We start from the raw sequence: 72089 nt of genomic DNA on the forward strand, positions 1-72089 counted from the left end.
GGTTCAGTATTTTTGTGAAGCGTCACAGCACAGTTAAAATATATGGCAAATAGAAATCCAAAATGGATGGTGTTAAGAGATACATGGGAGGGGTTGAATGGAGCTGAAGGGTGGGACTGATAACAACAAGATAACCAATGTAAAACATACAGGGTCTGTACAATGTATATAGGTTCAGAAATTTTGTGAAATAGCACAGTTACAAATAGAAATCAAACTGGATGGGCATCAGAAATAGAGGAAGGACTAAAAACAAACCAAATATAACTATTGTAAAATAGATTGTGTATGAAAAATGTGGATAATATGTATAAAAAAGTAGAAGCCTAAGTGTTATTATTTATTAGTTTACTCCAATTGGGGGAGGGGTGGTAGGGTTTGTGGGGAATAATAAAGGTATATTCCAAAAAAAGTATGTATATGTATGTATGTATATATGTGTATATGTTTGAATGATTATGTACACACATATATATGGGTATGAATGTGTATGTATGTATGTACTGTATGTATATGGATATATATACACTGCTCAAAAAAATAAAGGGAACACTTAAACAACACAATGTAACTCCAAGTCAATCACACTTCTGTGAAATCAAACTGTCCACTTAGGAAGCAACACTGATTGACAATAAATTTCACATGCTGTTGTGCAAATGGAATAGACAAAAGGTGGAAATTATAGGCAATTAGTAAGACACCCCCAAAAAAGGAGTGATTCTGCAGGTGGTGACCACAGACCACTTCTCAGTTCCTATGCTTCCTGGCTGATGTTTTGGTCACTTTTGAATGCTGGCGGTGCTCTCACTCTAGTGGTAGCATGAGACGGAGTCTACAACCCACACAAGTGGCTCAGGTAGTGCAGTTCATCCAGGATGGCACATCAATGCGAGCTGTGGCAAAAAGGTTTGCTGTGTCTGTCAGCGTAGTGTCCAGAGCATGGAGGCGCTACCAGGAGACAGGCCAGTACATCAGGAGACGTGGAGGAGGCCGTAGGAGGGCAACAACCCAGCAGCAGGACCGCTACCTCCACCTTTGTGCAAGGAGGTGCACTGCCAGAGCCCTGCAAAATGACCTCCAGCAGGCCACAAATGTGCATGTGTCAGCATATGGTCTCACAAGGGGTCTGAGGATCTCATCTCGGTACCTATTGGCAGTCAGGCTACCTCTGGCGAGCACATGGAGGGCTGTGCGGCCCCACAAAGAAATGCCACCCCACACCATGACTGACCCATCGCCAAACCGGTCATGCTGGAGGATGTTGCAGGCAGCAGAACGTTCTCCACGGCGTCTCCAGACTCTGTCACGTCTGTCACATGTGCTCATGTGCTCAGTGTGAACCTGCTTTCATCTGTGAAGAGCACAGGGCGCCAGTGGCGAATTTGCCAATCTTGGTGTTCTCTGGCAAATGCCAAACGTCCTGCACGGTGTTGGGCTGTAAGCACAACCCCCACCTGTGGACGTCGGGCCCTCATACCACCCTCATGGAGTCTGTTTCTGACCGTTTGAGCAGACACATGCACATTTGTGGCCTGCTGGAGGTCATTTTGCAGGGCGCTGGCAGTGCACCTCCTTGCAAAAAGGCGGCGGTAGCGGTCCTGCTGCTGGGTTGTTGCCCTCCTACGGCCTCCTCCACGTCTCCTGATGTACTGGCCTGTCTCCTGGTAGCGCCTCCATGCTCTGGACACTACGCTGACAGACACAGCAAACCTTTTTGCCACAGCTCGCATTGATGTGCCATCCTGGATGAACTGCACTACCTGAGCCACTTGTGTGGGTTGTAGACTCCGTCTCATGCTACCACTAGAGTGAAAGCACCGCCAGCATTCAAAAGTGACCAAAACATCAGCCAGGAAGCATAGGAACTGAGAAGTGGTCTGTGATCACCACCTGCAGAATCACTCCTTTTTTGGGGGTGTCTTGCTAATTGCCTATAATTTCCACCTTTTGTCTATTCCATTTGCACAACAGCATGTGAAATTTATTGTCAATCAGTGTTGCTTCCTAAGTGGACAGTTTGATTTCACAGAAGTGTGATTGACTTGGAGTTACATTGTGTTGTTTAAGTGTTCCCTTTATTTTTTTGAGCAGTGTATTTACCCAGAAAATATATCGGGATTTTTAAAAATAATAATAAATAAAAAAATCTTTCTCATTGTCCGATCTGTGGTAATACTGCTTGTGCTCATGCATGCATCCTAGCTAGCTTAGTAACACTGAAAGTGTACAAAACATTAGGAACAAAAATAATGGTGCCGGACGGGATGGTTGCCATTTTACGGGCTCCTAACCAACTGTGCTATTTTGTTTTTTTCACATTGTTTGTAACTTTGTATGTACATAAAGTTACTGCTACCGTCTCTTATATCTGAAAAGAGCTTCTGGACATCAGAACAGCGATTACTCACCTCAAACTGGATAAAGATTTTTTCTTTAATGAGTCCGACGTGAAGGATATACTGCTTTCCCAAGAACAGGTCCAAATCCCAGTCATTTGCATGAAAAAAAGGCAGAGATAACTAGGGAGAAGGTCGGGATGCCTTGTTAGGATTCGTAGGCGAGTGAGTAAATCACCATTACCATCGGTTCTATTGGCCAACGTGCAATCACTGGAAAACAAACTCAATGATCTACGGTCGAGACTATCCTACCAACGGGACATTAAAATCTGTAATATCTTATGTTTCACCGAGTCGTGGCTGAACGACAACACGGATAATATAGAGCTGGCTGGGTTTTCTGTGTGTCGCCAGGACAGAGTAGGTATGTCTGGTAAGACGAGGGGCGGGGTATGTGTCTATTTGCCAACAACTGCTGGTGCGCGACGTCTATTGTTAAAGAAGTCTCGAGGTATTGGTCACCCGAGGTAGAGTAACTCATGATAAGCTGTAGACCACAATCTACCAAGAGAGTTTGCATCTGTATTATTTGTAGCCGTCTATATACCACCACAAACCAATGCTGGCACTAAGACCGCACTCAACAAGCTGTATAAGGCCATAAGCAAACAAGAAAATGCTCATCCAGAATTGGCGTTCCTAGTGGCCGGGGACTTTAATGCTGGCAAACTTAAATCAGTTTTACCAAATTTCTACCAACCTGTCACATGTGCAACTAGAGGTAAAAAATTCTAGACTACCTTTACTCCACACACAGAGACGCATACAAAGCTCTCCCTCACTGTCTATTTGTCAAATCTGAACATAACTCTATTCTACTGATTCCTGCTTACAAGCACAAACTAAAGCAGGAAGTACCAGTGACTCGCTCAATACAGAAGTGGTTCGATGACACAGATGCTACGCTACAGGGCTGTTTTTCTAGCACAGACTGGAATATGTTCTGTGATTCATCCAATGGCATTGAGAAGTATACCATATCAGTCACCGGCTTCATCAATAAGTGCATTGAGGACGTTGTCCCCACAGTGACCGTACGTACATATCCAAACCAGGAGCCATGGATTACAGGCAACATCCGCATCGAGCTAAAGGCTAGAGCTGCCGCTTTCAAGGAGCGGGACACTAATCCGGACAGTTATAAGAAATCCCGCTATGCCCTCAGACAAACCATCAAACAGGCAAAGATTGAATCCTACTATACCGGCTCTGATGTTCGTCGGATGTAAACTATTACAGACTACAAAGGGAGACCCAGCCACGAGCTGCCCAGTGACGCTAGCCTACCAGATGAGCTAAATGCCTTTTATGCTTGCTTCGAGGCAAGCAACACTGAAGCATGCATTAGAGCACAAGCTGTACCGGACAACTGTGTGATCACGTTCTCCGTAGCCGATGTGAACAAGACCTTTAAACATGTCAACATTCACAAGGCCGCAGGGCCAGATGGATTAGCAGGGCGTGTACTCAGAGCATGATCGGACCAACTGGCAAGTGTCTTCACTGACATTTTCAACATCTCCCTGACCGAGTCTGTAATACCCACGTTTCAAGCAGACCACCATAGTCCCTGTGCCCAAGAATGTGAAGGTAACCTGCCTAAATGACTAACGCCAAGTAGCACTCACATCAGTAGACATGAGTACTTTGAAAGGCTGGTCATGGCTCAAATCAACACCATCATCCCGGAAGCCATAGACCTACTCCAAATTGCATACCAACCCAACAGATCCACAGATGACACAACCTCAATTGCACTCCATACTGCCCTTACCCACCTGGACAAAAGGAACACCTATGTGAGAATGCTGTTCATTGACTACAGCTCAGCGTTCAACACCATAGTGCCCATGAAGCTTATCACTAAGCTAAGGACCCTGGGACTAAACACCTCCCTCTGCAACTGGATCCTGGACTTCCTGACGGGCCGCCCCCAGGTGGTAAGGGTAGGCAACAACACATCTGCCATGCTGATCCTCAACACCGGTTCCCCTCAGGGGTGCATGCTTAGTCCCCTCCTGTACTACCTGTTCACCCACGCCTCACCTCCTGGTTACACTAGTGACCATATCCCCCGTGCATCCCGCAAAGGCGGAGGTGTTGCTAACATTTATGATAGCAAATTTCAATTTACAAAAAAAACCAGACGTTTTCATCTTTTGAGCTTCTAGTCATGAAATCTATGCAGCCTACTCAATCACTTTTTATAGCTACTGTTTACAGGCCTCCTGGGCCATATACAGCGTTCCTCACTGAGTTCCCTGAATTTCTATCAGACCTTGTAGTCATAGCAGATAATATTCTAATTTTTTATGATTTTAATATTCACATGGAAAAGTCCACAGACCCACTCCAAAAGGCTTTCGGAGCCATCATCGACTCAGTGGGTTTTGTCCAACATGTCTCTGGACCTACTCACTGTCACAGTCATACTCTGGACCTAGTTTTGTCCCATGGAATAAATGTTGTGGATCTTAATGTTTTTCCTCAAAATCCTGGACTATCGGACCGCCATTTTATTACGTTTGCAATCGCAACAAATAATCTGCTCAGACCCCAAACAAGGAGCTCTAAAGTCGTGCTATAATTTCTCAGACAACCCAAAGATTCCTTGATACCCTTCCAGACTCCCTCTGCCTACCCAAGGACGTCAGAGGACAAAAATCAGTCCTAACTGAGGAACTCAATTTAACCTTGCGCAATACCCTAGATGCAGTTGCACCCCTAAAAACTAAAAACATTTGTCATAAGAAACTAGCTCCCTGGTATACAGAAAATACCCGAGCTCTGAAGCAAGCTTCCAGAAAATTGGAACGGAAATGGCGCCAGACCAAACTGGAAGTCTTCCGACTAGCTTGGAAAGACAGTACCGTGCAGTATCGAAGAGCCCCGCTCGATCATCCTATTTTTCCAACTTAATTGAGGAAAATAAGAACAATCCAAAATGTATTTTTGATACTGTCGCTAAGCTAACTAAAAAGCAGCATTCCCCAAGAGAGGATGGTTTTCACTTGAGCAGTAATAAATTCATGAACCTCTTTGAGGAAAAGATCATAATCATTAGAAAGCAAATTACGGACTCCTCTTTAAATCTGCGTATCCTCCAAAGCTCAGTTGTCCTGAGTCTGCACAACTCTGCCAGGACCTAGGATCAAGGGAGACACTCAAGTGTTTTAGTTCTATATCTCTTGACACAATGACAAAAATAATCATGGCCTCTAAACATTCAAGCTGCATACTGGACCCTATTCCAACTAAACTACTGAAAGAGCTGCTTCCTGTGCTAGGCCCTCCTATGTTGAACATAATAAACGGCTCTCTATCCACCGGATGTGTACCAAACTCACTAAAAGTGGCAGTAATAAAGCCTCTCTTGAAAAAGCCAAACCTTGACTCAGAAAACATAAAAAACTATCGGCCTATATCGAATCTTCCATTCCTCTCAAAAATGTTAGAAAAAGCTGTTGCGCAGCAACTCACTGCTTTCCTGAAGACAAACAATGTATACGAAATGCTTCAGTCTGGTTTTAGACCCCATCATAGCACTGAGACTGCACTTGTGAAGGTGGTAAATGACCTTTTAATGGCGTCAGACCGAGGCTCTGCATCTGTCCTCGTGCTCCTAGACCTTAGTGCTGCTTTTGATATCATCGATCACCACATTCTTTTGGAGAGATTGGAAACCCAAATTGGTCTACACGGACAAGTTCTGGCCTGGTTTAGATCTTATCTGTCGGAAAGATATCAGTTTGTCTCTGTGAATGGTTTGTCCTCTGACAAATCAACTGTAAATTTCGGTGTTCCTCAAGGTTCCATTTTAGGACCACTATTGTTTTCACTATATATTTTACCTCTTGGGGATGTCATTCGAAAACATAATGTTAACTTTCACTGCTATGCGGATGACACACAGCTGTACATTTCAATGAAACATGGTGAAGCCCCAAAATTGCCGTCGCTAGAAGCCTGTGTTTCAGACATAAGGAAGTGGATGGCTGCAAACGTTCTACTTTTAAACTCGGACAAAACAGAGATGCTTGTTCTAGGTCCCAAGAAACAAAGAGATCTTCTGTTGATTCTGACAATTAATCTTGATGGTTGTACAGTCGTCTCAAATAAAACTGTGAAGTACCTCGGCGTTACTCTGGACCCTGATCTCTCTGTTGACAAACATATCAAGACTGTTTCAAGGACAGCTTTTTTCCATCTACGTAACATTGCAAAAATCTGAAACTTTCTGTCCATAAATGACGCAGAAAAATGTATCCATGCTTTTGTTACTTCTAGGTTAGACTACTGCAATGCTCTACTTTCCGGCTACCCGGATAAAGCACTAAATAAACTTCAGTAAGTGCTAAATACGGCTGCTAGAATCCTGACTAGAACCAAGAAATTTGATCATTTACTCCAGTGCTAGCCTCCCTACACTGGCTTCCTGTTAAGGCAAGGGCTGGTTTCAAGGTTTTACTGCTAACCTACAAAGCATTACATGGGCTTGCTCCTACCTATCTTTCCGATTTGGTCCTGCCGTACATACCTACACGTACGCTACGGTCACAAGACTCAGGCCTCCTAATTGTCCTTAGAATTTCTAAGCAAACAGCTGGAGGCAGGGATTTGTCCTATAGAGCTCCATTTTTATGGGATGGTCTGCCTACCCATGTGAGAGACACAGACTCGGTCTCAACCTTTAAATCTTTACTGAAGACTCATCTCTTCAGTAGGTCATATGATTGAGTGTAGTCTGGCCCAGGAGTGTGAAGGTGATTGGAAAGGCTCTGGAGCAACGAACCGCCCTTGCTGTCTCTGCCTGGCCAGTTCCCCTCTCTCCACTGGGATTCTCTGCCTCTAACCCTATTACAGGGGCTGAGTCACTGGCTTACTGGTGCTCTTCCATGCGTCCCTAGGAGGGGTGCGTCACTTGAGTGGGTTGAGTCGCTGATGTGGTCTTCCTGTCTGGGTTTGCGCCCACCCTTGGGTTGTGCCGTGGCGGAGATCTTTGTGGGCTATACTCGGCCTTGTCTCAGGATGGTAAGTTGGTGGTTGAAGGTATCCCTCTAGTGGTGTGGGGGCTGTGCTTTGGCAAAGTGGGTGGGGTTATATCCTGCCTGTTTGGCCCTGTCCGGGGGTATCATCGGATGGGGCCACAGTGTCTACTGACCCCTCCTGTCTCAGCCTCCAGTATTTATGCTGCAGTAGTTTATGTGTCGGGGGGCTAGGGTCAGTCTGTTATATCTGAAGTATTTCTCCTGTCTTATCCGGTGTCCTGTGTGAATTTAAGTATGCTCTCTCTAATTCTCTCTTTCTCTCTTTCTTTCGTTCTCTCTCGCGGAGGACCTGAGCCCTAGGACCATGCCTCAGGACTACCTGGCATGATGACTTTTGCTGTCCCCAGTCCACCTGGCCGTGCTGCTGCTCCAGTTTCAACTGTTCTGCCTGCGGCTATGGAACCTTGACCTGTTCACCGGACGTGATACCTGTCCCAGACCTGCTGTTGTCAACTCTCTAGAGACAGCAGGAGCGGTAGAGATACTCTTAATGATCGGCTATGAAAAGCAAACTGACATTTACTCCTGAGGTGCTGACTTGTTGCACCCTCGACAACTACTGTGATTATTATTATTTGACCATGCTGGTCATTTATGAACATTTGAACATCTTGGCCATGTTCTGTTATAATCTCCACCCGGCACAGCCAGAAGAGGACTGGCCACCCCTCATAGCCTGGTTCCTCTCTAGGTTTATTCCTGGGTTTTGGCCTTTCTAGGGAGTTTTTCCTAGCCACCGTGCTTCTACACCTGCATTGCTTGCTGTTTGGGGTTTTAGGCTGGGTTTCTGTATAGCACTTTGAGATATCAGCTGATGTAAGAAGGGCTATATAAATACATTTGATTTGACTGTGTGGCCTAGCACGACTCCAACACCATCATTAAGTCTGCTGATGACACAACCGTGGTAGGCCTGATCACCGACAATGATGAGACAGCCTATAGGGTAGTGCCAGGCCAACAACCTCTCCCTCAATGTGAGCAAGACAAAGGAGATGATCGTGGACTACAGGAAAAGGAGGGCCAAACAAGCCCCCATTTACATCGACCGGGCTGAAGTGGAGCAGGTTGAGAGTTTCAAGTTCCTTGGTGTCCACATCACCAACAAGCTATCATGGTTCAAACACACCAAGATAGTCGTGAAGAGGGCGCGACAACACCTTTTCCAACTCAGGAGATTGATACGATTTGGCATGGGTCCCCAGATCCACAAAACGTTCTACAGCTGCACCATCGAGAGCATCATGACCGGTTGCATCACCGCCTGGTATGGCAACTGCTAGGTATCTAACCGTAAGGCACTATAGAGGGTAGTGCGTACGGCCCAATACATCACTGGGGCCATCCAGGACCTATATACCAGGCGGTGTCAAAATTGTCAAAGACTCCAGTCACCCATGTCATAGATTGTTCTCGCTGCTACCACATGACAAGTGGTATCGGAGTGCCAAGTCTAGGTCCAAAAGGCTCCTTAACAGCTTCTACCCCCAAGCTATAAGACTGCTGAACAATTAATCAAATGACACCCGGACTATTTACATTGACCCCCCCCCCCCCCCCTTTGTTTTTACACTGCTGCTACTCGCTGTTTATCATCTATGCATAGTCACTTTACCCCTACCTACATGTACAAATTACCTCGACTAACCTGTACAACCCTCACATTTACTCGGTACTGGTATTTCTACTGTGTTACTTTTTATTTGTACTTTATTTTATTTATTTTGTAAATATTTTCTTTACTCTATTTCTTGAACTGCAGGGCTAGGGTCCTTTTTTCTCAATTTCCGCCTGACTGATGTGCCCAAAGTAAACTGCCTGTTGCTCAGGCTCTGAAGCCAGGATATGCATATAATTGGTACCATTGGAAGTTTGTAGAAATGTTAAAATAATGTAGGAGACTATAAAACAATAGATATGGTAGAAGAAATTCCAAAGAAAAACCAACTGGAATGTTTTTTTTTGAGAGCCCATGCTCTTCCAATGGAAAGTATAGGGAAATAATAAATCTAACTCCCAGTATGCAATTCCTATGGCTTCCACTGGGTGTCAGTAGTCTTTGTTCAAGGTTTCAGGCTTGTTTCTTCCAAAACGAGTAAGAATAATGAGTTTTAGTAGAAGGACATCTGCTTGGATATTCGTGTGTGGCCGCGCCATGAAGACAACGCACACCTGCTAATATCACTTTCCTATTGAACATACTTCTTTCCGTATGAAATATTATAGTTTGATTACATTTTAGGGTATCTGAGGATTAAATAGAAATGTATTTCTACTTGTTGAAACAAAGTTTAGGGGTAGATTTTTGGAATCCTATCTTGGCATGTTGAACGAGTGGATTTCTCAAATCGATGGCGCTAACGAATCAGACTTTTGGGGATATAAAGAAGGATTTAATCTAAAAAAACGAAACTACATGTCATAGCTGGGACCCTTTGGATGACAAATCAGAGGAAGATTTTCAAAAAGTAAGTGAATTTTTAATCGCTATTTGTGAATTTATAAAACCTGTGCCGTGGAAAAATATTTTGATGTGGGGCGCCGTCCTGAAACAATCGCATGGCATGCTTTCGCTCTAAAGCCTACTGTAAATCGGACAGTGCAGTTAGATGAACAAGAATTTAAGCTTTAAAGCGATATCAGACACTTGTATGTACATACATGTTTAATATCCATAATGGTGATGATTATTTATTTGAATTGCGTGCCCTCCAGTTTAACCGGAAGTTGTCCCGTTGTCCTAGCTAGATGCCTGGCTCAAAGAGGTTTTAAGGGCTTGTAAGTAAGCATTTCACGGTAAGGTATTGTGACAAATAACAGTTTATTTGATTTGACCTTCCTAATGTTGAGTTGCACCCCCTTCTGCCCTCAGAACAGCCACAGTCCGTTGGTACATGGACTCAACAAGGTGTCGAAAGCTTTCCAAAGGGATGATGACCCATGTTAATTCCAACGCTTCCCACAGTTGTGCAAGTTGGCTGGATATCTTTTGGGTAGAGGACCATTCTTGATACACACAGGAAACTGTTGAGCGTGAAAAACCCAGAAAAGTTGCAGTTCTTGACACACTCAAACCGGCGTGCCTGGCACCTACCACCATACCCTGTTCAAAGGCACTTCAATCTTTTGTCTTGCACATTCACCTTCTGAAATGCACACATACACAATCCATGTCTCAATTGTCTCAAGGCTTAAATAATCCTTCATTAACCTGTCTCCTCCGCTTCATCTACACTGATTGAAGTGGATTTAACAAATTACATCAATAAGGGATCATAGTTTTCACCTAGATTCACCTGGTCAGTCTATGTCATGGAAAGATCAGGTGTTCCTAATGTTTTGTTCACTTCGTGTTCACACACACACACACACTCTTTTCATGCACCCATGTGTGTTGATCATGACAACATGTGTGGCTGTTTCAGTGAAATGCAATTCCATATATTCTAAATCTGGAATAGGACAGTAGAATAGGATATAGAACAGTAGAATAGGATATAGGATAGTAGAATTCAACTCTGTTTATGGCTCTTGAAACCTGAGTTCAAGACAAATGGCCTTAAATGCTTCCGATCTGAGCGTAAATAAAAAAGGTCTGGTTAAATTCAGCATAACAAAGTGAGCGCCAAAACCTTATTCAGAAAATGGTATCTACTGTATGTGGCGTGTTGTTAAAAGTGTACTTTTTTTGTTAGGCGGGTGTGTCCCTATATTAATTGAATCTGCCCTGAGTTGAAAGAGAGAGTGTTTACAGTGTGTAAGAGAGTGTTTAAGCAGAGTGGTAAAAGACTGGAGGATCTGTTTCTGTCCCTAGGGGCTCAGGAAGATAAAAGCGATGCAGGTATGGACACACCTAAACCACACCTGCACACCTTCCTTATGTAGTATGACTCACACAGATTCAGGCTGAACCAGACAATGCAGTGTTGTTCAATACCACGGTCTCATCTCTACCGATTATCTAAAACAACAACATGACAAGTCATAGGTCTATAACCCGCGGGTTAAATACCTCACTGGCTAACTCCATCACTATTGACAGCAACTGCTTGACATGCATGACAGAGCCTGTGTTCGAAAAGCCTGTATATGGACAAGGGACAGTACACCCAGAAGAGGAGAGAAGTGAGCTGGGGGGTAGCAGGACTGGCTGGGGGGTTAGAGGACTGGCTGGAGGGTAGTAGATCTGGCTGGGGGGTAATAGGACTGGCTCGGGGGGGGGGGGGGGGGGGGTAGGACTCCTGGGGGGAGTAGGACTGACTGGGGGGTAGAAGGACTGGTCAGGGAGGGCGAAGTAGTACTGGCTGTTTGGGGGGTGGTACTGACTGGGTGGATAGTATGACTGGCTGGGGGGGGGGGGGGGGGGGGGACTGGCTGGGGGGTTAGTAGGGCTAACTGGGCGGGGGGTAGTAGAACTGGCTGGGGGAGGTGGGTAGTAGGACTGGAACAGTTGTTATTCAATACCTTATTATGGGTGGGGGGGTATATTTTCGTGTGAAATTGAAACAGATATTGTTGGGTTGTGGAAACCAGTTTTGCAATGTTCTACCTAAATTTAATTGTGTCAATAACTGAATTCTCCCTTTTCCCACCTGGGAAGAAGATGGAGCAAAACCTAAACCAAAGTAAGTATACTGAATTAAAATTATAATCGTATAAATTGATCTCAAAAAAGGTTCAGGAGCACATTTGAAAAACCCTTACAGCGGCAGTTTTAAATTAATGAAGTGTTATCAGAGCTAATGTCTGTTTTTTTTTATTATAACTAAAGACAGAAAAGAATGGCAGGCCAAAAAAGAAAACAGTGAGAGAAGAAGAAAGCGATCTTAAGTGGACGACAAAAGGAGCTGAATATTGACCATCTCAAAGAGGACAAGCTAATGTAACTGGGTTCAGTTAGAATTCAATCCTCTCTATGTAACTGGGTTCAGTTAGAATTAAATCCTCTCTATGTAACTAGGTTCAGAAGAACTTTACACAGTCAGGTAGTTCTGATAACAGTATGAGGGACATTCTCCAATAATTAATGTTAAAATCTTACTCTAACTAGATGAAAGACTACTCTCTCATTATTAATTATACACACTTGTATATGTGTGAAATAGGACAAATATAAGCCTCCCACCAAATTATTATTATTATTATTATTATTATGCCACAGATGTTCAGTTAACCACTGAGCAGAATTATAGGGTGTTCCTAATTTCCCCTTTGTTCTATGATTTCCACTCTCTCCCTCATATAGAGAGAAGGCTACTGAACTGTGGAAGTAGATATATCAACTTGAGGCAGAGAAAATTGATCTGCAGAACCAACACTCACGGCAGAAATATGATGTAAGGTTGACACTTACTTTTCTTTCTAGACTTTAGGCCATAGTGTCAAACTGAGTAAATAGTATGTGCATACGATTCACATGAAAGAGAAAGTGGGGATCTAGGCCATTTTTTTTTACAACAGCATTGCTAACACATGTACTATAAAGTGACATGAGTGCATATACTGCTTTCTCATAAAATTAACACGCATACACAATACCACAAAACCACACCCTCTTCATTACTGGAACTACTGTATATCTCACTTTAATGGACTTGACAGGGAGACATAGAAAAGTCTGTTGGCTGTGATCCAAGAGAAATACATAGACATGCAGTGCGTTCGGAAAGTATTCAGATACCTTGCTTCTTCCACATTTTGTTACGTTACATCCCAATTCTAAAATCTATCTATCTATCTATCTATCTATCTATCTATCTATCTATCTATCTATCTATCTATCTATCTATCTATCTATCTATCTACACACAGCACCCAATAATGACAAAGCAAAAACAGCTTTTTAGAATTTTTTGCAAATGTATAAAAATAAAAATATCACATTCAGATAAGTATTCAGGCCCTTTCCTCAGTACTTTGTTGAAGCACCTTTGGCAGCGATTACAACCTTGAGTCTTCTTGGGTATGACGCTACAAGCTTGGCACACCTGTATTTGGGGAGTTTCTCAATCTTCTTTGCAGATCCTCTCAAGCTCTCAGGTTGGATGGAGAGTGTTAATGCACAGCTATTTTCAGGTCTCTCCAGAGATGTTAGATCGGGTTCAAGTCCGGGCTCTAGCTGGGCCACTCAAGGACATTCAGAGACTTGTCCCGAAGCCACTCCTGCGTTGTCTTGGCTATGTGCTTAGGGTTGTTGTCTTGTTGGAAGGTGTGAGGTCCTGAGTGCTCTGGAGCAGGTTTTCATCAAGGATCACTCTATACTTTGCTCCATTCATCTTTCCCTCGATCCTGACTAGTCCCAGTCCCTGCCGCTGAAAAACATCCACACAGCATGATGCTACCACCACCATGCTTCACCGTAGGGAGGGTGCCAGGTTTCCTCCAGATGTGACACTTGGCATTCAGGCCAAAGAGTTCAATCTTGGTTTCATCACACCAGAGAATCTTGTTTCTCATGGTCTGAGAGTATTTAGGTTCCTTTTGGCAAACTCCAAGTGGGCTGTCATGTGCCTTTTACTTAGGAGTGGCTTCTGTCTGGCCGGCGTACCATGAAGGCCTGAATGATGGAGTGCTGCAGAGATGGTTGTCCTTCTGGAAGTTTCTCCCATCTCCACAGGGGAACTCCTGAGCTCTGTCAGAGTAACCATTGGGTTCTTGGTCACCTCCCTGACCAAGGCCCTTCTCCCCCGATTGCTCAGTTTGGCCGTGCGGCCAGCTCTAGGAAGAGTCATGGTGGATGCAAACTTCTTCCATTTAAGAATGATGGAGGCCACTGTGTTCTTGGGGACCTTCAATGCTGCAGAAATGTTTTGGTACCCTTCCCCCAGATCTGTGCCTTGACACAATCCTGTCTCAGAGCTCTACAGACAATCCCTTGACATCATGGCTTGGTTTTTGCTCTGACATGCACTGTCAACCACAGGTGTGTGCCTTTCCAAATCATGTCCAATCAATTTAATTTACCACAGGTGGACTCCAATCAAGTTGTAGAAACATCTCAAGGATGATCAATGGAAACAGGATGCACCTGAGCTCAATTTTGAGTCTCATAGCAAAAGGATTGAAAACTTATGAAAATAAAGTATTTACATTTTATATATTTAAAACATTTGCTAAAATATCTAGAAACCTGTTTTTGATTTGTCATTATGGGGTTTTGGGTGTAGATTGATGAGAATTTGTATTTATTTAATCTATTTTAGAATAAGGCTGTAACGTAACAATTGTGGAAAAAGTCAAGGGGTCTAAATACTTTCCAAATGCACTGTATGTTATAAATATGATAGATGTATGTATTCACTGTCAAAACTCATTATGTAAGTCTCTGTGCTGAGGAATCGAGTCAGTGATCATCAGAAAGTGTGAGTACAAAGACATAACCTAGATTTAAGGTAACTCCCAAAATAAAGGAAACACTTGATTAAATCAGGTATATAAAGCATATTGAAAGCAGATGCTTCCACACAGGTGTGGTTCACTAAGCAATTAACATCAGATCATTCTTAGGGTCATTTATATAAATGCCCAGTGGCCCATTATTTTGGGGTCAGTGCTATCCGAGATTCTTGGGACATCCCTACCCAAAATCCTTACCCTAACCTTAACCCTTACCTAACCCTAACCTTAACCATTTTACATTTCAACTTCAATGGTGTAAGGACATCCCAAGGATACCACAGAACATTATTTTGGCTACCACGGCTAGATCTCAGTGACTTTGAAAGAGGGACCTCTAAGTACAAAGATACTGTATGGCCTATACTGAACAAAAATATAAACGCAACATGCAACAATTTCTAAAATTTTACTGAGTTACAGTTCATATAAGGAAATCAATCAATATAAATAATTGAATCAGGCCATAATCTATGGATTTCACATGACTGGGCATATGCAGCCATGGGTGGGGATAGGCCCACCCACTTGGGAGAGAGGGCCACCCACTAGGGAGCAGGCCCAGACAATCAAAATGAGTTTTTCCCCACAAAATGTGTTTATTACAGACAGAAATACTTCTCAGTTTCCTCAGCTGTCCGGGTGGCTGGTCTCAGTTGATCCCGCAGGTGAAAAGGCCGGATGTGGAGGTCCTGGGCTGGAGTGGTTACATGTGGTCTGTTGTTGTGAGGCCGGTTGGACGTACTTCTATATCCTCTAAAACGACATTGGAGACGGCTTAAGGTAGAGAAATTAACATTCAATTATCTGGCAACAGCTCTGGTGGACATTCCGACAGTCAGCATGTCAATTGCACACTCCCTCAAAACTTGAGACATATGTGGCATTGTGTTGTGTGACAAAACTACCCATTTTAGATTGGCCTTTTATTGTCCCCAGCACAAGGTGCACCTTTGTAATGATCATGCTATTTAATCAGCTTCTTGATATGCCACACCTGACAGGTAGAGGGATTATCTTGGAAAATAAGAAATGTTTACTAACAGGGATGTAAACAAATTTGTGCACAACATTTGAGAAAAATAAGCTTCTTGTGCGTATAGAACATTTCTGGGATCTTTTATTTCAGTTCATAAAACATGGGACCAACACTTTACATGTTGTTTTATATTTTTGTTCAGTATAGATCATTCCTATACACACACATCCCTAGAATCTTAATTTCCTCCTACACTGTATCTTGTACATTTTATCAATCCTATCAATCTATAATTTCTTCCCTGAACCCTCAATCCAAAATATTGGGACTAGTTTTCCTCCAGTAGTGTTGCAGCCGTTGATAACACTCTGATAGTTTTCCTCCAGCAGTGTTGCAGCCGTTGATAATACGATGTTAGTTTTCCTCCAGTAGTGTTGCAGCCGTTGATAATACGATGTTAGTTTTCCTCCAGTAGTGTTGCAGCCATTGATAACACTCTGATAGTTTTCCTCCAGCAGTGTTGCAGCCGTTGATAACACTCTGATAGTTTTCCTCCAGCAGTGTTGCAGCCGTTGATAACACTCTGATAGTTTTCCTCCAGTAGTGTTTCATCCGTTGATAACACCCTGCTAGTTTTCCTCCAGTAGTGTTTCATCCGTTGATAACACCCTGCTAGTTTTCCTCCAGTAGTATTTCATCCGTTGATAACACCCTGCTAGTTTTCCTCCAGTAGTGTTTCATCCGTTGATAACACCCTGCTAGTTTTCCTCCAGTAGTATTTCATCCGTTGATAACACCCTGCTAGTTTTCATCCAGTAGTGTTTCATCTGTTGATAACACCCTGCTAGTTTTCCTCCAGTAGTATTTCATCCGTTGATAACACCCTGCTAGTTTTCCTCCAGTAGTGTTTCATCCGTTGATAACATTCTGATAGTTTTCCTCCAGTAGTGTTGCAGCCGTTGATAATACGATGTTAGTTTTTCCTCCAGTAGTGTTGCAGCCGTTGATAACACTCTGATAGTTTTCCTCCAGCAGTGTTGCAGCCGTTGATAATACGATGTTAGTTTTCCTCCAGTAGTGTTGCAGCCGTTGATAATACGATGTTAGTTTTCCTCCAGCAGTGTTGCAGCCGTTGATAACACTCTGATAGTTTTCCTCCAGCAGTGTTGCAGCCGTTGATAATACGATGTTAGTTTTCCTCCAGTAGTGTTGCAGCCGTTGATAATACGATGTTAGTTTTCCTCCAGTAGTGTTGCAGCCGTTGATAATACGATGTTAGTTTTCCTCCAGTAGTGTTGCAGCCGTTGATAATACGATGTTAGTTTTCCTCCAGTAGTGTTGCAGCCGTTGATAACACCCTGCTAAGACTGATAAGCCTGTCCCAATGTAAAGGCTCACCTTGAGCCTCATCAAGTTTCTGCCCCCTCTTGTCTTTCCATCCTCTCCACTCTCTGCCCATTCCCAGTTGTTTGAAATGGATCTGCTGACAGCTGCAGGCTGACCCTGAGAGGGGCTGAGAGGTGCTGAGAGGGGCTGGCGCTGTGGCACAACCGGCCCACCACAATCCAGACAACCAAGGCCTGAGGTTAAAGAAAAGTGTATCAGAAGAGACCAACCTACAGCTGAACAACCAAAACAACAAATGCATGCACGCCAACATGCACACAACACTCACACCAGTGTAGGCACACACATAAACACACACACACAGTGGGTACAATGGAACCGCAACAGCTGAAAGGCCTCAAATCTGCCTGTGAGGTCACCACTAGTAATACACCTTACAATAAAATACAGAAGACCCAACACTGGTATTGTAAGCACGTCAGCTCTACCGTCAGATACCTCATGTAGGGTATCTAATACATTCTATCTTTAGGTCTTATCTGACGGTTTAGCTCCCAGGCTCTAGCCTGGATATTGACTAGCCTGAGCATGTCAGTAGTGTATGTACTAAAAACGACATGAAACAGTTATTATAAGTCTGTGGGCCATACACTGTTGGAATCGTAAATTAACGGTGTTATACATCAAATTATTTGTCACTGGTTTCAGACCTGCACAAACATTCTGGACTCAGTCTCACTTCAATATGGGTGTAAACCACATTAATACTATCAATATTGCCTAAAACATCAGTGTTTAGCAAATATCTGGGGAGGTGAACCGAATGCTGAAATCCCACATTGTAGCATATTACATGTGACATAATGGGCTGGCTGGTAGTCAGCATTTAGCAACAGGATCACTCACCGGATTAGCTACATAAAATAACTACGTAGTTATTCTCACAGGCAGAGTCAAACACTAGGAATTTGCCTAATCCCTGTCCCATGGCACATTTCCTTCAACAGCCTTCAGCTTCTTCAGCCACTAGCTTCTCTCTGCAGCATTCACTAGCTTCTCTCTGCAGCCTTCACTAGCTTCTCTCTGCAGCCTTCACTAGCTTCTCTGCAGCCTTCACTAGCTTCTCTCTGCAGCATTCACTAGCTTCTCTCTGCAGCCCACTAGCTTCTCTCTGCAGCCTTCACTAGCTTCTCTCTGCAGCCTTCACTAGCTTCTCTCTGCAGCCTTCACTAGCTTCTCTCTACAGCCTTCACTAGCTTCTCTCTTGTCACGATAATTTTTAATCCCAATGATGATAACAATCACTATAGCTTTGACCAATTCCCCCTTAGTTGTATAGCTAGGGTTAATAAGAATTAGGCAAAGTTCCAGATTTCTGCAAACGGTTGGTTCTTTATTCACGAGAACGTTCTAAAGTCAACCAAAATTTGAACATTCTTTATAACCCCCTCTATGCACACACACACACACACACACACACACACACACACACACACACACACACACACACACACACACACACACACACGCACAGTTTTATCACTTTTCTACCAGCCTTGGCAGTTTCTCGCCGTTCTCTCCTCTCCTCCCTAGATTAGAGAGGCCTTGGAAGGGCCCTCCTGTTGTCAGCTTTTTCAGAGTTATCATGTGTAGTCTACCAGCCTCTGTTTCCTCAACCATACATTTCTCCCTCTTAACTTGTCCCACACATGTATTATTGGAATATAGTCTTATAATTCTAATACATTTCACATAGTCTTATACGTTTCAGGGTGGAATTCTTTAGTCATTACTTTAAACATATAAATTCCCTTATCATCTCTACAGCCTTCACTAGCTTCTCTCTGCAGGGCATCACATTCAAACACCCACTGATAGGGTAGAGGACATGATCTGCACCATGCTACAAATGCCGCTAGGGGGCTAATCCTCACTAAATCACTGACCGGGCACGCAGGGCATGTGCTCTGGGGCGTGACCTCCATGGAGCTGGACTGGGCACCGGCGCAGAGGAAGGCTCCTGCCCTGGAGCGGGACTGGACACCGTGCCTGGACTGGGCATCGGGGCAGAGGAAGGCTCTGGCCTTGGAGCGGGACTGAACGCCATGCCTGGACTGGGCACTGGCGCAGAGGAAGGCTCCTGCCATGGAGCGGGACTGGACGTCATGCCCGGACTGGGCACCGGTGCAGAGGAAGGCTCCTGCCATGGAGCGGGATTGGACGCCGTGCCTGGACTGGGCACCGGTCTAGAGGAAGGCTCCTGCCATGGATCGGGACTGGACGCCGTGCCTGGATTGGAGAGGTGTCACAAAAAGCAGAAATATAGATAAAATGAATCACTAACCTTTGACGATCTTCATCAGATGACACTCCCATGTTACACAATACATGTATGTTTTGTTCGATAAAAGGTCATATTTATATCCAAAAACCTCAGTTTACATTGGCACCATGTTCAGAAATGCCTCCAAAACATCCGGAGAAATTGCAGAGAGCCACATCAAATAACAGAAATACTCATCATTAACTTTGATGAAAGATACATGTTTTACATAGAATTAAAGATAAACTTGTTCTTAATGCAACCACTGAGTCAGATTTCAAAAAATCTTTATGGAAAAGCACAATATTCAATCATCTGAGTACAGCGTTCAGCCACCAAAGCAAACCATACAGTTACCCGCCAAATTGTGGAGTCAACAAAAGTCATAAATAGCATTATAAATCTTCACTTATCTTTGCTGATCTTCCAGGACTCCCACTTCCACAATAAATGTTTGTTTTGTTCGATTAAGTCCATATTTGTGTCCAAATACCTCCGTTTTTGTTCGCGCGTTTAGTTCACTATTCCAAAGGCACAATGCGCGAGCGCAAAATTCAGACGATAAGTCAAAAGAGTTCCATTACAGTTTGTAGAAACATGTCAAACGATGTTTACAATCAATCATTAGGGTCTTTTTATAATAAATCTTCAATAATATTCCAACCGGACAATAGTGTATTTATTACAGAGGAAAAAGAAGGAACGGCGCGCCTGCGTGACCACGCAGTAAACAACTCATTGGCCTCAGCCTAGTCCACTTGTTGAAACAGCTCTTATTCGACCCCCTTCCACAATAGAAGCCTCAAACAACTTTCTAAAGACTGTTGGCATCTGCTGGAAGCCTTGGGAAGTGCAATCTGGCCCCATAGACACAGCATATTGTATAGGCAATCACTTAAATGAAACTACAAACCTCAGATTTCCCACTTCCTGGTTGGATTTGTCTCAGGTTTTTGCCTGCCATATGAGTTATGTTATACTCACAGACATTATTTTAACAGTTTTGGAAACTTTAGAGTGTTTTCTATCCAAATCTACTACTATATGCATATCATAGCTTCTGGGCCTGGGTAACAAGCAGTTTACTCTGGGCACTTATTCATTCAAGCAACTCAACACTGCCCCCCTTTCCCAAAGAAGTTAATGCAACCGCTGTGTCAGATTTCAAAAAAACTTTACGGAAAAAGCAAACCATGCAATAATCTGAGTACGGCGCTCAGACGACAACTCAACCCAAAGAGATATCTGCCATGTTGGAGTCAACAGAAGTCAGAAATAGCATTATAAATATTCACTTACCTTTGATGATCTTCGTCAGAATGCACTCCCAGGAATCCCAGTTCCACAATAAATGTTTGTTTTGTTCGATAATGTCCATCATTTATGTCCAAATTCCTCCTTGTTGTTCGAGCGTTCAGTACACAATCTAAACTCACGACGCGCGTGCAAGTCCATCGGAAAGTACGGACGAAAAGTCCAAAAAGTTATATTACAGTCCGTAGAAACATGTCAAACGAAGGAAAGAATCAATCTTTAGGATGTTTTTAACATAAATCTTCAATAATGTTCCAACCGGAGAATTCCTTTGTCTTCAGAAATGCAATGGAACTCAAGCTAACTCTCACATGAACGCGCATGGTCAGCTCGTGGCACTCTAGGAGAGACCTTACTCAATCAGCTCTCATTCGCCCCCACTTCACAGTAGAAGCATCAAACAAGGTTCTAAAGACTGTTGACATCTAGTGGAAGCCTTAGGAAGTGCAACATGACCCCATTTCCACTGTATCTTGGATAAGCAAAGAGTTTAAAACCTACAAACCTCAGATTTCCCACTTCCTGGTTGGATTTTATCTCAGGTTTTTGCCTGCGATATGAGTTCTGTTATACTCACAGACATCATTCAAACAGTTTTCAAAACTTCAGAGTGTTTTCTATCCAAATCGACTAATAATATGCATATCCTAGCATCTGGGCCTGAGTAGCAGGCAGTTTACTCTGGGCACGCTTTTCATCCGGACGTGAAAATACTGCCCCCTACCCCAAAGAAGTTAACATAACTCTTCAAAATTGTTTCAACGGGAGAATTCCTTTGTCTTCAGAAATGCGATGGAACGCAGGTCGCTCTCACGGGAGCGCGCGTGGTCAGCTCATGCCAGACACCTGACTCAAAGAGCTCTCCTTCCCTCATTCTTCACAGTAGAAGCATCAAACAGGTTCTAAAGACTGTTGACATCTAGTGGAAGCCTTAGGAAGTGGAATATGACCCCAAAGACACTGTATATTGGATAGGCAAACCTACAAACCTCAGATTTCCCACTTCCTGGTTGGATTTTTTCTCAGGTTTTTGAATGCCATATGAGTTATGTTATACTCACAGACATCATTCAAACAGTTTTAGAAACAGAGTGTTTTCTATCCAAATCTACTAATAATATGCATATCTTAGCTTTTGGGACTGAGTAGCAGGCAGTTTACTCTGGGCACCTAATTCATCCAAGCTACTCAATACTGCCCCCAGCCATAAGAAGTTAATAAAGCGAAACTTCCAAACAAAACAATAAACAAACAACGAAACGTGACATCAGTGGTGCTACATGTACATATGCAAAACAATATCCCACAACCCAGGTGGGAACAATGGAGAACTTAAGTATGATCCCCAATTAGAGACAACGATAATCAGCTGCCTCTAATTTGGAACCATACCAAGTACACCAACATAGAAATAGTAAAACTAGAACACCCCCCTGGTCACGCCCTTACCTACAACACTATAGAGAACCAAGGGTTCAGGGCGTGACACAGAGGACATATCGAGCTCCGTACCACATCGCCATGATCATCCCAAATTTGTAACAATGCTCCTCATTGACATGATTGGTTGACGGCAGATGGGGGCGGTACATCCTGTAGAAAACACAAACTCACTTCCTTGACAACAGCTCTGCACTGCTCCACAAAGCGCAAGAAGTATGAATGCCCTCTTCTGCTGAGGCCATGTCACCATAAATGCTGCATGGCCAATGCAGACGTTGGATTCACCATGCGCTCAGATGCACAATGTACTTCTCTCTCAAGAATGCGCTCTCTCCAGCCAATTTGTGCAGATGCATTGTTTCATAACTTCATTGTGTGAATTGTTTTTCATTTGATTGTTAGTGTATATCAATTCCCCATGACATATATCAACAGTAGGACATTTACCGTTAATTCCTATCATTTCTAATCTACAATATTTGTTACTTTGGTCATGGAAATTTGTGGTTAATGCATTCATTATTATTCCAGTCTTCCCGTTATCATTGTCAGAATGGACACATTCTTTGCAGAGTGCACAACCTATGCTACACTTGTGAGAAACAAGTTTTGGTTAATTTCATTTTGTGTCGAGCGCAATTGTCAATTTTGACTAAGGATGTGCACACATAGAACTAGGCCTATAGGCTACCTGGCCTACGTGCAAAAGTAGGCATATAAATGTGCCCATTTTGGGATTTGATAGTATTTCTGATTGGCTTAATGCACCACCACTAATGACCTGTGGAGCTTCTCTAAGTAATGTTTTCTTCACCTCAAACAGCAAGCAAGCAAAGTCTGTTTTTACATCCATTGAGAATTACACTAGTTCCTCGATGTATTTTTATGGGCTCCTGAGTGGTGCAGCAGTCTAAGGCACTGCATCTCAGTGCTAGAGGTGTCACTATAGACCTTGGTTCAATCCTGGGCTGTATCACAACCAGCTGTGATCGGGAGTCCCATAGGGCTGAGCACACTTGGCCCAGTGTCGTCTGGGTTAGGGGAGGGTTTGGCCGAGGTAGGCCGTCATTGTAAATAAGAATTTGTTCTTAACTGACTTGCCTAGTTAAATAAAGGTTAAATAAAATTTGGAAAAATCTTTCCATCTCTCTCCATTTTGATAACCACTCAGCATGAAAGGGAATAATGTCATGCTCTTATCCAGCAGAAACGTCATAAAATAGGCCTGCCTGATTACTTCTTATCAGTGCCTGACTTGGACTGAAATAGTTTCCGGTACTCATTTTGGGTGCTGGTACTGTTTATATTTAGGTGCAGGAGCTCCACAATAGTTTTCAGGTAATATTCTATAAGAGGAACAGGAGCTCAAGCATTAGCACATTTGAGTTGTGGTACCCAGTGAGCTCCTGCAGAATCTGAAAAAAACAGCAGGAGTGGGAGGAGAGTAGTTGGGTCAAGTTAAGTTTTTTAAATTCTGGTTATCTAGATCTCTGGCGCTCTCTTGAGGCATTTGTCTTTTTTATTCAAACAGTAAGCTTAAAGCATCAGACAAGCTCAATGCATATAGTTGATTTTATTAAAACACATAGGGTGTGTCATACATTATATATGGAAAGATACACGTTTAAAAATTTCAACAAATCGATTGGTCGAAAGAACAGACGACTTTCGGTCAACCAAGATTTTTTTAGTCGGCGACAGCCCTACAGGGCCCTGACCTCAACCCCATCTAACATCTTTGGGATGAATTGGAACGCCAACTGAGAGCCAGGCCTAATCTCCCAACATCAGTGCCCTCCTAACTAATGCTCTTGTGGCTGAATGGAAAGAAGTCCCCGCAGCAATGTTCCAACATCTAGTGGAAAGCCTTCCCAGAAAAGTGAAGGCTGTTGTAGAAGCAAAAGGGGGACCAACTCCATATTAATTCCAATGATTTTGGAATGAGATGTTTGACGAGCAGGTGTCCACATACCTTTGGTCATGTAGTGTATTTCAACACTGCTAAAAAATGTATCCACTGCCAAAAGGGGGCACTAAAACATTTTGCCCGCGAGGTGGGGGGGCCTCCTGACCAAATCTCCCAAAAGGCTAGAGGATGCTTTCGATACACTGGATACAGTAAATGCTCATGTGTGTACAGTATAAATATGAGAATGCCACACAAATTGTTACATCACAACAAAGCCAAACATATTTCTGGTGGTAAGATTTTTTTGTTTTCTGAATTCTTTGTTTACCTATTGGGTTTACCTACTGGTATTGTATTGGGTTTACCTATTGGGTTTACCTATTGTGTTTACCACTCATACCTTGCGGTGCTAACCTCTCTAGTGTGATAAAAAAAAAATATTTAACCTTTATTTAACTAGGCAAGTCAGTTAAGAACTAATTCTTATTTACAATGACGGCCTACCCAAAGGCAAAAGGCCTCCTTCGGAGACGGGAGCTGGGATTAAAAATAAAATATAAATATAGGACAAAACACACATCACAACAAGAGAGACAACACAACACTACATAAAGAGAGACCCAAGACAACAGCATAGCAAGGCAGCAACACATGACAACACAGCATGGTAGCAACACAACATGACAACAACATGGTAGCAACTCAACATGGCAGCAGTACAAAACATGGTACAAACATTATTTGGCACAGACAACAGCACAAAGGGCAAGAAGGTAGACAACAATATATCATGCAAAGCAGCCACAACTGTCAGTAAAAGTCAGGACAGGTCGTTTCACTAAGCAGCCATTACGAACACAGGCTGTAAAACAGTGATCACTATCAGGATTATTTGTGAGGATAACATCAAGAAGAGTATCCTTTTCTGGGGGTTTGGAGTCATACCGTGTGGGATTGGTAATAATCTGAGAAAGATTTAGGGAGTCCCATTGCTTTAGGACTTGGTCAGGTGGTTTAAGCATGTCCCAGTTTAGGTCACCTAGTAGAACAAATTCAGACTTAGTGTAAGGGGCCAGGAGAGAGCTTAGGGCAGGTAGGGTACAGGCTGGTGCTGATGGAGGACGATAGCACCCAGCAAAAGTCAACAAAGAGCTATTTGAAAGTTTAATACTAAAAACCAGCAAAACAAATTGCTTGGGGACAGACTTGGTGGAGACAACCGGGCACTGAAGGTGATCCTTGGTAAAGTTAGCCACTCCCCCATATTCGGAAGATCTGTCTTGCCGAAAAAGGTTATAACCAAAAAGGTTAACATCACTATTCAAAACACTCTACCTTAACCACGTCTCAGTAATGACCAACACATCTGGATTGGAGCCGTGAACCCACACTTTCAATTGATCCATTTTAGGTAATAAGCTTCTAGTGTTAACGTGCAGTAAACCCAGGCTTTCACGAGAGCAGAAATCAGTGAAGCAGATATCAGAGCACAAGTCAGAATTGGGGCTAGCAACAGTAGATGGGCCAGGGTGTACATGCACATTTCAACATGGGTTCAGTATGGATTAACTTGGAGATATACTTGTCTTGTTGGCTGGTGGCCTGGTTGACATAACAGGGCTAACATATCTAACATGTCTATATTCTCAGTACCAGGTAGAGCAGGAGCAAACAGAGTATGGGGAAATAGTGTTGCAGATCAGAATGGGGAAAATGAGAGTCTTGCCCGATGGACATCCTGGTACTCTACAGACAAGGAAGAGTTGTGTGACATTTTTATTTTATTTTATAAAATATATTTGTTAGTAACTTATGTGGATTGTTATTTCAGGGGGAAATGTATCATAAAAAAACGAAAAATGTGTAACGGTTTTCGTCAGGGCGTGACAAAATGTGTGATGAGCAACAGCATAGATGACTAAGAAAGTTAGAGGATGTTGCAATGGAGGAAACAAAATGCTAAACATTGTTATGACCACCCTTACAACTTTTAAATCCTTGATCCTTTCAGCAAAGAAAACGTGACCTCAACATTATAAACATGCAGCCCTGAAACACATATCACACAATGCCAAATAAAGACCATTTACCTCACAATACAAAAAAAAGTTTTAAGTGAGAAGTAAGCATTGGTCTGTAGCTGAACAATAAAGGAAATTCACATGAAGACCACAATGCCTACTACATGTCAGAAGGTGGGTGTAGCTGGTGCATGAAGTCAGGCGCAGGAGAGCAGAATGAGTGAGCCACGTACTTTACTCAAAATAAAGGCACAAGGTAACAATACACTTGACCAACAATAAACGGTAATCAATTACGCATGGGTGAAAACAGCACCCGTCGAAAACCAGCCATAACGTACCGAATGAACATAGAAACAATCAAGCACAAAAACATGGGGGAAACAGAGGGTTAAATACATGAACATGTAATTGGGGAATGAAACCAGGTGTGTAGAAAACAAAGAAAAAACAAATGGAAAATTGAAAGTGGATCTGTGATGGCTAGAAGACCGGTGACGTCGACCACCGAATGCCGCCCGAACAAGGAGAGGGACCATGCTCTAACAAGGTTTTCCAGCACTAAGATTTGATCTACTACAGTACCTATGTATGTTGGTCTATTGTACTTCAAACAATGTGTATGCAGGTTGCTTAGGATTCAAACCTTCTCAAACAGTCTAATGCATTCTCACCATATATATATATATATACACACAGTGCATTGGGAAAGTATTCAGACCCCTTCCCTTTTTCCACATTTTGTTACATTACAGCCTTATTCTAAAATGGATTAAATAAATAAAAAACACACAATACCCCATAATGACAAAGCAAAGACAGGTTTTAAAAAAACAGAAATACCTTATTTACATAAGTTTTCAGACCCTTTGCTATGAGACTCGGAATTGAGCTCAGGTACATCTTGTTTCCATTGATCATCCTTGAGACGTTTCTACGACTTGATTGGAGTCCACCTGTGGTGAATTCAATTGATTGGACATGATTAGGAAAGGCACACACCCGTCTATATAAGGTCCCATAGTTGACAGTGCATGTCAGAGCAAAAACCAAGCCAAGAGGTCGATGGAATTGTCCGTAGAGCTCTGAGAGAGGATTGTGTCGAGGCACAGATCTGGGGAAGGGTACCAATAAAATCTGCAGCATTGTAGGTCGCCAAAAACACAGTGGCCTCCATCATTCTTAAATGGAAGAGGTTTGGAACCAGCAACACTCTTCCTAGAGCTGGCCGCCAGGCCAATCTGAGCAATCGGGGAAGAAGGGCCTTGGTCAGGGAGGTGACCAAGAACCCGATGATCACTCTGACAGAGCTCCAGAGTTCCTTTATGGAGATGGGAGAACCTTCCAGAAGGACAACCATCTCTGCAGCACTCCATCAATCAGGCCTTTGTGGTATAGTGGCCAGTTGGAAGCCGCTCCTCAGTAAATGGCACATGACAGCCCGCTTGGAGTTTGCCAAAAGGCACCTAAAGGACTCTCAGACCATGAGAAACAAGATTCTCTGGTCTGATGAAACCAAGATTGAACTCTTTGGCCTGAATACCAAGCGTCACGTCTGGAGGAAACCTATCATCCCTACGGTGAAGCATGGTGGTGGCAGCATCATGCTGTAGGGATATTTTTCAGTGGCGGGGACTGGGAGACTAGTTGGGATCGAGGGGAAAATCAACGGAGCAAAGTACAGAGGTCCTAGATGAAAACCTGCTCCAGAGCGCTCAGGACCTCCGACTGGGACGAAGGTTCACCTTCCAACAGGACAACAACCCTAAGCACACAGCCAAGACAATGCCGGAGTGGCTTCGGAACATGTCTTTGAATGTCCTTGAGTGGCCCAGCCAAGAGCCCGGACTGGAACCGATCTAATAACTCTGGAGAGACCTGAAAATGGCTGTGCAGCGATGCTCCCCATCCAACCTGACAGAGCCTGAGATGATCTGCAGAGAAAAATGGGATGTAGTGTGTGCCAAGCATGTAGTGTCATACCCAAGAAGACTCAAGGCTGTTATCGCTGTCAAAGGTGCTTCAACAAAGTACTGAGTAAAGGGTCTGAATACTTATGTAAATGTGATATTTCAGTTAAAAAATTGTAATACATTTGCAAAGATGTATAAAAACCTGTTTACGCCTTGTTTATTATGGGGTATTGTGTGTAGATTGATGAGGACTTTTTGTAACGTAACAAATCTAGCTAGCTAGCCAGTTAGCCCTATTTACTATAGATTTACCCATTCACTTAACCTTCCTTTTTCTAGCCAGGACAATGGCAATAGAGACGAAACAAGATATACACAAAGTAAACGTTTATCTTCAGAACTATCAGCTAGCTATTTGTGAATAGTAATAACGTAGTAACCAGATAGTATAACAGGCAAAAATTACCTAAAACCAATGTTATCCAAGGTAGATGTCAATTATTCTTGGGTAGCTAGTTAACAATTCTTTGTGGCTATATGGCTAACTAACAGTAGTAGCTAACCAGTTAGCTCTATTGACATACTTTGGGCTTGCGATCTACGCACAGTACAGAAGGCAGGTAACCATGCCAAAATTAACACAGCATGTATTTACTAATGTAGCAAGATAACATATTTTAGTCAGGCAACATACTGTATAAAATGTGAATAGTCAACATTTCATTCCGAAGTCCGAGTGTATTTTCTCACACTTCCATCATTGTTTTCAAGAAAATTAGCGTCATTTTTGCATGGTTGCTTCATATTTCATTCCATACTTTCCGTTAAAGCTTGCAGCGATACGTGCTTCAAAATACATACAAACAGGGTATGCATTTCGAGAAATGCATTTCGAGAAGTGCCCTCCGTGCCCCGTTTCGCATACTTTGATTTGGACATACACTCCAACCCTCACTCCAATTTGCGTGCTCAGAGCACGGTAGTACGAATGCATTTTGAAAAACAGCCATTGACTTAATCCCTTGACAAGCCTTAGTTCCTGGGATGAATAAATAATTGCACCAATGCATCACATCCAAAAGTGAGAATGTTGTTCAACAGTGCAATGATAAGTTTGTTTTAAGACCATTTTAAGTGCAATTATAAACTATTATTCAACCAAGCTTACAATTTGGTAAGCACAAATGCCTATCTCACAATTTTAACCATAACTGTTTATTAATTTGTCTAAAAAATATTTCATTGAATTTAATTGTCAAATACACGGTTAAATGATTTAACAATTTTTTTGTTTTTGGGGGGCAAATTGAGGGCCAGCTTGTCAGGATGGGTAATGTACTCTATAAGTACACATTCATTACAAGTAAGTACTCCTCAAGATACAATTCATTTTAGCTAGCTAAATCCTGTGAAACAACTAGTAATTATATTGTACTTAGGCAAACATTACATATGCTTTGAAATATTATTTGACCCTGCTGGTCATCTATGAACATTTGAACATCTTGGCCATGTTCTGTTATAATCTCCATCCGGCACAGCCAGAAGAGGACTGGCCACCCCTCATAGCCTGGTTCCTCTCTAGGTTTCTTCCTAGGTTCTGGCCTTTCTAGGGTGTTTTTCCTAGCCACCGTGCTTCTACACCTGCATTGCTTGCTGTTTGGGGTTTTAGGCTGGGTTTCTGTACAGCACTTTGAGATATCAGCTGATGTAAGAAGGGCTTTATAAATACATTTGATTTGATTTTAAATAATGTTTTATTCCTCATCTGGGATTAAACTCGTATTAAATTTGTTAGCGTTAACTCAACCAAGTTAACCCAGATGGTACGCTTTATTTTGGGGCCAAGTGCTAGCAACAAAGTTGACCAGAGATATATTTTGAACAGTGCACATTCATGGTTAAGTAATTAGAGTCTATTGACCATAGGCTATAATCTCTCAGACACCCAGCGCATCCACAAGGGATCCCAACCTTTGTCACAGTTGTTAATGAATCAGATGCAGCTGAGAAGAAGCGAAACAGTTGAATTTAGTGGAAACCATTAGTAACAAGAATGGTAACGAGCATTTGTTGTTACACGTCTCTAATTACAGACCGCAATTACTACCAGGTACATGTTGTTAGTACATTGTAACTATGAGCCGTTACAGTTAACTACTATACGTGTTACAGTGCAATTACACATGTAATTACACTGTAATAAGGACCCCTTTAAAAGAAGTGTCACCGAGATGGATAGAGTTTCTCTCATTTTTTAAATCAGGCGATCCCACATGCGGTCGAAAGCCCTAGTTTGGAAAATGCTGGGTTAAGTTAAGGGTTAGGGTTAGGTAAAGGCATGCCAATTACAGGTCCAATTCAGCCGTTCTTATCTCTATATCAAATTATTTTGGGGTAAAAATTAAGTACCTCAGTGCACATATTTTCAATTAAAAATTTTAAAAAAGCCACAAAAATAGCTTCTTAGTAAAGGGACATTTCTCAAGCAGGAATTAATTTTGCTAAGACTGTATGGGAGTGGTCTGAGTGGGGAAGGAAAAGCTGTTATTGGCAGAGATGTTTGGAACTATCTTTCTTATTGGTCTATTATTAACTAATTTACCGCATGGTGATGTCACCATGGAAGGCCAAAACTCCATCCCACCAATACAGGCTGAAATCTCAGGCGTTCTATTCATAAAGCTCTTACACTGAAATGTCAGCTCTTACATCTTTTTCAAAATGTCACAGTATTATTCCTACCTCATAGTGTGTAAATATATATATAAAACACAGGAAAATCACGTTTTTCACTGCACTGGGCCTTTAACATTGGGTTGGCATATCGCTTTCTGACACCATTCCTTTTCTGCCAGGTAAATATACACTTCCATAATTAGATAATGAAACACTGTGGAGGTAGAATAATGATGTAACAGGGTGGTGCTCTGCCTCTTCCTGATGTACAGTATCCATGGCTCTATACCCATGGCTGTGTTGGTGGGAACCTGAAGTATCTACGTTAATGATGATTAATGCCATGGTCATTAAAAAAACAACCACACCTTCCTTGAAAACCACTTATATGCCGACCTGGCTAAGTGCCAAGTCTCAGTAGTGTCAACGATCTGGGATTGTTTCACACTGTGGTTCTGTACCATGTGACAGAGTAGATATTGTGTTCTTTGGTGGGTGTAGTCATCCTCAAAAAATTTTGTAAGCAAAGAATATATCTCAAGTTAAAAGGTCAAACATTACCCAACTCCATTCCCTATACATCCCTCTTAGAAAAAAATTTGCTATCTGGAACCTAAAAGTGTTCTTCTGCCGTCCCCATATGAGAGCCCTTTGACAAACCTTTTTGGTTCCAGGTAGAACCCTTTCACGTTCCATGTAGGACCTTTTTCACAGAGGGTTCTACATGGAACCCAAAATAGTTCTGCCTGCAACCAAAAACGGTTCTACCTGGACCTAAAAAGGGTTATCCTATGAGGACAGCCGATGAACCCTTTTGGAACCCTTTTTCTAAGAGTGTATACTGTGTATATTAAAACAATTACAATATTCAAACAGGCCAACAAATCTGTACACACCATTGTTTGTTGTTACTTGCTAATCCCAGAGCCATAAATCAGTAAGGTACAGTAAATACTGGGGGAAAGACATAAACCTGATATTGTGCCCACAGAACAGTTTGCGCCCTATGCCCAGACACAACATTTTTTATTTAACCTTTATTTAACTAGGAAAGTCCGTTAAGAAGAAAATCTTGTTTACAATGACGGCTAGGAACAGTGGGTAGCTGCCTTGTTCAGGGGCAGAACGACAGATTTTTACCTTGTCAGCTCGGGGATTTGGTCTAGCAACTTTTTGGTTACTGGCCCAATGCTCTAATCACTAGTCTACCTGACACCCTATGAGTCAAGACAGGCAGGGTAAGCAAAACAAATCAAAGTGAGGTAATGGGCGTAGATCAGGGCACAGGGTGTGTCTGCTGCTGCACCACCTGCTGTTATTCAGGTGTAGCTCAACCGTCCTTGTATGACCAAGTGGCTATCAGGAGTCGTATGTGTTTCTGCAGCCTTTACCATGAATGCGATCTCCGTGAACGTCGGAAACATTGCCTTTAAAAGAATGTAAACATTTAGATAGGCAGCCCAATTCTGATTTTTTTTCTCACTATAATTGGTCTTTTAATCAATCATATTAGCTCTGAAAAAGGTTACATACAAAAATATTTGATGTTATTGGTCAAAAGACCAAAAAATATCAGAATTGGCCTGCCTGTCTAAACGCAGCCCCAGAGTGGCATTCCACATGTACTGATCTGCTGCCTCTGGTTGATATGGTTGTGTTATTCAGGGTTTCCCAAACTCAGTTCTCAGGACCCCAAGGGGTGCACCTTTTGGTTTTTGCCCTAGCACTACACAGCTGATTCAAATAATCAACTTTTTATTTTATTTTATTTCACATTTATTTAACCAGGTAAGCTAGTTGAGAACAAGTTCTCATTTACAACTGCGACCTGGCCAAGATAAAGCAAAGCAGTGCGACAGAAACAACATCACAGAGTTACACATGGAATTAACAAGCATAACACAATAGAAAAAAAGAAAGTATATGTACAGTGTTTGCAAATGGCATAAGGAGGTAAGGCAATAAATAGGCCATAGTAGCAAAGTAATTACAATTTAGCAGATTAACTGGAGTGATAGATGTGCAGATGATGATGTGTAAGTAGTGATACTGGTGTGCAAAAGAGAAGAAAAGTAAATAAAAACAATATGGGGATGAGGTAGGTAGATTGGGTGGGCTATTTACAGATGGACTATGTACAGCTGCAGCGATCGGTTAGCTGCTCAGATAGCTGATGTTTAAAGTTAGTGAGGGAAATGTAAGTCTCCAGCTTCAGCGATTTTTGCAATTTGTTCCAGTCACTGGCAGCAGAGAACTGGAAGGAAAGGCGGCCAACGTAGGTGTTGGCTTTGGGGATGACCAGTGAGATATACCTGCTGGAGCGCGTGCTACGGGTGGGTGTTGTTATCGTGACCAGTGAGCTGAGATAAGGCGAAGCTTTACCTAGCATAGACTTATAGATGACCTGGAGCCAGTGGGTCTGGCGAAGAAGATGAAGCGAGGGCCAGCCGACTAGAGCATACAGGTCGCAGTGGTGGGTGGTATAAGGGGCTTTGGTAACAAAACAGATGTAGAGTAGAGTATTGGAAGCTATTTTGTAGATGACATCGCCGAAGTCGAGGATCGGTAAGATAATCAGTTTTACTAGGGTAAGTTTGGCAGCTTGAGTGAAGGAGGCTTTGTTGCGAAGTAGAAAGCCGATTCTAGATTTGATTTTGGATTGGAGATGTTTGATATGAGTCTGGAAGGAGAGTTTACAGTCTAGCCAGACACCTAGGTATTTGTAGTTGTCCACGTATTCTAGGTCAAAACCGTCCAGAGTAGTGATGCTAGTTGGGCGGGCGGGTGCGGGCAGCGAACGGTTGAAAAGCATGCATTTCGTTTTACTAGTGTTTAAGAGCAGTTGGAGGCCACGCCCAACTAGCATCACTACTCTGGACGGAGTGTTGTATGGCATTGAAGCTTGTTTGGAGGTTAGTTGACACAGTGTCCAAAGAAGGGCCATATGTATACAGAATGGTGTCGTCTGCATAGAGGTGGATCAGGGAATCACCCGCAGCAAGAGCGACATCGTTGATATGTACAGAGAAAAGAGTCGGCCCGAAAATTGAACCCTGTGGTACCCCCATAGAGACTGCCAGAGGTCCTCCGATTTGACACACTGAACTCTGTCTGCGAAGTAGTTGGTGAACCAGGCGAGGCAGTCATTTGTGAAACAAAGGCTATTGATTCTGCCGATAAGAATACGGTGATTGACAGAGTCGAAAGCCTTGGCCAGGTCGATAAAGACGGCTGCACAGTACTGTCTTTTATCGATAGCGGTTATGATATCGTTTAGTACCTTGAGCGTGGCTGAGGTGCACCCATGACCAGCTCGGAAACCGGATTGCACAGTGGAGAAGGTACGGTGGGATTCGAAATGGTCAGTGATCTGTTTATTAAAAACAACCTGAGGATTGATTATAAAAAACATTTGACATGTTTCTACGAACATTACGGATACTTTTTGCAATTTTCGTTGAACGGAACGAGGCTTTGGTTTTCTGAACATAACGCTCAACCCAAATGGCGTTTTTTTGTTATAAAAGTAATATTTATCGAACAAAAATAACATTTATTGTGTAACTGGGAGTCTCGTGAGTGCAAACATCCGAAGATTATCAAAGGTAAGCGATTAATTTCATTGCTTTTCTGACTTTCGTGACCAAGCTAACCAAGCTAATATAAGGCTAACTGTTCTAGCATTGATTGATACACTCACAAAAGCTTGGATTGCTTTCGCTGCAAAGTATATTTTCAAAATCTGATACGATAGGTGGATTAACAACAAGCTAAGCTGTGATTTGGTATATTTCACTTGTGATTGCATGATTATAAATATTTTTAGTAATATTTTTGAATCTGATACGTTTGGGAATTTTCTTCTGCCTTTCAGGACCGGAACGAGGCTGTAGTTTTCTGAACATAACGCAACCCAAGCGGCGTTTTTTTTGTTATAAAAGTAATATTTATCGAACAAAAAGAACATTTATTGTGTAACTGGGAGTCTCTTGAGTGCAAACATCCGAAGATTATCAAAGGTAAGCGATTCATTTTATTGCTTTTCTGACTTTCGTGACCATGCTAATTTGGGGCTAACTGTTCTAGCATTGATTGATACACTCACAAAAGCTTGTATTTCTTTTGCTGTAAAGCATATTTTCAAAATCTGACACGATAGGTGGATTAACAACAAGCTAAGCTGTGTTTTGGTATATTTCACTTGTGATTGCATGATTATAAATATTTTTAGTAATATTTTGCGCCCTGCAATTCAGCGGTTGTTTAGGAAAATGATCCCGTTAAAGGGATCCGTAGCGCAGAGAAGTTAACTTGGCTTTCGAAGACTTTAGAAAGGCAGGGCAGGATGGATATAGGTCTATAACAGTTTGGGTCTAGAGTGTCACCCCCTTTTGAAGAGGGGGATGACCATGAAAGCTTTCCAATCTTTAGGGATCTCGGACGATACGAAAGAGAGGTTGAACAGACTGGTAATAGGGGTTGCAACAATGGCGGAGGATAATTTTAGAAAGAGAGGGTCCAGATTGTCTAACTAATCATCACGCTTTGGTAATTTGAATCAGCTTTGTAGTGCACCCCTTGCAGTCCCGAAGACAGAGTTTGGGAAGCGTTATTTGAAGTAGACCATGCATTCACACGGTATTGACATTGGCACTGTTAAGACTGGTAACGCCCTGCGATAGACTAGCATCCTGTCCAGGGGGTGTATTTGTACGTAAAGATGTATCACTCTATAGAAACAGGCTCCTGCTCCTATGAGCCAAGACTCGTGCAAGGCTACTTACTGGTATCATCTTAGAATTTGTGAACTTGGGGAAACAACACAAAAAGCTAACAACACAAAAAGCTAACAAGCATGAGTTCTCAAGAACAAATGTTTTGAAAATATTCTTTATCCATTATCCATTGAGATCATACAAACAGAATAACAGCAATTATTGGCAAAACATTACAGTGGAGGTTGGGTCTGAAGGATCCATTTTCGATGTTTACTAAATTAAAAATTATACAATGAAGAGAGACAAGCTAGCAGAGAGACAAGCTAGCTGCAATCAGGTCAGTGTGGGACAAGCGGGTGGACCGCCTTCCACAGTTTTTCAACCCTGGGCCCAACGTTACTGTTGATGTGCAGCTTATGCAATTTAGGAGCCGCTGCCCTTTCAGGCAGCACATATTGTCTAAATATGGAATCAAGATCTGGGCTGACTGTGATGCTGCTTCATCATATGCGTGGAACTTGGAAGTGTATACGGGGAAGCTCCAACCTCAGCTGTTGCATACATGGAATAGGCCTATCAATTCCTCTAAGTTTGTGTTCACGGCTGACACGTGCCTAGTGTCCTACGTGCCAAAGAAAGGCATACATGTTGTACTCATGAGTATGCTTCATAGGAATGAGAGAATCTGTGGCCAGGAACATCAAAATACAGAAATCTTAATGGATTACAATGCCACAAAGGAGAAGTGTATCTACTTTAATGAGAATTAATGCCATGGTTGTCACGCCCTGACCATAGAGAGCCCTTGTTTCTCTATGGTGTAGCAGGTCAGGGCGTGACTAGGGGGTATTCTAGTTGAATATTTCTATGTTGTGTTCTAGTTTAATTCTTCTATGTTTGTGTTTTGTATGATTCCCAATTAGAGGCAGCTGGTAATCGTTGTCTCTAATTGGGGATCATATTTAAGTAGCTATTTATCCCACCTGTGTTTGTGGGATATTGTTTTGTGTTTGTGGATGTGCACCACGTAGTCACGTTTCGTTGTTCGTTTATGGATTTATTGTTTTTTGCTTTAAGTTCCACTTTGAAATAAATATGTGGAAATCAACATCCGCTGCGCCTTGGTCCCGTTCTTACGACAACCGTGACAGAATATCCCACCAAACAAGGACCAAGCAGCATGCAACTATGGTAAAAATAAATTGGACCTGGGAATAAATCATGGAAGGACAGGAGACCCTTCCTTGGCAGGAGTCGCAGAGGACGCAAGAAGGACGGCGACGACGCCGGGACCGAGGCCACAGAAACACCAATATTTTTTGGGGGGGGGACACATGGAGCTGGTGGCTGAGCAGAGGGAAGAGCCAGAGAACATCTGGGAGGAGATAGAGAGGTGGTTGGTCGACCTGGGAGTCGATGGAACAGTGTGAGGAGGGATACCGGAGAATGGAGTTGGCTAGGAGTATGCGGCAACGCAGGCGTTTGGAGGAGCGTGTCATCAGTCGGGTGAAACCTGGGCCGGCTCCACGCATCTGGCCTCCAGTGCGCCTACCCAGTCCGGTACGTCCTGTGCTTGCTACCCGCACTCGTCCTGAAGTGCGTGTCACCAGTCCGGTGCCCCCTGTACCGGCTCTACGCTCTAGGTCTCCAGTGCGCATTCACAGTCCGGTACGTCCTGTGCCTGCTCCCCGCACTCGCCCTGAAGTGCGTGTCACCAGTCCGATTCCCCCTGTACCGGCTCTACGCTCTAGGTCTCCAGTGCGCATTCACAGTCCGGTACGTCCTGTGCCTGCTCCCCGCACTCGCCCTGAAGTGCGTGTCACCAGTCCGGTTCCCCCTGTACCGGCTCTACGCTCTAGGCCTCCAGTGCGCATTCATAGTCCAGAGCTTCCGGAGACGGTTCTCAGTCCAGAGCTTCCGGCAACGGTCCCCAGTCCAGAGTTCCGGCGACGGTCCCCAGTCCAGAGCTTCCGGCGACGGTCCCCAGTCCGGAACCTCCTGCGACGATCCACAGTCCGGAACCTCCTGCGACGGTCAACAGTCCGGAACCTCCTGCGACGGTCAACAGTCCGGAACCTCCTGCGACGGTCCACAGTCCAGGACCTCCTGTGACGGTCCACAGTCCGGAACCTCAAGCAACGGTCCACAGTCCGGAACCTCCAGCGACGGTCCACAGTGCGGAACCTCCAGCGACGGTCCACGGCCTGGAACCTCCAGCAACGGTCCACGGTCCGGAACCTCCAGCGACGATCAATGGTCCAGAGCTTCCAGGCAAGGCGTCCAGTCCAGCTCCAGGGCAGGAGCCTTCCTCTGCGCCAGTGGCTAGTCCAGGCACGGCGTCCAGTCCCGCTCCAAGACAGAGCCTTCCTCTGTGCCGGTGCCCAGTCCAGGCACAGCGCCCAACCCAGCTCCATGGCCGGAGTCCTTCTTTGCGCCGGTGCCCAGTCCAGGCACGGCGTCCAACCCAGCTCCATGGCTGGAGTCCTCCTTTGTGCCGGTGCCCAGTCCAGGCACAGCGTCCAACCCAGCTCCGTGGCCGGAGTCCTTCTTTGCGCCGGTGCCCAGTCCAGGCACAGCGTCCAACCCAGCTCCATGGCTGGAGTCCTCCTGTGGTTATTACTTGAGTCCCACAATCACACCGGCATGATTTAGTGCTTCAAAACCCTTTTAAACCATGTGTGTTTACAGATTATTCAATTTCTTCTGCATCCATAGATACCAATTATTAGTCTGTGTGATTAATGGTGGCTGAGCTAGAGCGGTGTTTGTGAGACATGGGTGGATCCCGAAGGGGCCCGGGCCGGGTCATTTGACAAAAGCGTCAGTAGAGACCGAATGCTTAGCCCAACAAACTATCTATGAAAAGCTGAGACTCTCACGAACACGCAGATGTAATCTCTATGACGCTCACAAACAACATAAGAGTCGTTATAAGATAATGGGTTCTTCTGCATTGAAGATCATAGGAAATCCCAGGACATAGTGTCTATAATACTGTAATTAGCTCACATAGTTGCTGTCATAAACTCCAAACAGTTGTCGCTGACCAGTTGGATATTCATTTCCCACTGAGCAATTATAGCATTCTTCTCAATTCATATTTAGCGGGTTTTTGCTTGGCTGACTTTTTCATTTTTTTATTGCACACCATTGTTTGTTGTTACTGTACTAATACCTCTTGCTAATCCCAGAACCATGAATCAGTAAGGTAGAGTAAAAACTGGGGGAAAGACATAAGCTGGTATTGTGCCCACAGAACAGTTTGCGTCCTATGCCCAGACCAACCACAACATGAGACAAGACAGGCAGTGTAAGCAAAATAAATCCCAGTGAGGTAATGGGAGTAGACCAGGGCACAGGGTGTGTCTGCTGCTGCACCACTGGCTGTTATTCAGGTGTAGCTTAACCGTCCTCATATTTCAAACATCATTTGTCTTTAGGCCTCACAGAGTTGCATTTCCCATTTACTGATTTGCTACCTCTGCCAATGGTTGTTAGAGTTGTGTTAAGTAAAGCATGCATTCACACAGTACTGGCATTGGCACTGGTAACATCAGAAGTCCCTGTGATATACTAGTGCATGTCCAGGGGGTGTACTTGTACATCAGGCTGCATCACACTACCGAAATAGGAGATCATAGGCTCCTATGATCATAGGCTCCTGCTCCTATGAGCCAAGACTCATGCAAGGCTACTTACTGGTATCATCTTAGAAAACAGCACAGAAAAACTAACAAGCATAAAGAGTTCTCATGAACAAATGTTTTGAAAATATTCTTTATCCATTACTCAATGAGATTATACAAACAGAATAATAGCAAGTATCTTTGGCGATACATACAATACAGCATCTGAATTCAAATACACAGAGGTGACTAAAACAAAAAAAACTAAATTCAGCCGTAGACAGAAAATTGACCGCAAGAAGCCCAAACAGATCAAATAAAAACTGAATAATTCCATACCTTGCTTATGTTTGTATACAATCAAATACTGTATGTCTCTCTATTATTCATGGGAATACTTTGGAACAGATTTCCAAAATAAAAAAAATAAAAAAATGGTACAGTATTTTATGGACAAAAATTGAAAAAATAACAATATATATTGGGAGATCTAAACCATACAGGCACGGACAAAAGAATACATGTATCAAAAATGCTTACAGTATGGCTGTACTATACAGAAGAACATAGTAGGTTAAACATTAGTGACAATCACAATATTTTTGTTTTGTGATGTGCTTTGTGTGTGCTGTAGCAACTGTTACTTAGTGGACTATTCTAGCTTAATAAATCTAATGAAATGAGTTACAACATCTGATCATTAGCTTTCAGTAGCTTTTGGGTAATCAACCATAATTGTCATGCAAGCTAAGGGGGCCTATTCAAGCAATCCCAGTAACTAGCCATTACCAAAACAAAATCTACATGTTTACAGTGCAAAAGAAAAACAAATGATTTCTAGTAAAAACAAGAGCCCAGAAACCCCCCAGAAATACAAAACCTTTATACGGACGTAAGATGGATAACACAATTTAACATAACAGATGGACAATCTGACTAACTTGAATGTGTTTTGATATCTAAAGTAAACATTTAGTAACCATATAAACTGGACACAGTCTGACATGTACTGCAGTAGGTGTATAGTCCATAAGTACATTGGGAGGAGGTGATGTGAGATCCATGCCAGCTGTCTTCTTGTTACTCAACGACCTGCACAGACCTGTGAGCCACGCTGGTGATGTCATTCACAAAGGAACCCTTATTCATCCCTTGCTGTAGGACAAATTGTTAAATAGACATTAGAATCCCCCCCTTGATACTGATTGTTTTCCTAAATAATGTCATGGTAACAGTTTCTAGCTCACAGCAGGTTTCTCACTAAGTGAAACTGAAATGTCAAGCAACTGAGGTAAGAGATCTAGGCAAAACTATGTTCAGTATCAGGTAAGCATTAAAATACAAGGGATAAGGTGTCCTGCGTGAACAGATAAGAGTCTAACACTGTGGTGTGAACCTGTATCCTTAGATTCCTTGGCTGTACCATTGCAGCAGCTCTACAGCTCCTGTGTACATACCATTGTTCAGGTGTACCGTATACTGTATTCGCCCACCAGACAGAACATAATCCCTCCATTCATTCTCCACTGTTGTAAACAAATGCCTGATCGGGGTGTGGACTAGGTTCTTACTACTGAGGAAACAAATGGCACACCTCGCCTAATGCAGACAGATACCAGGGATCTCTACAGCTATAGAAACAGCAAGTAGAGACAACATCAGCCAGCCACACTGAGTCATCCTCCTCTGGGGAAGGAAGGGGTGAAGAGTGATCATAAAGATACCTGTCTTTGTCCTGACTGAGCCTATTCATCCTCCTCTGGGGAAGGAAGGGGTGAAGAGTGATCATAAAGATACCTGTCTTTGTCCTGACTGAGCCTATTCATCCTCCTCTGGGGAAGGAAGGGGTGAAGAGTGATCATAAAGATACCTGTCTTTGTCCTGACTGAGCCTATTCATCCTCCTCTGGGGAAGGAAGGGGTGAAGAGTGATCATAAAGATACCTGTCTTTGTCCTGACTGAGCCTATTCATCCTCCTCTGGGGAAGGAAGGGGTGAAGAGTGATCATAAAGATACCTGTCTTTGTCCTGACTGAGCCTATTCAGATCCTCCTTTCACACAAGAGTTATTGCCTCCATTGCAAATACTCTGCAACCTAATAACGTTGTCTTCGCTGTCATTTTTCAAATGCATTGAAGCATAAACTGATAGATAAAATGCAATAGCTCTTGAAAAAAAAAGGTAAATATCTGCAACAGGGATATCCCATATTACTATGACAGAATTTGTTTGAAATATTGGCTTACCTTTTTTAGGAAACTCTGTATGTCCTTCTCTGACCAGAGGCTGTAGAGGAGCACACCTGCAGCTTTGCTTGCCTTTGGGAAAAGCCTACCAAGAGAAAGAACCATCCCTGTAAGGCTGGAGTACTCTGAACCATTTCCCTCAAAGTCAAAGCTCTGTTATCTGAATTCTTTGGAAAGTCCCCAAAGAGGCTGTCCACAATTGTTAGATTTTGCAAATGTTTTCTTTACATAGAGCAGATCTTGTACTTTTTTGTTATAAAATATAATGAGCAGGCCTTACCTGTTCTTGCTCAGGTCGTTGAGTGAGTTGACCAGGTTGTTGCTCAGCAGGCGCTTCCCCAGCTCAGGCTCCTTCATCAGAAGACTGTGGCTGGTTTGGCACGCCATGGCCAGGGTGTCGTCAGACTCTGTCCCTTCCTTGGTCCATGAGCTGAGGACGCCAACCAGGTCTGGGAACGTCTGTCGGGCTTCAAGACACATCCCATTAGGTCATTCACTTCCCGCAAACACACTCTATGAAGTGTTGCTAACTTGACAACAAGAACAAAATGTTAAAACTAACACAAACTCAGGTCAGGTATAAATGAAATGTTTTCTTTTCTTGTTTAATCCTCTCTGAAAATAAAAGTGGCAAAATTGTATAGCTAACCTGACCCTGCTGGATGTTTGCTCTCAATGCAAACTAAACCATTATTGAAACAAGATAGCCTAACATTCTAGGTTCCATCCATTTCACTATGAACATGGTTAAGATTGGTGTCCATGCTCACCCATGATGCTCTGAAGGCGTTGGTTCTTGGCTAGGTTTGACACCAAAGCCACAGCAGTCTTCTGTAGGCTGGGGTTGGGAGATTGCAGCAGGCGAGAGATTTCAGGCAAGCCGTTCAGCTTCTGGACAATGTTCTGGCTCATCACTCTAGAAACCTGTGAACACACAGATGAGGGTCTTATAACGGGTCTATGAAGGGATTCTAAAAACATTTGGGAGGACCATGATTTGAATCGTTGTTTTTCTACACACATTTGGTGCATGTTTTTCTCTATACATTTGGTACATTTAAAATAATTTTTGTGTGAAAATAAATAATGAAATAAAGAGTAAAAATGCTGTGTCTTTCGTACAATGCCTTGGTTAGCGGTGAGGTTCTGCAGGGCTCCACAGCAGGCCTCCAGGGTGTCTTCTCTCTGGCTGGACCTCAGCAGAGACAGGTAACTCTGCATGGTCTTAGAGTGGAAGAGCCAGCCCGCTCCTTTAGGATGCTGCTCCTCCATCACGGGGTAGTCAAAGTGACTCTACAGGAGTGAAAGTTATTATCAATCATCTGATTTTTTGGGGTGTTCAGATCTATGTTGGAAGTTGATGTACACAACATTTGTGTGTTTTAAAACATTCAATACTGTGCAGTACACGATGATGTCATTGTGTATCTATGTACAGTTTCCACCCATCTCTCTCCTCTCTCCCTTGATGTCATTAGACATATATGCCTGTCTCACCTCCTGCTCCTGGATCTTGCTGCTCTGTTGGCTGAAACAGCCAATGGGGCCGGTCTCAGCGGAGGCGTTGGCCCGGCTGACGGTCCCGGCCAGGGCAGTGATCCGGCTGAACAGGGCCGGGGCCTCACTCTCCAGCTGGAAGCTCAGGTTGTGCAGGACACAGACACAGTTCTCCACAGACTGGCACAAACAGACACAAAATAACAGGTTTGGTTAGTTTGCATTAACCTGTACCTACCATACACATGTCCATAGTATTATTCTTCAAACGCCAAGTTAAAAAGTAGGTATCAAGAAAACGTAAGCAATGGAGAAATGTATCCCATGATATTTTCACATGCAGGTAGAACTTATATTATTTGGAATTCTGAAGAATGGCATTCCATAAATGCATCATCACTTATTTCAACGTTATTTTAAGATATTTAATGTTGCACGCCCACCTTGTCATCTGGCCTCTCTGCAGCTACACAATCCTGGACGTAACTGCCCAGAGAGTCGATGAGGCCTCGACAGTTACGCATGGCTTGCCTGTTGCTTTGCGTCGCACAGCTCAGATTTCTGTTGGAAAAGTTCAACTAGTCTTGTCATGCATCAGGTAAAGGCAGGTCAGCGTTGTGTAGTCTGACAGTGGAGGACATGACAGATTAGAACAAATCCGTACTTTATCATCCATTTGTGCCATTCACCCAATCCTCTGAGACAGCACCGACAAGTTGTCGGCTGGGAGCAGTCTAGAGTAGGCTACTGGTTCAGTCAGTGCAGTGCCCCTGGAGCAATTTTGGTTAAGTACCTTGATCAAAGGCGCAACAGCAGTAGATAGTAGATCCTCCTCCCATTGCCAGTTCATAAGTTTGTCTTTGTAACCTCTGGGCTAACTGCTAGTATACAGTAGATCTGTGCAGTGTGCACCCCTGGTCTACAGTATTGATCGATGTGTCTCACCGTAGACATGCTGTAGCATGGTAGAAGACCTCTGGGTCCAGGTTCTTGTTGGTCTCATCTACTCCTCCTGTGTAAGGTACTACCACAGTCTCAGTCAGAACAGGCAGAGCGCTACGCACAAGCTCTGGCTTCAGACTGTCTGCAGACGACAGGTTCCAAAGGAGACCTGGAGAGACAGGACAAAGTTCAGAACCTCTGAGTTCAGTGGCAGAAGAAACAGCAGTTGTTCAAATAACTGATTACCTCTAATGCTACTACTGTGACATGATCATGGATCTTTGCCAGCTCAACTCAAACACAAAAATTCAACAAAAGCAATACTAGTTAGCCACACAGTGCACATTGATCAAACTGTCATGACAGGGCATGGCATGTACTTTCCAATGCATAACTAGGAGAGAGAACAAAAACAGGCAATCCCTGTGAGTCTCCAGGACCAGGGTTGACAGGCAATATGAGGTGTTTCAGTGCTTCAATCTACTACATCTCTGTCATTGTCACTGTACAGCATAGACACTGTAGCTACGTACTGTTGCTAGTCAAGAACCAGGGTAAATATTTGATAGCATTAGAGCCAATTTATAGAGCATGGCTTCAGGAAGACAGAACAATAGTGAGAGCAGGATGCTCTATCCTCTAGAACAGCCTATTGTGAGACATCTCACATATCAAGTTTCACTGGTACAACAGCACACCATAGATCATTTGTGTGACTGACAGCAAGAACTGATTAGGATTAAGGTGACAGGGTTTAGTGAGTGTTTCCCTGGGCTTTGTGGCATGAATGTACTTAAAGCAGAAATTAGCAGTTGAAACAATAACAAAGCGTATTCCCCGCCCCTGTTTTGGTAAAAAGCAGAGGGATGGGCTGGGAAAATATGACCAAAATAATAGACATAATAGAGCTATGGATACAAGGACTGTTTTAACCATGTTTTGAGGCTATATGGTGCTTGTTTTACTTTGTCTACAAACACTGGAGTAAAACAACCATGCATTGTTGGGTATGATAGGGTACGACAGTTGAACTAAGCTCATGACGCATTTGTAAGTTATATTCTTCATGAATCAAAGGTATATCATTAATTTAGATGTCCAAAAATGGATGCAGAAAATGCAGATTGCCCCTTCAATTTAAAATGCACATTTTGGCATCAGAAAGCAACACAAGCGTGTTTCATAACCGCTTGCATTCACACACTGGTGCACATGTCTGCCAACTGTCAACTGTCTATGATGTCACTAGACAGAGAAGTGTTGAGTATAGAAAGAGAACAGTCGTCTGTACCTGTGAGTTGTTTCTGTGTCTCGGTAGAGTCTGTGTCTCGGAGCAGGGCTAGGGCCTCAGTGATGCCCCCACAGCGCTGGACCTCCTCCTTGTTGCCCGCATCTTTAAAGGCAAGGTTCCGCAGGGCGGCCGAGGCTGTCTGTTGGACCTGGGGACTGGGACTCTTCAGCAGGTTCACCAGAGGAGGGATCCCTTTGAGCCGCAACACCTGAGAGACAAGTAAAGCTGTTAAACGTCCTAACAGGACAGTGTTGTTAAGTCCGGGTCCTGGACACCCACGGCTGTGTCCTTACCTCCTGCTTGGCCTTGTCCTCTGAGTAGGTAGAGTGTTGGATGAATGAGGCGCCATAGTGCTGGTAGTTCACATCTCCACTGGACAGGTACTGCACCGCCTCCGTCATGGTAATATCAGCAAGCTGGCCATCATCATTCATCCTGTTGGGAAACCCCATATAGGTAAACTACATGACCATAAGTATGTGGACACCTACTCGTCGAACATCTCATTCCAAAATCATGGGCATTAATATGGAGTTGGTCCCCCCTTGCTGCTATAACAGCCTCCACTCTTCTGGGAAGGCTTTCCACTAGATGTTAGAACATTGCTGCGGGGACTGGCTTCCATTCCAACGGACGAATCTGGGTTTAGCGGATGCCAGGAGAACGCAACCTGCATTAATGAGGATCAGACACTGACGTTGGGCAATTAGGCCTGGCTCGCAGTCAGCCTTCTAATTCAACCCAAAGGTGTTAGATGGGATTGAGGGCAGGGCTCTGTGCAGGCCAGTCAAGTTATTCCACACCGATCTCGACAAACCATTTCTGTATGACCCTCGCTTTGTGCACTGGAGCGTTGTCATGCTTAAATAGGAACGGATTTGGAAGTAGGAAGTACAGAATCGTCTAGAATGTCAATGTATGCTGTAGCGTTAAGATTTCCCTTCACTGGAACTAACGGGCCTCTCCCGAACCATGAAAAACAGCCCCAGACCATGATTGCTCCTCCACCAAACTTTACCGTTGACACTATGCATTGGGGCAGGTAGCGTTCTTCTGGCATCCGCCAAACCCAGATTCATCCGTTGAACTGCCAGTTGGTGAAGTGTGATTCACCCCTCCACAGAATGCGTTTCCACTTCTCCAGAGTCAAATGGCAGTAAGCTTTACACTACTCCGGCCAAAGCCTGGCATTGCACATGGGATCTTAGGTTTGTGTGTGGCTGCTCGGCCATGGAAACCCATTTCATGATGCTCCTGACGGACAGTTCTTGTGCTGAAGTTGCTTCCAGAAGCAGTTTGGAACTTGGTAGCGAGTTTTGCAATTGAGGACAGACAATTTCTACGTGCTACACGCTACCGGCGGTCCTGTTCTGTGAACTTCTGTGGCCTATCACTTCGCGACTGAGCCGTAGTTGCTCCTAGACATTTCCACTTCAAAGTAACAGCTCTTACAGTTGAATGGGGCAGCTCTAGCAGGACAGACATTTGATGAACTGACTTGTTGGAAAGGTGACATCCTATGACGGTGCAATGTTGAAAGTCAATGAGCTCATTCTACTGCCAATGTTTGTCTATGGAGATTGCATGGCTGTGTGCTTGATTTTATACACCTGTCAGCAAAGGGTGTGGCTGAAATAGCCAAATTCACTAATTTGAAGGGGTGTCCAGATACTTTTGTCTATACAGTGCATTCAGAAAGTATTTAGACCACTTCCCTTTTTCCACATTTTGTTACATTACAGCCTTATCCTAAAAAGTATTAAATAAATTGTTTTCCTCACCAATCTACACAGAATACCCCATAATGAAAAAGCGAAAAGAGGTTTTTAGTTTTTTTTTAAATGTATTAAAAAAAATGAAATATTTTATTTACATAACTCTTCGTACCCTTTGCTATGAGACTTGAAATTGAGCTCAGGTGCATCCTGTTTCCATTGATCATCCTTGAGATTTTTCTACAACTTGATTGGATTCCACCTGTAAATTGTACGAAGAGTTGTAAATTCAATTGATTGGACATGATTTGGAAAGGCACACACCCGTCTATATAAGGTCCCATAGTTGACAGTGCATGTCAGAGCAAAAAACAAGCCGTGAGGTTGAAGAAATTGTCCATAGAGCTCCGAGACAGGATTGTGTCGAGGCACAGACCTGGGGAAGGGTAACAAAACAGTTCTGTAGCATTGAAGGTCCCCAAGAACACAGTGGCCTCCATCATTCTTAAATGGAAGAAGTTTGCAACCACCAAGACACATCCTAAAGCTGTACGCCAGTCCAAACTGAGCAATCGGGGGAGAAGGGTCTTGATCAGGGAGGTAACCAAGAACCCGATGGTCAGTCTGACAGAGCTCCAGAGTTCCTCTGTGGAGATGGTTGTCCTTCTGGAAGGTTCTCCCATCTCTGCAGCATTCCACCAATCAGGCATTTATGGTAAACTGGCCAGACGGAAGCCACTCCTCAGTAAAAGGCACATGACAGCCCACTTGGAGTTTGCCAAAGGGATGTTTTTCAGGGACTGAGAGACTAGACAGGATCGAGGGAAAGATCAATGGAGCAAAGTATAGAGAGATCTGTGATGAAAACCTGCTCCAGAGCACTCAAGATCTCAGACTGGGACGAAGATTCACCTTCCAACAGGACAAGGACCCTAAGCACACAGCCAAGACAACGCATGAGTGGCTTCGGTACAAGTCTCTGAATATCCTTGAGTGGTCCAGCCAGAGCCTGGACTTGAACCCGATCGAACATGACTGGAGAGACCTGAAAATATCTGTGCAGCGACGCTCCCCATCCAACCGGACAAAGCTTGAAAGGATCTGCAGAGAAGAATGGGAGAAACTCCCCAAATACTCCCCAAATACAGGTGTGCCAAGCTTGTAGCGTCATACCCAAGAAGACTCAAGGTTGTATTCGCTGCCAAAGGTGCATCAACAAAACCTGTTATTGCTTTGTCATTATGGGGTCTTGTTTGTAGATTGATAAGGGGGAAAAAACGATTTAATGCATTTTAGAATAAGGCTGTAACGTAACAAAATGTGGAAAAAGTCAAGGGGTCTGAATACTTTCTGATTGCACTGTATAGTGTATCAACAGCTGTTCAGAAACATTTGAAAATCAACTCATCATCAAACCCCAAAGCAGCATTTACACAATATCTCACATTCACTCATTGCACTCACCCTGCTTCAATCTTGCTCTTGCCCGCTGATATCTTGGGCTCGGCCATGGAGGGGTTCGATGGTGCCCTCTCAATACGAGTTTGGCTGCTGGTAATCTGGCCGCTGCTTTTCGTCTGACGGGTGGCAATCAACTGGCTGTGCTTTTTCTGCACATCGTTGCCATTGACAATGACCTGAGAGGGGGCGTTGCCGTTGGAGATGAACTGGCTGTTGCCCCTCTCAGTAAGGAAGAAGCTGGATCTGTTGGATTGGAGCTGCCGGGCGGGGACCGAGGACTGCAACTGCTGCAGGGCTGAAGCCGGGGCCTGGGCAGGGCGCTGTGTAGTGGTGGGGAAGGGGAAGGGGTCCATATCAGGCACACTGCGGCTGCTGTTGCGCTGACCCCTGGCTACAGGGGGACTGAGAGGGAATCGTCTCTCCCATTGGCTGGAGCTGCTCATGTTTCTCTGAACAGTAGATCCCTTGGAGGACAGTACCATTCGCTTGGTGCTCTGCTCATGGCTGAGCTGCAGAATAAAGTCATTTTAGTAAATGCTAGCAGACACTTTGGAATCAGGAATATTGCAACACTTTCACCAGCACCTGGCAGCAAGTAGCGTAGCTGTTAAGAGCGTTGGACCAGTAACCGAAAGGTCACTGGTTTGAATCCACCTCCTAGAGGTGAAAAATAAAAACATCCATTGATATGCCCTTGAGCAAGGCACTTAACCCTAATTGCTATGGGTAAGAGTGTCTGCTAAATGACTACAATGTAAATGTAGCACTTACAACTTCATTTGAAAATCATAATATACACAAGGTCAATCTATTGTTATTGATAACTATTGCTTTGTCTAATTGGCAGAGGGGCAGTGGGAAAACAGAAACTCCAAAGCTGGTTGGAAACTTGGCTCGGACCAGATTTCAGTTCAGAGTACTCATAATGCCTCATCTATGTGAAAGTACATGATTAAGACAGAGGTGTGTGTTACAACAATGAATCAGATGCCACTATGAGAGGATGCCTCTCTCTGGAGTTGTGCTGGAGGGAGAGCTGCTTGGAAAGAGCAATATTCCCCATTCTTCTGGTGACTGGGCAGAAACTCACATGTTGACTCCCAGTCCTGTGGTTAGTCAGTCATCTGCAACACCTGCTTCTACCTGACTACTCTCATGACAGAATGTTCACATAAATCTAGTAGCTGGTCACAGTGGATATAGTTCTGGGTTCCCGGGATTAGTCTCAGACAGACTACCCCATCACCATGGCATTGCTTTCATATTAAAAGCCATCACTCATTAGGAAATAATTTTATGAGATGAACACTGATGCTCACTATAGTCTCCAAACGGTATACTGCTAAATACAACTGATAAACCTAGCACAGTTATCAAAAACATGGGGCAATATATTTTATCTTCGTATGTATGTGATGTGAAAATGAAAAGGAAAAGCTTCATACCGTTCTAGAGAAGCCATTTGTACCATTCGAGAAGACAATTCCATTGGGACTGGTAGGTGACTTATTGGAGTCAGTGAATACGCTGATGTACATAGGACCTGTGGAAAGAAACATGAGAGATTGTAAATGACACTTATTAAAAGCTGTGTAAATATAAGTTATCACTGTAAAATATTGGGTGTAACACTGTAAATTAATTATATTTTTTACGTGATTGAATAGACGCCAAGAAGCAAGTCTCCAAGCCGTAATGATTCATGGTAATGCATGTGAAATCTTAAATTGTCTGTGTGAACTGTTAACCCGCCGTTCAGGGGCGGGTTCTACTAGGCTAACAAATGGAATTGTTTTAAGATGGTCATACCATGGATAATTTAGGTATTTGATTTTGAATTTTAGGACACATTTAGGTATATATACAGTATTTTTTTTTTTTTAAATGTAACCTTAATTTAACTAGGCAAGTCAGTTAAGAACAAATTCTTATTTACAATGACGGCCTACCCCGGCCAAACCCAGACTACACTGGGCCAATTGTGTGTCGCCCTATGGGACTTCCAATCACGGCCGGAAGGGATGTTCTAGTCCCTGGATTCGAACCAGGGACTGCAGTGACGCCTCTTGCACTGAGATGCAGTGCCTTAGGCTGCTGTCATCAAGGCAAAGGGTGGTTACTTTGAAGAATCTAAAATCTAAAATATATTTTGATTTGTTTAACACTTTTTTGGTTACTACATGATTCCATGTGTGTTATTTCATAGTTTTGATGATGTCTTCACTATTATTCTACAATGTAGAAAATAGTAAAATAAAGAAAAACCCTTGAATGAGTAGGTGTGTCTAAACTTTTGACTGGTACTGTATATTTTTTTAAATAAAATATTGAATTTGGCCTTTACTTCTATATATCATAGAAACGCAGTAAATAGGACATCAATAATTAGCAAAACAGAGAGTCAAAATAATGCATCATAAGGAATAAGGTTTTGAAGTGTCTGTCCTATATATAGGAGATATAAGAAAGCTCGGGAAATATTTTTGTTTCATTTGTATGGGTTGTATGAGTCCCGTTACACTAGTGTCATATTTCATAGGCCAAACCGTTCTCATGCTCGAGACATTTTCGCGAGAACACCGATTTTCGGGATGTGACAGAAATCCGACATAGCCAATGCAAAAAAACAGATATCTCTAGTTTAAATTGACCAACGGGCAAAATAAATAGTCGAATATGTTCCATATGAGCCTGACAACTAAGTATTCTACCTATTTGCTGTTTTGACAAGATCAATTGATTGGTATTGTACTCCTAACGTCATTGTCATGCAATCCACAGTGTTTTATGCAGCTTTTAGATAATGAAAAGGGAACTATGCATTGTAGCGAAATATGTATTGTCGCTCTGGATAAGTGTCTGCTACAAGGCTAAAATGTCATATAAAATTATTTAGCTATAATAGTTCAGTCATATAATTGGTTATTTGTTTTATGTTTATACATATTTGTCCTGAACCTGCTTTCTTTAATGTTGTTTTATTGTGAGAGCTCTGGTGAGTACTTTTTTATTCAATGTAGGCCACTTATTACATATGAGAAATACAATTGAGTAAGATTTCCAATGTAGGCTACTTAATACATATCTTAGTGAATTGTATTTCTCATATGTATTAAGTAGCCTACATTGGAAATCTTAGTCAATTGTATTTCTCATTTCCAATGTAGGCTACTTAATACATATGAGAAATACAATTGACTAAGATTTCCAATGTAAACTTCTTATTACCTACATTTTTTTTTTACCAGAGTTGTGGATAACCAACTGATAAATCCTATTTGTCTAATGATTATTATCTCGTTATGGCAATTGATTACATTTCCTTTTGAACATTTAGAACAGGACTGAGTGGTGACAAACAAATGAATATTTTGGGCATCAATAGGCCTAAATATAATTATGAGATTATAGACTGTTCTTTAGCCTATGTTTAATATATTAAAATGCCACATGTTGCACTTTGTTTACTTAACAGAGTTAACAACAGTGGAGTTAATGATATCTAATGTATGGGGGTTATTAATTTACTCATGAATAAATCATTAACAACAATGCAAATCTAATGGGGGTAAGTCAAAACATATTAAACCATAACCTGATTAGGCTTTAGGTCAAATAAAATAGCATACAAATAACGTAATACGTTTTTATTCTAATAATGATGCTTACTCGTTGGCGATTTCGTTGGCAACGATAAAGATCCATTTTTACTGTACTTCGACTTGCCCCTCTTAATGGTTTGCACCTGATCCAAGACACGCTGCTGTTTGGACCGAAGTTTGTTATCGGACGGCAAAGCAAGAGATGTCTCCTCCACATTCCCAATGGACATGGCCGATTTCAACGGGTCCATTGTCATCATGAAGGTCTGTTTCCAGTTGTAAATCCAAAGTGTTATGGTTCGTAGCCTACTGTACCTTGCTCAGTACAGGTGGCGTTTGTACAGGCAATCTATTATATGAAATGCGCACTTTGCCCTGCCCTCAACAATGAACCACGCCCATTATAAATAATATACACAGTTGTCTGTGTCTGATATGAATGTTCATATTACTAGTAATGATTGGTCTTCCTGTGCAGCTACTGTCCAGTGATTCTGTAGAAGACTATAAAATATAAATGACTCAACCCCATCATAGCGTGCTCTGACAGGTAGCCTACTTCTCCTCAGACATTCCAGCTGAGCTCATGTCATGTAACCACTGAGGGAGCTGCTGAATCCTCCCCGGCACATGCTCTTTTTTGTAGCCCTTTTTGACCCTGTGGCCTCATGGGTGTAATTGTATTCATATTTTTAAGAATTTCATAATTAATAAACATTTCTAAAAAGCTGCGAGTCAAACGGTTTTGTAATATTTTAGTCTTCTGTGATGTATATAAAGTGTAATATTGGGATGCAAACTCAAAATACATTTCAACTCTACATCTGACATTGTACAGATGTCTTATTTTTTAAGCCCATAACCATGTGTGTGAGGAGTATATTTTTGATTCAAAATAGATTGGTTTAAGACTGCCAAGAATCACTCTGTGTGAACTTGATTTAGCCCACTGCAGTAGAATTTTGACCTCTGAAGATCATAGGCCTATTGTTTTCTATTTTCTTGTGTGCAAATATTATTTTTATATTTTACCCTACAGCACTGTTTCAAATGTTGAAAAAAAAAAACTGAGAGCTTGAATGACCCTACAGTTGTAGGCCTATAACAATACAATAATAAAATGTTGATATTAAAATCACTGTATTGATGAATTGCATACAAGGTACAACTGAAGTGTAACTTCCGCTTTTAACCCAACCCCTCCGAAAGACATACAGTGCCTTCAAAAGTATTCACATCCCTTGACTTTTTCCCCATTTGTTGTGTCGCAGCCTGAATTTAAAATGGATAACATTTTGATTATGTGTCACTGGCCTATACACAATACCCCATAATGTCAACGTGGAATTAAGATTTTAGAAATGTTTACAAATTAATAAAACATTTAAAGCTGAAATGTCTTGAGTCAATAAGTATTCAACCCTTTTGTTATGACAAGCCTAAATAAGTTCAGGAGTAAAAATGTGCTTAACAAGTCACATAATAAGTTGCATGGACTCACTCTGTGCGCAATAATAGTGTTTAATATGATTTTGGAATGACTACCTCATCTCTGTACCCGACACATACAATTATCTGTAAGGTCCCTCAGTCAAGCAGTCAATTTCAAACACAGATTCAACCACAAAGACCAGGGATGTTTTCCAATGGCTCACAAAGAAGGGCACCTATTGGTAGATGGGTACAAATAAAAAGAAGGCATTGAATATCCCTTTGAGCATGGTGAAGTTATTTATTACACTTTAATGGTGTATGAATACACCCAGTCACTTCAAAGATACAGTCATCCTTCCTAACTCAGTTGTCGGAGAGGAAGGAAACTGCTTAGGGATTTCACCATGAGGCCAATGATGACTTTAAAACAGTTACGGAGTTCATGGCTGTGAAAGGAGAAAACTGAGGATGGATCAACCGCATTGTAGTTACTCCACAATACTAACCTAAATTATGATTGAAAAGAAGGAAGCTTGTACAGAATAAAAAATATTCCAAAACATGCATCCTGTTTGCAATAAGGCACTAAAGTAAAACTGCAAAAAATGTGGCAAAGAAATGTACTTTATGTGCTGAGTACAAAGCGTTAGGTTTGGGGAAAATCCTACACACAACATTACTGAAAACCCCAATTCATATTTTCAAGCATGGTGGTGGCTGCATCATATTATGGGTATGCTTGTCATCGGCATGGACTAGGGAGTTTTTCGACTGCTATTATAAAGGTGAGATAGACAACAACTGGACTGCTATTATAAAGGAGAGATGGACAACAACTGGACTGCTATTATAAAGGAGAGATAGACAACAACTGGACTGCTATTATAAAGGAGAGATAGACAACAACTGGACTGCTATTATAAAGGTGAGATAGACAACAACTGGACTGCTATTATAAAGGTGAGATAGACAACAACTGGACTGCTATTATAAAAGAGAGATAGACAACAACTGGACTGCTATTATAAAGGAGAGATAGACAGCACCTGGACTGCTATTATAAAGGAGAGATAGACAACACCTGGACTGCTATTATAAAGGAGAGATAGACAACAACTGGACTGCTATTATAAAGGAGAGATAGACAACAACTGGACTGCTATTATAAAGGAGAGCTAGACAACAACTGGACTGCTATTATAAAGGTGAGATAGACAACAACTGGACTGCTATTATAAAGGAGATAGACAACAACTGGACTGCTATTATAAAGGAGAGATAGACAACAACTGGACTGCTATTATAAAGGAGAGATAGACAACAACTGGACTGCTATTATAAAGGAGAGATGGACAACAACTGGACTGTTATTATAAAGGAGAGATGTACAACAACTGGACTGCTATTATAAAGGAGAGATAGACAACAACTGGACTGCTATTATAAAGGAGAGATGGACAACAACTGGACTGCTATTATAAAGGAGAGATAGACAACAACTGGACTGCTATTATAAAGGAGAGAGAGAAAACAACTGGACTGCTATTATAAAGGAGAGATGGACAACAACTGGACTGCTATTATAAAGGAGAGATAGACAACAACTGGACTGCTATTATAAAGGAGAGATAGACAACAACTGGACTGCTATTATAAAAGAGAGATAGACAACACCTGGACTGCTATTATAAAGGAGAGATAGACAACAACTGGACTGCTATTATAAAAGAGAGATAGACAACACCTGGACTGCTATTATAAAGGAGATAGACAACAACTGGACTGCTATTATAAAGGAGAGATAGACAACAACTGGACTGCTATTATAAAGGTGAGATAGACAACAACTGGACTGCTATTATAAAGGAGAGATAGACAACAACTGGAGTGCTATTATAAAGGAGATAGACAACAACTGGACTGCTATTATAAAGGTGAGATAGACAACAACTGGACTGCTATTATAAAGGAGATAGACAACAACTGGACTGCTATTATAAAGGAGAGATAGACAACACCTGGACTGCTATTATAAAGGAGAGATAGACAACACCTGGACTGCAATTATAAAGGAGAGATAGACAACAACTGGACTGCTATTATAAAGGAGAGATAGACAACAACTGGACTGCTATTATAAAGGAGAGATAGACAACAACTGGACTGCTATTATAAAGGAGAGATAGACAACAACTGGACTGCTATTATAAAGGAGAGATAGACAACAACTGGACTGCTATTATAAAGGAGATAGACAACAACTGGACTGCTATTATAAAGGAGAGATAGACAACAACTGGACTGCTATTATAAAGGTGAGATAGACAACAACTGGACTGCTATTATAAAGGAGAGATAGACAACAACTGGACTGCTATTATAAAGGTGAGATAGACAACAACTGGACTGCTATTATAAATGAGATATAGACAACAACTGGACTGCTATTATAAAGGAGATATAGACAACAACTGGACTGCTATTATAAAGGTGAGATAGACAACAACTGGACTGCTATTATAAAGGAGAGATAGACAACAGCTGGACTGCTATTATAAAGGAGATATAGACAACAACTGGACTGCTATTATAAAGGTGAGATAGACAACAACTGGACTGCTATTATAAAGGAGATAGACAACAACTGGACTGCTATTATAAAGGAGAGATAGACAACAACTGGACTGCTATTATAAAGGAGAGATAGACAACAACTGGACTGCTATTATAAAGGAGAGATAGACAACAACTGGACTGCTATTATAAAGGTGAGATAGACAACAACTGGACTGCTATTATAAAGGAGAGATAGACAACAACTGGACTGCTATTATAAAGGAGAGATAGACAACAACTGGACTGCTATTATAAAGGAGAGATGTACAACAACTGGACTGCTATTATAAAGGAGAGATAGACAACAACTGGACTGCTATTATAAAGGAGAGATGGACAACAACTGGACTGCTATTATAAAGGAGAGATAGACAACAACTGGACTGCTATTATAAAGGTGAGATAGACAACAACTGGAGTGCTATTACAAAGGTGAGATAGACAACAACTGGAGTGGTATTATAAAGGTGAGATAGACAACAACTGGACTGCTATTATAAAGGAGAGATAGAAAACAACTGGACTGCTATTATAAAGGAGAGATGGACAACAACTGGACTGCTATTATAAAGGAGAGATAGACAACAACTGGACTGCTATTATAAAGGAGAGATAGACAACAATTGGACTGCTATTATAAAGGAGATAGACAACAACTGGACTGCTATTATAAAGGAGAGATAGACAACAACTGGACTGCTATTACAAAGGTGAGATAGACAACAACTGGAGTGCTATTATAAAGGTGAGATAGACAACTGTCACGGATCCCTCTGGAACTTTCATTGTGCACACCTGGCCCCTATTCCCACTGATTGTATTTGTATATAACAACATGACTGCTGTCATCACAGTGAGACAGACAACAACATGACTGCTGTCATCACAGTGAGACAGACAACAACATGACTGCTGTCATCACAGTGAGACAGACAACAACATGACTGCTGTTATCACAGTGAGACAGACAACAACATGACTGCTGTCATCACAGTGAGACAGACAACAACATGACTGCTGTTATCACAGTGAGACAGACAACAACATGACTGCTATTATCACAGTGAGACAGACAACAACATGACTGCTGTCATCACAGTGAGACAGACAACAACATGACTGCTGTCATCACAGTGAGACAGACAACAACATGACTGCTGTCATCACAGTGAGACAGACAACAACATGAATGCTGTCATCACAGTGAGACAGACAACAACATGACTGCTGTTATCACAGTGAGACAGACAACAACATGAATGCTGTCATCACAGTGAGACAGACAACAACATGACTGCTGTCATCACAGTGAGACAGACAACAACATGACTGCTGTCATCACAGTGAGACAGACAACAACATGAATGCTGTCATCACAGTGAGACAGACAACAACATGACTGCTGTTATCACAGTGAGACAGACAACAACATGAATGCTGTTATCACAGTGAGACAGACAACAACATGACTGCTGTTATCACAGTGAGACAGACAACAACATGACTGCTGTCATCACAGTGAGACAGACAACAACATGACTGCTATTATCACAGTGAGACAGACAACAACATGACTGCTGTCATCACAGTGAGACAGACAACAACATGACTGCTGTCATCACAGTGAGACAGACAACAACATGACTGCTATTATCACAGTGAGACAGACAACAACATGACTGCTGTCATCACAGTGAGACAGACAACAACATGACTGCTATTATCACAGTGAGACAGACAACAACATGACTGCTATTATCACAGTGAGACAGACAACAACATGAATGCTATCATCACAGTGAGACAGACAACAACATGAATGCTGTTATCACAGTGAGACAGACAACAACATGAATGCTGTCATCACAGTGAGACAGACAACAACATGACTGCTGTCATCACAGTGAGACAGACAACAACATGACTGCTATTATCACAGTGAGACAGACAACAACATGACTGCTATCATCACAGTGAGACAGACAACAACATGACTGCTGTCATCACAGTGAGACAGACAACAACATGACTGCTGTTATCACAGTGAGACAGACAACAACATGACTGCTGTCATCACAGTGAGACAGACAACAACATGAATGCTGTCATCACAGTGAGACAGACAACAACATGACTGCTGTCATCACAGTGAGACAGACAACAACATGAATGCTGTCATCACAGTGAGACAGACAACAACATGACTGCTGTCATCACAGTGAGACAGACAACAACATGAATGCTGTCATCACAGTGAGACAGACAACAACATGACTGCTGTCATCACAGTGAGACAGACAACAACATGACTGCTGTCATCACAGTGAGACAGACAACAACATGACTGCTGTCATCACAGTGAGACAGACAACAACATGACTGCTATTATCACAGTGAGACAGACAACAACATGACTGCTGTCATCACAGTGAGACAGACAACAACATGACTGCTGTCATCACAGTGAGACAGACAACAACATGACTGCTATTATCACAGTGAGACAGACAACAACATGACTGCTGTCATCACAGTGAGACAGACAACAACATGAATGCTGTCATCACAGTGAGACAGACAACAACATGACTGCTGTCATCACAGTGAGACAGACAACAACATGACTGCTGTCATCACAGTGAGACAGACAACAACATGACTGCTATCATCACAGTGAGACAGACAACAACATGACTGCTATCATCACAGTGAGACAGACAACAACATGACTGCTGTCATCACAGTGAGACAGACAACAACATGACTGCTATTATCACAGTGAGACAGACAACAACATGACTGCTATCATCACAGTGAGACAGACAACAACATGACTGCTATCATCACAGTGAGACAGACAACAACATGACTGCTATCATCACAGTGAGACAGACAACAACATGAATGCTGTTATCACAGTGAGACAGACAACAACATGAATGCTGTCATCACAGTGAGACAGACAACAACATGACTGCTGTCATCACAGTGAGACAGACAACAACATGACTGCTATTATCACAGTGAGACAGACAACAACATGACTGCTATCATCACAGTGAGACAGACAACAACATGACTGCTGTCATCACAGTGAGACAGACAACAACATGACTGCTATCATCACAGTGAGACAGACAACAACATGAATGCTGTCATCACAGTGAGACAGACAACAACATGACTGCTATCAACACAGTGAAAAAAACTTTTATGAGGCATGCGTGAGAGAAAGAGTTCAGACAGGAGTAATCATATCCAAATGAACAACATCCCATTTCAGCCTTCACTGAGTGTTTTAAAAAGCACTCTGCCAATTATTGAATATGGTGAACCTATTTGCCAGAGTTGTAGATAACTAAATTTGTCTAATGACTCTTATTTATTTAGGGCAGTTGATTAAACATACTCCATTTTGATGAACACTAGCTGTAAGAATACCCTGGGAAAATACCAAGACTGTTTAATTAAATTGGCCACTCATCATCCTTGTAAAAATGCACTGGTGTAGACAGGAACAACAAGCACCACACCCATGGGTATTGGCATAGCTTGGCAACACAGTCAAAGTTACAGCTTTTGGTGGTGTCCAACCTACTCTTGGCAATCTGCACCAAGCATTCATTTCCCACTTTGGTGAACCCTTGGATACAATTAGGTGTTGATGTTCAGGCATGTTTAAAGATTCGTTAGAGCAGAGTTTTACTTTTGTATTGAAGTCACAGCACTTCTGTCATTTATCATGCTTTCGATACAGACTAACAGTTGGTAGTTTCCAAAAGTCAGCAGTAGACCTAGGCTACATTACTATTACATTATAATCAAAACCCAATGACAATGTAAAGAAGGGCAGACAACAAATACTATTTAAATAATGGAAGTGAATGTACAAACTTCATAATCTAGATTTCACTTGACATTTAAATGTCCTGTTTAAGTGCATTTCGTCCAAAGACTACACCACAGATAGGATACATCACATGGTTCATATTTGAAATATGGATCACCTTACATTCCCAATTTGTTTAGATTTGAACGTGATTGCAATCCACAGATGGTCAATATCTGTTGGCTACTGTACATGTGCAACATTGCTCTCTAGTGGTGAACAAGAGGCACATGTAGAAATGGAGAGATCTTCATACTGCATGAAGGGAGCAGATGTCACAAAAGTGCAATACGGAAACCCAGCCTAAAACCCCAAACAGCAAGCAATGCAGATGCATGACTCTGAATTTACATTTAGGTCACAGTCTTGAAGGAGTTCCCACATGTGCTGAGCACTTGTTGGCTGCTTTTCCTTCACTCTGCAGTCCAAATCATCCCAAACTATCTCAATTGGCTTGAGGTTGGGTGATTGTGGAGGCCAGGACATCTGATGCATCACTTCATCACTCTCCTTCTTGGTCCAATAGGCCTTACACAGCCTGGAGGTGTGTTGGGTCATTGTCCTGTTGAAAAACAAAATGGTAGTCCTACTAAGCGCGAACCAGATGGGATGGCGTATCCCTGCAGAATCCTGTGGTAGCCATGCTGGTTAAGTGTGCTTTGAATTCTAAATAAATCACAGACAGTGTCCCCATCAAATCACCCCCACAGCATCACACCTCCTCTTCCATGTTTCACGGTGGGAACCACACATGCAGAGATCATCCATTCACCTACTCTGCGTCTCACAAATACACGGCGGTTGCAACCAAAAATCTCACATTTGGACTCAGACTAAAGTGTTATTATGTGTATGTGAATAACTCACGTCGGAGAGTTTGGTAAAATGCAAGCATAATCGTTCACACTCATAATGCACCTGTTTATATATCCTAGATAGGTGCCCCACTAGCGCCATCTCTGGATTGGCATTATGCCCATTATCTTAATCATCTTCCTTTTCATATATAATTAGTTTGTGCACTTCATGCCATTTTAATACCACAGTGAAAATTCTTATTTACATTATCAACATGTTTTTTTGTAAGATAGAAAATGAATTGTCCATCTCTTAAGGGACATGGTCTTATGTTATCCCTTGTCCTAGTGTGTCGCACTGGTAGCATATTTGGCACCTCTGGGATGTTGGGAACCTCTGGGAGCCTCAGGGCCTCTCCTGGCACCTCTGGGTTTTTGGGAACCTCTGGGAGCCTCAGGGCCTCTCCTGGCACCTCTGGGTTTTTGGGAACCTCAGGGCCTCTCCTGGCACCTCTGGGTTGTTGGGAACCTCTGGGAGCCTCAGGGCCTCTCCTGGCACCTCTGGGATGTTGGGCACCTCTGGGAGCCTCAGGGCCTCTCCTGGCACCTCTGTGTTGTTGGGAACCTCTGGGAGCCTCAGGGCCTCTCCTGGCACCTCTGGGATGTTGGGCACCTCTGGGAGCCTCAGGGCCTCTCCTTCCTCTTCCACAGCCTCCTGAAATTGTGGAGGCACGGTCTGCAGAGATAACATGCCCTGGTGGGGTCTACCTCATCTCCTCATTTTGTGTCCTGCCCACACCATCCAGAGGATGTTCACAGTCTTCCCTTGTGGCCCTCCTGTGCCCTATGTTCTCCTGAACTGGGCGTATGTCCTTCCGGTTCCTTCAATACTTTCTGCCCTTTACTTCCACTTCATATGACCTTGCGCTGATGTGCCCTATGCATGTGCCAAGACTCCATGTGGCATCCCTGGCGTGAGGTGACAGGAGCACTCTGACAGCTTGGCCTTGTTTTATTATAGGCAGAGTTTTTGCATGCTGGTCATAGTAATGTTTTGACTTGTCCTGACGTGCACGCTTGTGTACCTGAACATCCCTAATGACCTTTAGTGCGAGGAGCTTGGGAGTGTTGGCAACAGAGAGTGGGTGTGTCTAGACATTAAGCGCTGTACAGGACTGCTGCCGAAACCCTCTGTGAGAGAATTTCTCAACGCCAAAATGGCTTGCCACACATCTGTGCCTTCCTTCATGCCTGTGATGAGAGTCTTTGCTATTTTCACTGCAGACTTCGCCTTACCATTACTCTGACTGTGGTAGGGTGAGGAGGTCACATGATGGAACTCCCAGGCTTTTGCAAACAAAGCAAAGTCTTGACTCGTGAAATGGGGCCCATTATTCGTAACTACACCACTGTCAGGTATGCCATATCTGCTAAACTGCTGCGTACAACAGTCGATGATGCAATCGGCTGTTGTGTCAATCACTTTCTCCACCTCCCAAAAATCTGAATAGTAGTCCACTACAATCAGAAAAGGAACGTTCTTGACTGTGAACAGATCCATTCCCACTTTAGACCAAGGACGTGCTGGTACGTCATGTGGGTGCAGCGTTTCCTTTTGCTGCTTTCGTAGAGTAGCATTACATATGTTGCACACAGCCACAAAATGTTTGATTTATTGGGTCATGTTGGGCCAGAATACTGAGTCACTAGCTTTCCTGAGACTGGCTTTGGCGAGTGCCCTGCATGGATACGAGAGAGAATCATCGGGCAAAGAGTTTCTGGCACTACCACCCTGTAACTTTTGTAGACGACCTCTTCCTGCATTGTGAGTTCGTCTCTGTATGTCCAGTAGTCCCTTACCAGGATGGGCGTACTCTTTCTTGTGTCCGGCCAGCCTCTCAGGAAAAAAGACTGATGTCTGAAGTCTTGTCCTCTGCTGAATGAGCTTTAATAGTATCCCGTGTCTGCGGGGAGATGTTTTGATCAGTAGCATGGTTCATATCTTCAACCTCAGCCTGTAGAGGATATACAGTCTCATTTGACCGATATTGCGGCTGACTAGTTGTTGGTAGTGCTGCTGTAGACAAGAAATCTGCAATGTGAAGCTCTATTCCTTTCTTGTATACTGCCTGTAGTTGATAACGCTGAAGCTTTAGCATTATCCTTTGAAGTCGCTTCGGGGCAGACAGAATAGTTTTTTTTAAAGATAACCTCAAGCGGCTTGTGATCAGTGTGCGCTGTGATAAAGTCCCTACCATGAAGGCATTGATCAAAACGGTCACAGACGAACACTATGGCTCGGCACTCCTTTTCAATTTGGGCATATCCTTGATCCATGAGTGTCAATGTCCTTGAAGCAAGTGCAATGGGCTGCGCCTTCTGCAGGAACACTGCCCCTAGGCCTTTGTCACTTGCATCACATTGTAGGGTCACTTCCTCAGAGAGGTCATAGTTCCTCAGTATTGGTTTGGTTGTTTACCAATTTCTTGATTTTCTCCAATGCATCATCATGTTGAGGAAGCCATGCCCACAGCACATCTTTATTGGTCAGCCGACGCAATGGCTCATGTCGGGGTAGGTTCCTTGTTCCAGGTCAATCATTGGCTTATTGGTGAAATCAGCAATCAGAGAATATCTTCTTTAAGTGAATCAATCAAACCTTTATTAATGCAATTGCAGACAGAAGTTGACAACGGAAACACAGCACGTATGTTTCAGAGTAAGTTCTGCAACCAACCAAAGGGTGCAGCTGATTATATACCTGTGATCACTTCCCTGATGGTGAGATCATCTACGTCAGTGTATATGTGCAGCAATAAGCTGAGGTTACCTTATGAGGTAACCTAGTACAGTAGCTTCTCTGAATTCATTAGCATTGTCCACTGTCACACAAGATCAAAATGTCAAAACCAGACAGTGTTTACTTCTCAGCTCTTTACCTAGTTCTGGTCCGACTCACACCTAGCCTGCAGGCACGTTCTTGCAACAGCTAGAGCATAACCACAAAGACTAACATAGATGGCTTGTGCAACGTATAGTGGCAGAGTTTTAGACACAGAGTATCTATTTTTAAGGCCTGCAGCAAAACATATGAATCTTAAGGTTCCCTTAATCAATAATGGGGAGGGTTTTTGGGACCCTACCCCCTACACTCACATACGTCAGACAGGTGAGGTAAGAATTTGGCTACGTAATTTACAAAACCAAGCAGTCGCTGCACTGCTTTTGCGTCTGTAGGTGGCTGCATTTGCTGTACTGACTCCATCTTCTTGGGGTCTGGCTTCAGGTGTCAAAATATGTCCCATGTATGTAATACTTGTGATCCTGAGCTTAACTTTGTCTTCATTCAGCTTTACATTCATCTCCCTTTCTCTTTGTAAGAGCTGAGTCAGGTTGTGGTCATGGTCCTGCACTGCTTCTTCCATTGTAGCACCACAGCCGTATACCAGGAAGTCATCAGCTATGATGCTTATTCCTGGCTAGGACACTTATTCCTGGCTAGGACACTTATTCCTGGCAGTCCCTGAAGTGCATCATGTTGCCTGAGCTGATATTCCTCTGCAGCTGGTTTCACTCCAAAAGGTAACCTTGTCCACCGGTATCTACCATTAGTTGTCCAAAATATGGTGAGGTAACTACTCTCTTCATCCAAACGTACCTGCCAGTACCCATTTCTTGCATCCATAAACGAAAATATTTGAACTTTCTCCAAGCTTGGCAGTACCTCTTCAATGGTAGGAATGTGGTAATGTGCCCTACATAAGGCTTTGTTTAGGGCACTTGGATCGAGGCAGACTCTTATTTTTCCAGACTTTTCCACCACAACTATGTTGCTTATCCACTTAGTAGGTTTGGTGACCTTCGTAATGACACCCTGTTCCTCCATTGAATCAACAGCCTTTAGTATATTTTCCTTGAGTGGAATGGGAATTTGGCAGGGAAGCTGTTGAACTGGTCTGACAGACTCATCCACCACTAGGTGGAGCTCACCTAGCAGAGCACCCATCCCTTCAAAAACATTCTCAAACTGTTTCAGTATTGCCTCGGAGGTGTTCAAGTCTGATGGGACCTTTGGTTTTTCTTTAGTGCTGACATGATGAACAACATGTTGGTGGTTGAGCCGTAGCAACTTAAGCTTTTCACACGTTTCTGCTGAAAGGAGAGGCTTTTGCAAAGTTTTCACCACTTGGAACTTTAGCACATATGTTTCCCCATCATGATTGGCTTGTAGTTCACACTCCCCTACTGGTGTATTAACCGAGCCATCGTACAGCCTTAGCCTTGCCTTGCTTGGTTGTGGCTTTGCATCTCCATCCTGCATTACTTGCATAAAGTCTCTGTAGCCAAGTATATTAACAGTTGAGCCACTGTCTAGCTGGCGTTTGATAGTGCTGCTTGGATCATAATCACAGTTATCACATGTCAGTGGGGCACGCTTTAAGTTTGTAAACCATTTATCTTTGCCACTTCTGTCATGTATAGCATGCCCGCTTCTTCATCATCATTATGATCACTGCATGTATCCTGTTCCAGCATGATTGACAGGCTTACTTTATATTTGTCTGAACACTAACAAAATGGTTATTCTTTCCGCAGAATTTGCATATAACCCCATATGCTGGGTATTTGACTCTTGCGTGTGTTGATCCACAGTACATGCACCCATCTTTAGTATTTTTCTGCACCCATTTTTAGTATTTTCCTGTTCAGGGACCGTGTTCATCTTTTTTAATTGGACCTGCGTCTGTTTGCTTGCTCTGCATATATCTATGGCTTTAGTTAGCATAAATTGTGGTTTGCGCAGCATACTTGCTCTTAGTCTGTTATCTTTACAGCCAATCACAAGTCTGTCTCTGATCATTTCATCTCTCATTTACCTGAAATCACATGAATCAGACAATTGACACAGCCTCACAACATATTGACCAGACGTATCTGCTTGAGTTTGTTCACGTGTTTCATAAATCACATTACGAGTGGGTTTAAAATGTCTTTGTAAAACATCAAGGATTTTCTAGGTGAGGCTGAATCATATGGCACTCTCTTTCAATAACACTGAGCAGTGTTGCTAATCGCACATGCAGATCTTTTTAATCTAAGCCTGTAACGATTTCATAATTCTCCCACTGATGACGGAAAAACAACAGGTTTTGATACAAATTGCCTTTCATGTCCATGGCGCTAGGCACCGGAATTTGACTGAAAGACATTGCAGGCTTTTCGTCCTTGCTCATCTTTTCCACTTGTTTGCATTTATCCGACAGCGATTATATTATCCACATACCTTATCCTCTTTTCCGTAGCGCTTGGCTTTGGGTTCATAGCTCTGACACCATGTTTTTATGTGTATGGGAATAACTCACATCGGAGAGTTTGGTAAAGTTCAAGCATAATCCTTTACTCAGGCATTACATGTTACAAGTCACGACATCTTAATCAGACACTCATAACGCACCTGTTTATATATCCAAGATAGGTGCCCCACTAGAGCCATCTCTGGATTGGCATTATGCCCATTATCAGATTTCTACCGGTCTAATGTCCACTGCTCGTGTTTCTTGGCCCTAGCAAGTCTCTTCTTATTATTGGTGTCATTGCAGCAATTCGACCATGAAGGCCTGATTCAAGCAGTCTCCTCTGAACAGTTGATGTTAAGATGTGTCTGTTACTTGAACTCTGTGAAGCATTTATTTGGGCTGAAATTTATGAGGCTGGTAACTCTAATGAACGTTTCCTCTGCAGCAGAGGTAATGCTGGGTCTTACTTTCTTTTAGCAGTTCTCATGAGAGCCAGTTTCATCAACGCACTTGATGTTTTTTGTAACTGTACTTGAAGAAACTTTCAAAGTTCTTGACATTATCCGTATTGACTGAACTTCAAGTCTTAAAATAACGATGGACTGTCGTTTCTCTTCGCTATTTGAGCTGTTCTTGCCATAATATGGGTTTGGTCTTTTACCAAATAGGGATATCTTCTTTATACCACCCCTACCTTGTCACAACAAAACTGATTGACTCAAACCCATTATGAAGGAAAGAAATTCCACAAATTAACTTTTATGAAGGCACTCCTGCAATCCAGGTGACTATCCCATAAAGCTGGTTGAGAGAATGCCAAGTGTGCAAAGCTGTCATTGAGGCAAAGGGTGGCTACTTTGAAGAATCTCAAATATAAAACATATTTGGATTTGTTAACTTTTTTGGTTATTACATGATTCCATATGTGCTATTTCATAGTTTTTTTGTCTTCAATATTCTACAATGTAGAAAATAGTAAAAATAAAGAAAAACCCTTGAATGAGTAGGTGTGTCTGTGATGAACACGATGGGAGACAGAGAGCTGTTTCAAGAGCAGGGCGCAGCAGGTGTTTATTTGTAATGGACCACAGGAGGCAGGTAGCTGGGTCCAGGGGCAGCAGAAGGTGGGTCCAAAAAGGCAACAGTACAGGCAGGGAAAAAGCTAGTAACGTCGTCCGGGAGATCAGGCAATAGGTTGATAACAGGAAATCCGATAGACTAAGGTACAGGCAGGGAATAGACAAAATGCATTGTTAGTGAGGCAGGCAAAAACTATCACACACGGGAGGATAAAATTACAGTAAAAAGAGAGCTCCAAATAGAAGTGTGTTACAAAAGAACCAATACCTCACAATGATGCGGTGCAAAGAACTGAACTAAAAGTGTGTGATAATGACATACAGGTGTGTGAACAGGTGATCAGAATTCAGGTGATTGGGATCTGGAGAGTGAGCTGCGTTCAGGGTATCTACGTGTTTGAGAGTGTGAGTTGGAAGCAGACATCACAGTGTTCAAACTTTGGACTGGTACTGTATATATAAAACATATATCACTTAGTCTTTTTACATCATTAATTTAGGAGTGTAATATATATATAAAAAAACATATTCAGTCTTTTTTCATCATTAATTTAGGAATGTAATATACAATTGTTTAAAAATAATTCTGTATTTTTCCATCATTATTTGCATTAAACTGAACCCCTGACAAAAGCATGACGGGGTTCCAGTTCTGTTCTTTTTAAAATTGCATATTATATTTGCATATGCAGCAATGGTTGCACTGGTCTTGATTTTACAGTACATTTAATTACAAGGTAGATACATTAAAAGTGTTATCTTCTTAATGAAGTGCAAGTACCCAAACAACTTGATCTTATCAGATATTGTGAATCTTTATATAAGTGTGCATTGATTGTTTACCATAAAATGTGTTAATTTCATAAATAATGATTAGAGCAAGTGACTTGATAAATCAATGGTTTCTAAACACTGCATAAAACAAGCAAATGCATCCAAATCTCTTCCTTTGGGACAGTGCACCAGTCAGCGATCTGATCGTCTCCTCCAACACGTTTACGAAATAAAAGCCTTCTGCACAGGTTAAGAGGGGAACTGTGCATTGTCCCCAGTTGTTTTGTCCATTTGAAACTGGCCATGTCACAGGATCTCTTGTCCTGCAGGGCACTCTGATGCTGAATTACTCACCCTTACACCATGCCCAGACCGGATGCGCGTGTGCATACATTTATTTTGTCCCCCTACACCAAACACGATCACGACACGCAGGTTAAAATATCAAAATAACCCTGAACCAATTACATTAATTTGGGGACAGGTCGAAAAGCATTAAAAATGTATGGCAATTTAGCTAGTTAGCTTGCACTTGCTAGCTAATTTGTCCTATTTAGCTAGCTTGCTGTTGCTAGCTAATTTGTCCTGGGATATAAACACTGAGTTGTTATTTTACCTGAAATACACAAGGTCCTCTACTCCGACAATTAATCCACACATAAAACGGTCAACCGAATCGTTTCTAGTCATCTCTCCTCATTCCAGGCTTTTTCTTCTGTGGACTTTATTTGGCAAATGGCATCTAACTTTCATGGTACTACCACGACGACCGACCGACCTCAGTTCATCTTTCAATCATCCATGTGGGTATAACCAATACAGAGATGGCACGTGGGTATCTGCTTCTATAAACCAATGAGGAGATGGGAGAGGCAGGACTTGCACCACGTTCAGCGTCAACAAATAGAACTGACTTCTATTATAGCACTTGGCAAGACAGAGGCTCGTTGGCGCGCACGAGCAGTGTGGGTGCAATGATTGAATAACATGCATGTGTACATTTATTTTGCAACGCGAGCGGCGTGGTCAGCATGTTGACCACACCGCTCGTAGAAGGAGACCTGGAAGAAGGGCTGGTCGGCTCCCAGGACCAGCCAGTGGACAGCAGCGATGGCCAGCTCCAACAGCAGCAGGGCCAGCTCCAACAGCAGCAGGGCCAGCTCCAACAACAGCGATGGCCAGCTCCAACAGCAGCGATGGCCAGCTCCAACAGCAGCGATGGCCAGCTCCAACAGCAGCGATGGCCAGCTCCAACAGCAGCAGGGCCAGCTCCAACAGCAGCGATGGCCAGCTCCAACAGCAGCGATGGCCAGCTCCAACAGCAGCAGGGCCAGCTCGAACAACAGCGATGGCCAGCTCCAACAGCAGCGATGGCCAGCTCCAACAGCAGCGATGGCCAGCTCCAACAGCAGCGATGGCCAGCTCCAACAGCAGCAGGGCCAGCTCCAACAGCAGCAGGGCCAGCTCCAACAGCAGCAGGGCCAGCTCCAACAGCAGCAGGGCCAGCTCCAACAGCAGCGATGGCCAGCTCCAACAGCAGCAGGGCCAGACCCATCATCCCAGACCCATCATCCCAGTACGGGTTGCCGAGTAGCGCATTCTCTCAGCACAGTGCAGGCCCACCTTCACCTCAGTACGGGCCTCTGTCACCATGTCCACTAGCTCAGCTTACGTGAGGGAAGGACAAAGAGCAACACACACTGGAATGGTATGTTGTCCTTAGAGAATTTTCAAAAGTAGTGTGGTGAATATCGATTATCTTGAAGCTGTTAGAATCAAAACGACAATATTTAAAAAAAACGAAATGTTCCATATCAAATCGTTATGGACCACATCTGGATTTACAATGAGTACCTGCAGCAAATTCCTGCTCTCCCCTGTGTCGTCCCTCCAGCCTGCAGCGTCTGCGTCAGGGTCTGCAGCTGCAGCTCAGTGCCTCGTGGTCAGAGGAAGGGAGGGGATGGTCAGGGACAGAACCCTTGGTGGTGGAAAGAGACTTACACTGGATAGACATGCTACTTGACCCCTGGGGATGATACAGCACACATTTTAGTGTATAAGTTTACCATCAACACAATGATCCAATTCTATTATATTTTAAAAAAGTAGGCACATTTATTGTTCAGTACACATTGGCAGGCTGTTAGTCAAATATGAAAGTTCACATTTAAAAAAAAGCTGCATATCCAACTATCTGTCCCACTCTGTCACCTTGTAGATGATGTAGTCTATTTGGATGTCCTTTCTTAAAGGGACAGAGCTCTTTGGGATTCATGAAAGGGTTATCTGCTATAAGAGTGATGCCATCCTCACAGCCCTACAGAGAAAGGATCATTAACAGCTTCTCATTCTAACACAACATTATAATGAGTATTAGAAGCATGTCCACAATTATTTATTTAACTAGGCAAGTCAGTTAAGAACAAATTCTTATTTACAATGATGGCCTATGGGACTCCAAATCATGGCTGGATGTGACACAGCCTGGATTTGAACCAGGGACTGTAGTGACGCCTCTTGCACTGAGATGCAGTGCCTTAGACCGCTGCACCATTCGGGAGCACCCCTGCATTAGAAGCATGCAGCATAAGGTTTGGCTTAATGAGCTGAACTAATTCATACAAATATAATTCTCAATTCACCTCTCCTACAAGACATTTCAGTTACTGTACATTTCAAATAAAAACATAATGACACTGGACATTAGTGTGATTATTATACATCAAACTTTGGAGTCTCTGTGTAACTGTCCCAGAGGCCGTTGTATGTCCATAGCAACCGGTTGCCAAGGTCCTGGGGAAGCATGTTCAGATCTTTGCGGAAGGTAGCTTAGTGGTTAGAGCGATGGACTTGCAACCGAAATTGTTGCAAGATCAAATCCCTGAGCTGAGAAGGTAAAAATCTGTCGTTCTGCTCCTGTTCTTAGGCCATCACTGAAAATAAGAATTTGTTCTTAACTGACTTGCCTAGTTAAATAAAGGTAAAATTTGTTTTAAAAAATTGCCCAAAATCACCAGGTCTGCTATACTGAAGGTATGACTAACACAATAAATAAAAACAACATCTGTTAAAATTACATTGAAATGAAAATGTCAAGAGAGGCAGTGTGCATTGAGATTAAGCCTTCTTACAATATGAACTGCTGTAGCTCCCAGGCCTGTACCACTCTATGAGGTTGGTAGGAGTCATCCTCCCTGCAGTTACTCAATTCTACACATTTTAGAGGCTGCTCCCCTATACACATAGACATGGAATCACTGGTCACTTTAATAATGTTTACATACTGCTTTAGTCATTTCATATCTATATACTGTATTCGACTGTATTTTAGTCAATGCCACTCCAACATTGCTCATCCTAATATTTATATATTTCTAAATTCCATTCTTTTACTTTTAGATGTGTGTATTGTTGTGAATTGTTAGATACTACTGCACTGTTGGAGCTAGGAACACAAGCATTTCACTACACCTGCAATAACATCTGCTAAATATGTGTGTGACAAATAAAATGTGATTTGATTTACAGTACCCTGCATGCAGCTGGACAAAACAGGAAGAGGACACCACATCAGTGATAGAGACATCTCATATACATGTGTCGGCTCCAGGTAGAGGCTGCCCTTAGCCACAGATCTAGGATCAGTAAACTCCCCAAAATCCTAACCCTAACCATTATTATCCCCACAGCTTTGCCTCCAAACCATTCGGCATGGTGTACCTGGAAACAGAGGATAGGAGACATAGTCAGGACTGAAGAGAATGTCTAACTAACAAAGATCCAACCATCAAGCTGTATATACAAATGTCTAAAAATGAATTACCATGTATGGATAGTTGTTTAATGAATAGCGTATTGGGATACATGTGTACGCTACAACATGTCACTATAGTAGAGTGTTTTATCACACTTTACTTTAAAGCTGCAATATGTAACATTTGGGGGGAGATACGACCAAATTCACATAGAAATGTGAGTTATAAATCTATCATTCCCATTGAATCCAAGTCTAAGAAGTGGTAGATATGTTCTATGTGCGCTATTTCTATGTTTCCCGTTCTTAAGTTTATTTGGGGTTTTGTACACCAGCTTCAAACATCTGAAAATACAGTATTCTTGGTTATGGAAAACATATTTCACAGTGGTTTAGATCAGTGGTCACCAACCTTTTCTGAGTCAAGATCACTTTCGCAGTCAAAAAGCTGAGATCTACTGCTCAGTATCAAGGCACAAGGCGAGACCCAAATGCAGACATAGGAGGCAGATGGTTGGAGTCTTACAATGTAAATGAATCCAAAGTGGTAGGCAAGAGAATGGTCGTGGACAGGCAAA

At 42.7% G+C, this 72089-nt stretch overlaps 1 protein-coding gene across 1 annotated transcript; it reads right to left on the bottom strand.

Moving 5' to 3' along the window:
- Nucleotides 1–39250: 39250 nt before the first annotated feature.
- On the bottom strand, nucleotides 39251–48751 carry LOC120020313 (plakophilin-1-like). The gene is made up of 11 exons (XM_038963890.1): nucleotides 48273–48751; nucleotides 45387–45528; nucleotides 45094–45301; nucleotides 43806–43971; nucleotides 43304–43421; nucleotides 42861–43040; nucleotides 42486–42656; nucleotides 42134–42287; nucleotides 41644–41830; nucleotides 41364–41448; nucleotides 39251–40272 (listed from the first exon to the last, which is right to left on the bottom strand). The coding sequence occupies exons 1-11, from the start codon at nucleotides 48749–48751 to the stop codon at nucleotides 40198–40200; spliced, it is 1965 nt and encodes a 654-aa protein (XP_038819818.1). The 3' UTR covers nucleotides 39251–40197.
- Between the last annotated feature and the right edge of the window lie 23338 nt (nucleotides 48752–72089).

Source organism: Salvelinus namaycush, chromosome 2 (assembly GCF_016432855.1).
Source record: "Salvelinus namaycush isolate Seneca chromosome 2, SaNama_1.0, whole genome shotgun sequence".
Taxonomy (NCBI): domain Eukaryota; kingdom Metazoa; phylum Chordata; class Actinopteri; order Salmoniformes; family Salmonidae; genus Salvelinus; species Salvelinus namaycush.

Bases quoted from the DNA above. Each gene is read 5' to 3' on its own strand.
- LOC120020313 (XM_038963890.1), bottom strand. From the start codon at position 48,751: ATGGTACTGTCCTCCAAGGGATCTACTGTTCAGAGAAACATGAGCAGC. The intron at 43,972-45,093 runs GTACAGACGACT...CTGTCTCTCCAG, and splicing joins GACACAGAAACAACTCACAG to GTCTCCTTTGGAACCTGTCG. The intron at 42,657-42,860 runs GTGAGACAGGCA...TCACTCCTGTAG, and splicing joins GCAAGATCCAGGAGCAGGAG to AGTCACTTTGACTACCCCGT.